Source organism: Lagenorhynchus albirostris, chromosome 8 (genome assembly GCF_949774975.1).
Source record: "Lagenorhynchus albirostris chromosome 8, mLagAlb1.1, whole genome shotgun sequence".
In the NCBI taxonomy this organism is placed as follows: domain Eukaryota; kingdom Metazoa; phylum Chordata; class Mammalia; order Artiodactyla; family Delphinidae; genus Lagenorhynchus; species Lagenorhynchus albirostris.
Window position 1 is genome coordinate 10,899,743 of NC_083102.1, and position 70,922 is coordinate 10,970,664.

A 70,922-nucleotide genomic window follows, 5' to 3' on the forward strand; every position below is an offset into this window, starting at 1 on the left:
CCGGGCACAGGAACAGCATATGTAAAGACCCTGAGGCAGAAGAACGGAATATGTTTAAGATGCTTGAAGGACAAGAACAGTCACCTGAGATGAAGCAGAAATGGTGGAACCAGATCATGCAGGGCTACGGTAAGATGTTTTCATTTTCCTCTAAGTACAATGGACAGTCATTAAAGCATGTTAATAGCAGGGTGACACACATGACAATTTCCATTTTAAAACTGTGTCCCTAGCCAGCCTGTGGAGAACCGATTATAATGGGACAGGAGTGGAAACAGGGCGAGAAGTTTAGGAAGCGGTCACTAAAGAACAGGCAGGAGAGGAGAGGGGCTTGGGCCAGAGTGGTGATGACCGAGGGAAGTTAAAGGATTGGAGATGCGTTTCGGAGGTTGAACTGGCTGGAATATTTTGGCACCTTATATGTAAGCTGTGAGGGAGAGTGCAGAGTCAAGGGTGATTCCACCTGGGTGGCTGAAACAAAAAGAGGGAGGCCTGGGGGTGTTACAAGTTTTGGGGTGGGAATCAGAAGTTCAGTTTGAGAATGAGGTTAAGTTTAAAAACTCTGAAAGCCATCAGTGCTTGCCCTTGCTCATGAGCCCAAACCATCTGGGCCTTGGGCCAGCATCTCTGAGAGTTCAGATCAGAAATTATATCTCCCAACTAAAGAACATGGATCTAATATTGCCTGGTGCATCTCTAATTCCAAATACGGCTTTCCCCACCTCTGTTGCTTTTTCCTCCCTCTCCTTGGGACTGCTCTGAATGACAGCCTGACTGAATTCAGGTGGCCCAGGCAAGGCCCACACTTCCTTGGGTCAATTTAATAATGCACACAGCACCCCAGTTATAAGATAAAGACAATCAAAAGCCTTTTGCAAGGCTTCCCTGGTGGCGCAGTGGTTGAGAGTCTGCCTGCTGATGCAGGGGAGGCGGGTTCGTGCCCCGGTCCGGGAAGATCCCACATGCCGCGGAGCGGCTGCGCCCGTGAGCCATGGCCGCTGAGCCTGTGCCCCGCAGCGGGAGAGGCCACAGCAGTGAGAGGCCCGCATACCACAAAAAAAAAATACAAAAAAAAAAGTCCTTTGCAAGCTGAAGACTGGGTCTAGCAGCCCATACGGTTGCTCCTTTGTCTTTCCAGCAAGCTGCATGACAGGTTTTACCAGCCTAATTATTTCTCGGTTAATCAATCTAGTCTATCATTTCATCTCTCTGCCCCACTTAAACGCATGGCTTATATTTCACCATCCCCTCCTGCATGCAGAGGAAGTTGCTGCTAGCTTCTTCCCTGTACTACTGATCTTGCCCTTGACTGATATCAGGAGAAAGGAGACATTTCGAGACAAGGGCAGCCCATCTTCAATTCCAAAGAGCTGGAACTGTCACTCTAATGTGGGTGGACTTTAAAGTTTGGTGCCCCAAAGCACAGAGGAGCCTGCCGACCACGACACAGCCCCACCTTTCACACTATTCACTGGACCTGGAGGGGATGGTACCTGGGTCCCAGGGTACCAGACGCACAGGCTCAAAGGCTTCAAAGCCCACGAGGACATGAGTCCATGGCCTAAAAGCACCAATAGAACGGTCAGGACCACACCCTGGCCAGAAAGCAGAGCTCTCTTCCTGCACCATGAGGGCTCCTGGCAGAGCACTTTCTCCTGGGAGCCACGACCCTACACCTGAACACCAGAAAAGTCAGTCAAGCCACTGGCAGAGGTGTAGACCTGAGCCAGCAAAGGAGGAAAAACACCTTGTTCTGGGGATCTTCTCTCACTAGACCTGCCCGGTTGGCCCGTCTAGCCTAGGCCCCTCCTTGATGAAGCACTTTCATTGTACACTTGCCAGCCTGGCTGCCTATTTCTGTACAATGAACAACTTTGTGGCTCCTCATGGGTTTGGGACTATAAAAAACCATAGGTCAGATCAGTCACCAAGAGGTTTTTTTTTAAAAAGTCTGTAAGAGGGAAAAAAAAAGAATTAGAAGCTTTATTTTAAGTTTGCTTTTTAATTTTAAAAAAATGTAGACCTTCAAATTAAAAGTTTTTGCCAACAGGTGGAGAATAGTTAAATTACAGTATGGTCACGCAATAAGTTCCTAAGATGGAAAAAAAATAAAGGACTCTGCTTTTCACAGTACGTTTTGCAGGGAGGAATACTCAAAATTATATATATATATAGTTAATTACAATCATGTAGCACATACATGAAACACGATAATGGCAGAAATACTGTAGGGAAGGGTACCAAACTGTCTACAACTGATACTGTTTGATGGAAAATTGTACTGTTTTCTTTTCTAATCATTTCTACTATTTACCAATATTTTCCTGATAAATTTGCATTCCTATTAAGAGAGACAGAGTTATTTTACTTTTAAAACAAATTAGACATAAATTCTTCTGCTTGCCTGTCAACAGCCCGCTTAAAGAAATAGATATAATTTAAATCTAAATGTTTTAAAATCACCGTCAACAAAAGGTTAAGAGTGCTACGCTACATGAAATCTTATTTCTGTCAATTACACTTAACTGAATCCAGGAAAACTAGTGGTCAAAACACTGGGATTAATATATATATATATATATATATATATATATACACGTCTATGTATATATGTACGTGTATGTATGTACACATGTATTTTTTACTTTTAATTTTGAGATAATTGTAGTTTCACGTGAAGTGTTAAGAAATCATACAGAGAGATCTCGTATCTGCCTCCCCCAGTGGAAACATCTTGTATCACACCAGGAAACTGATATTGGCACAATCCCCAGACCTTATTCAGATTTCACCAGTTTCACACACACTCATTTGTGTGTGTACACGTATATACACTCGACCCTTGAACAACGCAGAGGTCGGGGCGCCAGCCCTCTGCACAGTCGAAAATCCATGTATAACTCACAGTTGGCCTCTGTATCCGTGGCTCTTCCCTACCTGAGATTTCACCTCTGCGGATTCAACCAACTACGGATCATGCGGTTCTATGGTATTTACTATTTTTAAACATCTGCACATATGTGGACCTGTGCGGTTCAAACCCGTGTTGTGCAAGGGTCAACTCTGTTTAGTCCTATGCAATTTTATCTTACGTGTAGACTCATGCGATCACCCCCACGGTCAACGCTCAGAACGGCTCCATCACTGTTGCTCCCTCGTACAGCCATAGCCACCTACTCCCCACGCTGCCCTCTAATTCCCGGCAATGGTGATCAACTTCTGGTCAACGAACAATCATTGATCCCCATGTGCAAACCACCATGCCAAGCCCTGGAGGATCTTTTTTTTTTTTTTTTTTTACTTTTTAAAACTACTTTGTTGAGTTCTGACTGACATTTGAAACATCATACGTATGGGATGTATACAACTCTATGAGTTTGGGGATAAATACATGACCATGAAACCATCATTATCATCAAGGCCGTTAACATTTCCATCACCTCCCAAAGTTCCCTCGCACCCCTTTATCATTATTATTGTGTGTGGGATAAGAACACTTAATATAAGATCTACCCTGTAGCCAATTTTATATATACAATAATACATACTGTTAGCTCCAGGCACCATGCTGTACATTAGATCTCCAGAACTTATCCTGTATAACTGAAACTTTGTACCTTTTTTTCTCACACACACACACACACACACACAATGTATTTTATTTTTACAAGAGATAAATAGACTGACACCAAGCACTGTAAATGGATGACCACAACAAAAGCAACGATTGCAATTACCACACACGAAACACACTCACACTATGTCATAATATTGACATTCAGTTCCCTGGAGGATCTTGATGCAAATATAAATGACATAAACAGGAAAGCCTAGTGGTTAGGAGTATGGCCGGGAACCAGACCAACCGGGTTCAGATCTTGGGTGTGCCACCTAGCAGCTGTGTGATCTGTGGCAAAGCACTTAAGCTCCCTGTGTCACAGCTCCTTCTTCGATAAAATGGGGCTAACCATAGAACCTTAGAGGGCTGTCGTGAGCATTCAACGACTTGATATCTGTAGAGCAAGTAGAAAGCGCCTGGCATGAACAGATGTATGTTAACACACGTAAGAGCTCACCATCCGGTGGAGAACATACAGAGCTCTCATCAGGTCAGCCTGTGTTAGGTGATGTAATATCAAGGTAAGCACGGCACAGTGGGAGGATACAGGAAGGAGCAGTTCCTCCTGGCGGTGGAAAGCTAAGATAGGCTTCACAGGAAAGAGATTATTTGGGTTGGGCTTTCAAGTATGGGTAAGACTTTAACAGAAATAAAAGGGAAGGGACGATGTTCCAGGCCTATAAAACGATGTGCTCTGTGGTCCCGAGGCATGAGAAGGCGGGGGCCATTCTGAGAGAGGCCCACAGATTGGAACGAGAGGGCACCACGAGGAGACTAGACGAGGGTCTGTGAGTGGGGTGAGAGGAGAAGGGAAGGACAGCAGCCACAGATGCAGAATGAGGGAAGGCCGGGGCTGGGTTTGGAGCGGGTCTTGAATGCCAGGCTACAGTTAGCATTACAGCTTTGCAATCCTGGAGAAGGCCAGAACAGAGCAGAAAGAAGACAGTCTGTCTCCAGAACATGGGTACATCAGGAGGGGATTAGAATGCAAGGGAAAGTACTTTGTAAATTACAAAACACACAAGCAATAGTGATTTATTAGGAGGACGGCCTGATTAAAAACTAGCAGCAGCCAAGCTGCTTAGACACAGTCACTATTCTTGTTAGATGCATAAAAACTTGGGAGTCTGGGGCACAGGGATTACAAGTGCTCAGGCTCACTCATGCCAGAACCTGTTTTCTCCCCGCCAGGGCAGTGTCTGCTCCAGCCAGGTGTTCTCAATGCCCGTCACCTCCAACCAGCCTTTCCCGGGGTTTCCAAAGGAAGCAGCTCTGCAGAGACTTCGGCAACTCCCAGTGTCTCCCCCGTCACTGGCACCCTCAGCTCTGTCATGGTGAGCCCACGGCGTTTATCTGATCATCCGGCCAAGGACCTCCTTCGGGCTCAGGACGTCCTGGTCCCCGAACCTGTGATGAGCTCCGGTTTCCCTTTGCCGTCCCCTGCCTTGGATGGAGCTTCGCCTCCTGGTTGTTTCCTGGGGCCTTTACCTCCCGTGTTTGCTGGGACTGTGATCTCCCGACCCAGGGCCCGTTCAGATTTCTGCCTTTTCACAACCGTATTCTTGCCTCTGGTCCCAGGATTTCCAATGACCTGTTGCTGCCTACTCCCAGGAGTGACATGTGGGACAAGAATGCATTACCCTGTGTCTCTGCTTTGAAACATTTTCTCAGTCAACCACCTTCTACTGGTTATTTTTCTCATTATAGAGAGGGAGGGAGGAAGGACAAAGAATCTATTTCACTTGCTTAAACTAATTGTACGGTTGGTTAACTCTACACAGAATGGGAAAAACAAAAGATTAATTATACCCTTTAGTAGCATCAGACCTGTTCCTCTTTGTCATTCTATCCATGAGAAGAAAAAGATGTTGGAATAACTGGCGCTTGCTAAGAGGGTGGAAGTGGTGGTTTATAGTTTGGCTCTGAAAACTAAGGACAACCTCCTCCCCTCCATGCACTGCCCCCCCCAAAATAATCCTTCCCTCTAAACAAGGTTGGTCTATGAACATGCCTTAAGATCACGAAGATGCCATGGACCAAGTCGTAGAAATAAATATTTCCAAGTACCCCTAAAACAGTATCTTTTTGTCCTCCCAATAAAGAGCAGTGCCCCTTCCCTATCTGAAAGATAGCACTCTGCACAGCATACATCATAAGTACAATCCCTTTTCAACCGAACACGTCAAGACACTATCCCAAGCCTTCTTAGACCAAATTCACTTGCAGCCGCTAAATCAAATTTTCATGTAAATAAAGAAAACGATATCATTTGTAAAAAAAAAACACACACACGAAACGACAAGGCAAGAATATCAAGACTGAGGAAGGGAGGAAAGAAAGAGAGAAACAAAGAGAAGGAAAGCTTCGATTTCTCTCATGTCAGAGCCCAGGCCCAACAAATTCAATTATTTATGTGTTTAGAAAATGCCAACATCTTCAATTCCTTAAGTCTCAGAGCAAACCCTTTTATACAGTCAGACTCTGTATCTTTCAAAGTTTTATGTAAGGGTGGTGTCCAGTCTATGGGTGATTTGAGTCTTTGCTTTTCTGACCTTCACCCAGGCAGAGGGCAAAGAGACGGCGAGAGGAAATACAACGTAAGTGATGGCAGGGAAGGATGATTTATTCTTAATTTAATGAGATAGGATAACCTATTAAGAAATTAATTGTGACCCGCTTTCACTGCAGCAGACACCTCAGTAAAGGACAACAGGTCATCTCCTTCCCCGACAAAGTCCCCCACCGTCCACTTGCCCTATTTCCATCCCCGGGGATGGTTTTAGTTGACTTTGTTTCTGCACGAACCCGTGTCCCCTGCATCGGCAGGCGGACTCCCAACCACTGCGCCACCAGGGAAGCCCAGCAAGCCACATTTTAAACAAATTCCCTAGGAATCTCTGATCCAGGGTGTCAACACTCCTTGAAAAACACGAGGTCAAAAGAGACATTAAAACTGGAATACTTGGGTGTCGGAAGCAGGCGAGCTGAGGCTTCAGAGGAAAGAACCAGACCTCAGAAGCCTCCTCTCCTGGTTAGGGAGGTTGGTTTTTGTCACACAGGCAGGCAAGGGCCACTTCAGGGTTTAAGCAGGGCTGTGACATGGTAAGAATGCCTCTCCCTTAAACTTCAGCTCAAAGCTCATGTGTCACCCTCTCCAAGAAGGCCTTTCCTGCCCCACCCCCAATCCGAGTCCAGCAGAGCTTCCTGCTCCTCTATGCATCCTTCTAACTCACCACCGACCTCCTCGTATGGACACTGTCCATTTACTTGCGTCACTGTTCTAACCCCCTCTCTGCCAGTAAGCTTGTGCAGGCAGGAAGTGACCTGCGCACAGTGCCCAGCACACGGTAGGTGTCCTGTAAATGTTTAAGCAAGCAGACGACTGCATTCCATTTACCGCCACGTCACCACCAAATGATGATGTTCCACAAAGAAAGCGACTTCACTGCCCCCCATTCCTTGCTCACATGGCCTGGAATGCTTCCTTTCTAGCTGAAACTGGGCCCTATTTTTAAACCCCTCATTTATTAGAGGATATTAGTCTTATGGGAGTCAGAATGAAACACCAGATGCCTGGAATTTTGGTCATGTTGTCACGGAGTTAACTCGTTTATAATTTTTATATTTCAGAAAGAACTCGTAATATCTTCAAAGTTCATGTGTGTAGGCCAAGCCCCTGAAAGGCATTTAAGGCACAGGGAAACTTACCAATAGGTGATTACAGCAAGAAAGCACGTGGCGTCCAGAGTCTTTTAAATCCTAAAAGCAAAACACCTGATTTCTATTCTGACCACCCCCACCCCCAAACAGCACCAAGCACCTGTTTCAATCTGGCCAGCGTCTCCCACTCAAGGGCAGATGGAAGGAAGAGGCCATGAGGATTTTAAATCCTGAAATTATGTTATAAAGCGGACAAGAAACATTCCAGGAACTGGGAGTCATAAAGATCACACCTGTGAGATCTCCCTTACGCGACGCTCCTTCATTCTCGGCCAGAAAAACTGATATCAAGTGGGTGGAAACATGAGACAAAACTTTGACCAGCTAGTGCTTTCTCCCGGCTTACCTGCGGCCTCCCGTGCGCGTACAACTGCGTCCCATTCAAGAGGTGTCCCCTTCACCCTGCAGCCTGGGTTCTTCTAGCTCGCTTTCATCCTCGAGGACAGCTCCGTGCTCTACGGACCTTCCAATCAGCATGGGGTCTTGGGGGCTCATTAATCCTGAGGCTTGGGGAAACCTCAATGATGCAGCTGGGAGACAGGGAACCCTTGTTAAGGGTTTGGAGCTCCCTTGATAAGTGGCTCCCCAAGTCGCCTTCCACAGGAAGGACTCTGTCTCCAAGGCCAAAGGCGCCTCCAAGGCCAAAGGCGCCACCAAGTCCGGCCCAGGGAGCCGGCCACCCTCCCCCAGCCGAACGCCCTGGCCCTCTAGGGCGAGCTTTCCGACCGCGACCCAGTAGGCGGGCTCTCGCCCACGCCCCGCGTGCAACCCCCACCCACCGGGGAGGGGCCGCAGCGGAGCCGCACCTGCCCCGGCTTGGGCCTCGGCGGGGGCGGGAAGCGGCGTGGCCCCCGGGCCTCGGCAGCCCGCAGCTGCCCCAGGCACCGCCCTCCCGAGTGGGCCTCGCCGGCGGCGGGGTGAGGGCGCGGGCCCCCCACGCTCGCAGCTCCACACACCTGCCCGAGCGCGAGGCTTCATTAGGCGGCGCGCAAAAGCAGTCCGACGGCCGCGTGCTGGAGTCCACGCAATGGAGCTCAGCTCGGAGCGCGGCCCGGAGCCGCGGGGTGAGTGCGCGGGGGCCTGAGGGGCTGGGGCCCAGCGGCAGGCCGAGGGTAGGGGGTTGGAGGGGAGTTGAGAGGGGCTGGACGGGGCGGGGGGGCCAGGGAGCCCACCACGCCGCGCCCCCCAACCTTGGCGTTCGGATCTCCGAGGATGAAGGGAAGAAAAGCAGGGCCGTGATTCTTCTGCTCTAGGTTCCCACACCCATCACCTTTCTTACCGGGGCCTATCACCCGGATACGTCGCATTTATTGAGCACCTACTGTGTACCGGGTTTGCTAGGCTACGAGCGCCCCTAAAATGCTGTAAAACCGGTGTGTCTCTCCTTCCCCATTTCACCATCCAGCCTCTGCGCTTCATGACGCCATAAAGGCCTGCAAACCCCCTTCACCAGCTTGTACCCTAGGAAACAATCTGACAAAGCAAGCGCCTTAGCCCTTGACCTACAGCTTTCTTACACATCGTTAGAAAGTCATTCCTTAAGACAGCCTATCTCATGCAACTTTCATTAAAAACAAAAACAAAAACAAACTCGCTCTTAGTAGTGAGCATCCTCTTAAAAATGTTCCAATTTAGTTAGAAATGATAAAGCAGCTCCTTGAGCTGAGACGGTTTGGGATCTGGAGGTTATGAGTAAGTTGGGAGGGGAATGGGGGCGGGGTTGGTGACCCCAGGAAGGACTCTGTCTAGTGGTCAAGAGCACGGCACTGTATGAGCTTGGGCAAACCACTCAACTTTGTCATCCACGTTTCTCCATATTAGAATGAGCTATACATATACCTTCCCCACAAGGATTAAATGCATGCTGGACTAATCTTTGAAAGGTGCCTAGCACAATGCCTGGGACACGGTAAACTCCTGATGAATCAGTCATAGCTCAGAGAAGGACAGACAAGCTTGGAGGATGAGTGCCAGCCAGGTCACCCTTCCTTACCTGTAAAAGGAGGGCGCTCACCTGGGCCCGAGGCCCCTGAGTGAGGTTCTGCTTTGCAGGGAGGGGACGGGGGTGTGCATGAGGGCGAGGAGGGTGGCCGAGGACACAGTGAGTTCTGTGGGAGGTCAGGGTGGACATTCCTGTTGGCTCCTTTGATGTCCTTGCCTGGGCTCCCGGAGACCACTCCGTCCCGCCGCGTCCCTGCTCTGAGCACTGATGCCTGTGTCTGCCGCAGGAACGAGATCCAGTCTGAGAAACAGCAGTCTCCATCGATTCTTCTCTCTCTTCCCAGAGTCCACGCCAACATGTGTCCCCTAGAAACCCCTGAATAGATGCCTGTCCCTCAAACTCACATTCCAGGTCTCGGGGAGAAAACAGGGAACTCACAGAGAGTAAGTTCCCCCCAAATTAGGACTGCACGCCTACTGTCTAGGTGCGCGAGCTCAGGCTCCTCGTGGCTGCATCTACTTGCTTTTGCGTTTCCAAGCTGTGGGATCATCTAATTTGACCCTCACAGTAGCAGAGTTAGGAAGGTACGCCTGGAACGATTACCCCATTTGATAAGTGGACAAATTATAGCTTCAGATCAAACAGAACACCCGTCGCAGACCAGGAAGCAGCAGGCCCTCCTGGTCCAGGCTGTTGCTTCTCCCGGGCTAAGGTCAGCGGGTGCTGGCTCTCCACAGGTCAGGAGGGCGGAGACAAGCCCCCGGCTGCCAGGCTAGAGGAGGAGGAACCACTGCAGAGTTCAGCCCCCCACACTCGGGAAGCCCCAAGTGAGGACGTGCCCCTCTCCTGCGCTGCTCCCGGGGAGAAGCAGCCATCAGAGGCCCCTGGAGAAGTAGCTGGGGCCGGTGCTGGGAGAGCCTGCCAGCGCCAGGGCTCAGGGGCTCTCCGCAAAGACAGAGCCCTGGGCCCGCCTAGACCCCAGCCTCAGGGGGAAGGGCATCCTCTCCCGGTGCGAGAGGGGAAGCTGGGGAAGAGGCCCTACTCTCCAGCCGCCGGTAAGCAGAAAAAGCCTAACGCTGTGGGTCTGGACTCCACGGCATCTCCCAGTGTCGCTAACCCAGCCCGGGCCACGTACAACCCAGTGCCTTGTGGGTCAGGCCGGGGCTCCTGCCATCTGGCCAACCTCCTCAGCACGTTGGCCCAGAACAGCCAAAACACAGACCAGAAGAAGTCCCCGGATGTGACCTGCCAAGGCCGGAAAAAGACGCGGACTCTATACCGCTCGGGTAGGTCCCTGAAGGCGAGCGGAAACCTAGGGGGCCTGGCCTCATCTCTGGGAAAGCTGGGCTCAACAGAGCATGCAGCAGCCCCAGGAGAGAGGAGTGTGGTTGGTTTGTACATCACCTTGGCCGGGTCCTCCCTTGACCTGTGCAGGCCATGACCTCTGACCTCAGAGGGAACGGTTGGGTTTTCTCATCAGAATATGGAATTGGGCCCAGGGTAGAAGGGGCAGGAAAGTAAACACCACACAGTTCCCTGCCACAAAGCCTGAGAGACAGGAGGCCCCAGCCCAATGGGGAGCTTAGTCGCAGGGCTCTGGGGGGCCCTCTGGAGGGTATCTGTTTTTCTCCTCTGCTTCTGCATCACTGGTGTTCATCCTCAAGCCAGTGTTTTCTTCTTCCAGACCAGCTGGAGGAGCTAGAAAAGCTCTTCCAAGAAGACCACTATCCGGACAGCGATAAGCGCCGGGAGATTGCCCAGACGGTGGGAGTCACCCCCCAGCGCATCATGGTAAGGGCACTTGCCCTCAGTCTCGGGGTGGAGGAGGACCCACGCGCCGGCACTCTGGGGGAGCCCAACAAGTACTCAGCAGCTCCCGGACAGGGGCTGGGGTGAGGCCTCACATGGGGCTGTGTTCTTGCCTGTTTCCACGCTGCCACAGCCTTAGAATACGGGAAGAGCACAGTGGCTCAGAGGCCATCTCGATGAACCTCTCCCTGCCAGCCTGAGCGCTGCAGTGACCGCCTGCAGTCACGGAGACATCATGGGACAGCGGGACCGAGCCTCAGGCTCTACCCTGTTTCTCAGGCTCCTCGGGTGTCTCTCCCCTACAGGTGTGGTTCCAGAACCGCCGGGCAAAGTGGCGAAAAGTGGAGAAAATGACCGGGAAGGAGAGCACGGACGCCGCTGCCGGCCCCGCCCTCAGCCCCGCCAGCACCCAGTGCGGGCACGCCTTTCTCCTCCTCCGGGCCCATCCCCGTGGGCAGGAACTGGGGGCTAAGCTGGGATCCTGGGCTCTAGGGGGAGAAGGGACTGGAAGGCTGGGCGTAGGGAGTTGTTGGCTAATAGAGGGATTTTGACTGCGTGAGGTTGGGAAGTTGCCCAGTGCCTTGTAGGAGGCGCAGTTTGGAAATCTGGGTCCCTTTCCCTACGCTGAAGCCCCAGTCTGAATCCAGGGACTGCCCTAGCTACAGTCTTCGCTCGTCTCCCTCTAGTTCTGCAGCCGGACCGCCACCTGCTGTGCCCGCGGACCGGGAGCCTGGGACCTTCGCTCAGGAGTCCCCACTGGATCCCCTTCCAGGTGAGCTGACCGCCTTCCGAGGGTTGTCTGGGGAATACAGCGGCGCGGAAGACAGCAGAGTCAAAGGGCTGTTTCTTGAGAGACCTGGGAGTGGCCGGAGCTCCCCACGGTTTCGTTCAGGGGGACCCGGGCTTTGTGCACTTGGACCACGCCCAGCGCTGCCAAGGCTGCCCTCCACTTTCGTACTCTTACAACCCCCCTTTGACCTCTGTTCCTAGAGCCCCCCATGCTGCTGACATCTGACCAGACTCTGGCCCCGACCCAACAGAGTGAGGGTGCCCAGAGGGTGGAAGTGACTCCACCACTCTTCAGCCCCCCACCTGTCCGAAGAGCCAACCTTCCTTTCCCCCTCGGCCCCGTGCACACCTCCCAGCTGATGTCTTTGCTGCTGGATACCCCAGGCAACGAGAGCAGCCGCAAGGATGGCCCTTGTGGGTCGTGGGGGACAAGGTACGCAACCTAATGGCGGCGGTACTTGACTTATCCTGGGGGAGGTACGGGAGGAGGAAAGATAGATGGAGCTTGGGAGGGGGGAGGGTGACTGAGAGAAGCAAGGAGTAGTAAATGTGGTGAGGATTAAAAGGGTAAGTGGATTGGGGTGCGAAGGATCTAGGACATCACAGCAGTAGCACAGGAACGAGGATGAGAAGCTAGAGCAGGAGAGAGAACAGGAGGTGGCAGGTCTGGGGTCGTGGGGATGGGGGAGGGGAGCCTCGCTGCGCGGTAGGAATGGGGCCGCCCCCCGAGCCGCACAAAATACTCCTCTGGGGGCTTCCCTGGTGGCGCAGTGGTTGGGAGTCCGCCTGCCGATGCAGGGGACGCGGGTTCGTGCCCCGGTCCGGGAAGATCCCACATGCCGCGGAGCGGCTGGGCCCGTGAGCCACGGCCGCTGAGCCTGCGCGTCCGGAGCCTGTGCTCCGCAACGGGAGAGGCCGCGGCGGTGAGAGGCCCGCGTACCGCAAAAAAAAAAAAAAAAAAACACTCCTCTGTCTCTCTCAGCGTCACGCCACCCCCCGCCTGCTCGTACTTGGAGGAGCTGGAACTCCAGGAATATCAACCCAGCAGCCAGCCAGGACCGTTCCAGTTCTCCCAGGCTCCACAGAGCCAGCTTTTCCAACACCCCCAGCCCCCGTTTCCATACCTGCACCCCTTCCCCTTCCACATGCCCAGCTCCCTGACCCCTCCACTGCTGGAAGACTCTCTGTCTGCACTGTCCTATGGCCCCAGCGGGGGCGCGCCCCAGGGCTACTTCCCGGGCCCCCCATCAGGGCAGATCCTGCGGCAGCCACCCGCTGGGAACATGGGTGAGTCGGGGCTGACACAGAAAGGGGCCTCTGGTGGCTGAGGACGGTGAGAAGGGAGACAGCCTCGTGAGCTGGAGGGAAGGCGTGGGGTGAGTGAATCACTGTTCCTTACAGAGAGCCCGCTTGTCCTTATGGAGCTCTCCTTCCTCCAGTGTCTCGGAGGTTTCAGAGCAGAGTAAGACGCAGCAAGAGAGCTTTGGAGTGAGGAAACGCAAAGTTTAAAGTCCAGCTCAGCTCTGGGCTCTCCTGAGGTTCCTGGATTCTGAAACGGGGATAATATTCCCGTATCTTAGAGGGCTTGCTGAAGATTAGGAACCACAGGTGTGGAATACTTGGCACGGGATAGGGATAGGTGGGAGCTGATGTGAGTATCCGATGGGCCACCTGGACCCTGAAATCCTGGAAGTGACCATCTTAGGAGGACTCAGTTCCAGCAGAAGGGGAAGAAAGATGCTGGTTCCCAGTCTCCTGCCTGCGCGAGAGGGCACTCACTCGGCCTGACCCACGGTCCACTTTGTGTCACCGTTACCCAGACGTAGGACCTGGAGACAGGAGCCTGCCTGGTCCTGAGGGGAGACTCGCTCCAGGGTCCTAACCCGTGTTTCTGTGGAGCAGGGAGGGGACTCTGTCACAGAACACGTTGAACGTGGTTGGTACCCATCATCCTACTTACTCTTTGTTTTGCTCTTTGATCCCACAGGTACAGTCCCCTGGAATGACCCCTGCTTGCCAGACCTGCCCTTCCCCAGTTCCTTCTGTCCACCAGCTCTGGGGGGCCCCCCGGGAGGGGACGGCTACTTCCTGGATCTGTTTGCAGCCCCTTGTGCTCAGGCTTCGAGCAGGCAGTCTTCTCCAGGCCTCACCCGGCTTCCTGAAGGGACCAGGCCCGGCGCGGAGCCCCTACTCAGCAAGGCCCAAGAGGAGCTGCCCACCGCCGCTGTGGAGCTGCCCTCAGCCCCCGAGGAGGGCCGAGAGGAAGACCAGACCGGCCATGGCCCCTAGTGCTGGGGCCGAGGAGTGAAGAGGCCCCCCTGCTGGGGAGGGTTGGGACGCCCCAGAGTAGACGGCGGGTGAAGTGTTAGGAAAGACTGGAGTCTATGGATGAGGGTGGAAGTAGGGCATTTCCCCCTTTGTGGACTCATCTTTCTGGACACTGATTTGGGAAGGAAGAGGCCTGGCCCTGCCCTTTTCCCCACACCTCTGGATGGTGGCCCTGAAGAAAGAGGGTGGCCTGTGTCACCTCCGAAGTTTGTATCCGTTTGTTTTCTTGCCTCGCTACGCAGATGAGCCACAGTGTCCACTGTAGGCAGTAAACTAGTCTACCCTTGGGTTTCTCTCTGTAATGATGCGTCTCCCCGCTCACGCCGGTGAAGAGCGCCGTGCCCGTCACTGCTTTCCACTCGGCTGACCAGCTGTGTCCCGGGCGGCCCGCGTGAGGTCCCCCCCATGGGGCAGGATCCCGTGGAGGCTGGCATCCTCCCGTCTCCTGCTGGGGGAGGAATTGGGCCTCTTGGACTGCGTCTTTGCTCCTGCCATGAAACCACGTTCTAGCCCCAAACCCAGAACTGAGCCTGAGCACACCTGCGCCCCGGCCCTTCTCTGGAATTAGGGCCCTGCAGGGATAGGATTACCGAGAGAAGCCCCGGGCTATTTAGGTTAAGCCTCTAGAATTGTGAACCATGACTGATATTTCCAGTGGTCTTTCTTTCTGGAGTGGGGGGGCGGGGGAGGGAATGAGGGGCCATGGCTGGTCTGGTCTTCCTCTCGGACCACCTCACCGTGCATTTGACGAGTGTACATCGGGTACCATCCTGGACCTCCAATGCTACGATCATTGGCAAATACACACTTTTTTTTAAAAAACATGTATTACAAGCAATTATTAACTTAAATCCATCGTACTAGTTCTAGCGTCATGGCTCACGAGAACCGAAAAGGAAAAGTATTTAGAAATGGAGAGGAAGTGTCTTAGCTACACAAACGCAATGTCCGGGTATCTGTGTAGGGTTTTAAAGACCAACAGTATTTAGTAGCTTTGCACTACTATTCTACAGCCACACAAGGATCCTAGTAGCCTTAATTTAGGGATTGCAACATACACGCTGAAATAGTGTCTTATATTGTGATGTAGCTAGGTCTTTTAAGATATACGTCTCTCTTTTGTTTTCACATTTTGTCTCATGACGCCCATGAAATGAGCAGCCTAAAAACAGACGTAAGGGGAAAAGATTCTTCTACGTAAGGGGTAAAAACAACAAGTGTTCAGTTCCGTGCTGTTCCTCCTCTCTTGCCATCAGTCACCACGGCATACTGCTGCTTTCAAGGCCCTACAAGGAGGCTGGATATTTTCTCCTCCAGATCTTAACTGATTTAGGTTCCTGCCACTCCGATAAGTAACGCCTGGTATGGATAGCAAAACAGTAGATATCTAAAGCCAAGAATTTAAGGGTGAAGGGCTTTAAGATCTGTGCTTATATGCAACAATTAGATTTAAAGTGTTAGGCAATCTAATAGTATACTGAAAACAAAATAAGTTCATTGAGAATGAATGATAGACCAAGCAAACAGAAAGTGGTGAAAACTTCTTAGAAGCGTAGACTCCTAGGCTGAGAAGTCCAACCACCTGGCAAATGCAGGAATGATCTCTATACCACCACTGATGGAGGATCACTCAGTCTTGATTTTCTAGGGGGGCTGCAAAGGAGGGGGCGGCTAGCTCCTTTACACAAGAGCCCACAGAATGTTTGAAAGCTTTAATTATTACGAAGTTCTCTCTTCTACTAGGAGGAAGTCAATATTGTTTAACTGATATGAGTTTTGCTTTCCACGTGCTACAAAGAATAAACCTAATATCACGAAATCTGAGCGCTGTGTGTCGTTCCTCAGAGCCCTGGCCTCAAGTGGCCCCGTCTCACTCTTTACCACCTTAAATTGCTCTCTTCAAATGAATATGAGTTTGTGGATGTTCCTTTTAAGAGTGGTGCCAATGGGACAGGATCAAAAACTCAGAGATAAACTCATGCACCTATAGTCAATTAACCTACGACAAAGGAGGCAAGAATATACAATGGAGAAAAGACAGCCTCTTCAATAAGTGGTTCTGGGAAAACTGGACAGCTACGTGTAAAAGAATGAAATTTGAACACTCCCTAACACCATACACAAAAATAAACTCAAAACGGGGACTTCCCTGGTGGTCCAGTGGTTAAGAATCTAACTTCCAATGCAGGGGACGTGGGTTTGATTCCTGGTCAGGGAACTAAGATCCCACATGCCATGGGGCAACTAAGCCCACGTGCTCTAGAGCCTGTGCACCACAACTAGAGGGCCCGAGTGCCACAACTACTGAGCCCCTGTGCTCTGGAGCCCACGTGCCACAACTAGAGAGAAGCTCGTGCTGTGCAAAAAAGATCCTGCATGCCGCAGCAAAGACCCAATGCAGCCAAATAAATAAATTTTAAAAAATAAACTCAAAATGGATTTAAGACCTAAATGTAAGACTGAATACTGTAAAACTCTTAGAGGAAAACAGGCAGAACACTGACATAAAAAGCAATATCTTTCTGAATCCACCTCCTAGAGTGATGAAAATAAAAACAAAAATAAAACAGAACCTAATTAAACTCAAAAGCTTTTGCACAGCAAAGGAAGCCATAAACAAAACGAAAAGGCAACACACAGAATGGGAGAAAATATTTGCAAACAAAGCAACTGACAAGGGGCTAATCTCTAAAACATACAAACAGCTCATGCAGCTCTATATCAAAAAAACAAACAACTCAATCAGAAAATGGGCAGTGGGAATGTAAATTGATACAGCCACTATGGAGAACAGTACGGAGATTCCTTAAAAAACTAAAAATAGAGCTACCATATGACCCAGCAATTCCACTACTGGGCATATGTCCTGAGAAAACCATAATTCAAAAAGAGTCAGGTACCACAATGTTCACTGCAGCTCTATTTACAATAGCCAGGACATGGAAGCAACCTAAGTGTCCATCGACAGATGAATGGATAAAGAAGATGTGGCACATATATACAACGGAATATTACTCAGCCATAAAAAGAAACGAAACTGAGTTATTTGTAGTGAGGTGGATGGACCTAGAGTCTGTCATACAGAGTGAAGTCAGAAAGAGAAAAACAAATACCGTATGCTAACAGATATATATGAAATCTAAAAAAAAAAAAAAAATGTCATGAAGAACTTAGGGGCAGGATGGGAATAACGATGCAGACCTACTAGAGAATGGACTTGAGGACACGGGGAGGGGGAAGGATAAGCTGGGACAAAGTGAGAGAGTGGCATGGACATATATACACTACCAAATATAAAACCGATAGCTAGTGGGAAGAAGATGCATAGCATAGGGAGATCAGCTCAGTGCTTTGTGACCAGCTAGAGGGGTGGGAGGGCGGGAGATGCAAGAGGGAAGAGATATGGGGATATATGTATATGTATAGCCGATTCACTTTGTTATAAAGCAGAAACTAACACACTATTGTAAAGCAATTATATTCCAATAAAGATGTTAGAAAAAAAAGGGCAGAGGATCTAAATAGATATTTCTCCAAAGAAGACTTACAGGTGGCCAAAAAGTACGTGAAAAGATGCTCAACATCACTAATTATTAGAGAAATGCAAATCAAAACTACAATGAGGTATCACCTTACACCAGTCAGAATGGCCATCATTAAAAAGTCTACAAACAACAAATGCTGGAGAGGGTGTGGAGAAAAGGGAACCCTCTTGCACTGTTGGTGGGAATGTGATTGATACAGCCACTATGGAGAACAGCATGGAGGTTCTAGCAATCCCACTCCTGGGCATATATCTGGAGAAAACCATAACGCGAAAAGATACATGCACCCCAGCGTTCACTGCAGCACTATTTACAATAGCCAAGACATGGAAGCAACCCTAATGTCCATCAACAGAGGAATGGATAAAGATGTGGTACCTATATACAATGGAGTATTACTCAGCCATAAAAAAGAATGAAACAATGCCATTTGCAGCAACATGGATGGACCGAGAGATTGTCACACGAAGAGAAGTAAGTCAGACAGAGAAAGACAAATATATGATATCACTTACAGGTGGAATCTAAAAAAAAATGATACAGATGAACTTATTTACAAAACAGACTCACAGACTTTAAAAACAAACATGGTTACGAAAGGGGAAAGATGGGGGGAGTGATAAATTAGGAGTTTGGGATTAACGTATGCACATTACTATATATAAAATAGGTAATTAACAAGGACCTACTGTATAGCACAGGGAACTCTACTCAGTATTCTGTAATAACCTATATGGGAAATGAATATGGAAAAGAATGGATATATGTATAACTGAGTCACGTAGCTGTACACCTAAAACTAACACAACATTGTAAATCAACATACTCCAACATGATTAAAAAACAAAAGAATGGAGCCAGAACTGAACCTTACTTGGAGTTCTCGTCAATTGCACTGTGCAGTATGACTGTTTACCTCCATCACATAGGACTTTCTCTTCAATTAATGTTCTCTGGAGAGAAATTGGCCTTTATTTTTTTAGCCAGTTCATATTCTTGATCCAAGACAAACTTTTTGTCAACTATGACCCCCTAGGTCATTTTAATAGAAGCTGTTTTAAAGCCGTTCTCTCTCATTTTGTATTTGTAGAATTGACATTTTGAATCTAAATGTACAAACATTTATACTGCTTGTTTAGTTTCATTTGGTTAATTTTAACCCATTATTGACACTGTTAAGATGGTTTGGAGTCCTTATATAGATTAGCCATATTTTTGCAATTTTTTTCTCCCTCTAAGTTTGTTCAGTATGTTTTAGGAATTTTATGACCAAGTCATTCAAAATTAGTAAACAGGATACAAGCAAGTACAGAACATTTTGACGTAACTCCTTGAAAATATTAATGAGCACTTTTTTGAGTAGAGAGTTAAACTAGCTAAAATCCTCCTTCACTATATTGTCATCCAGGGCCATCCTTTGCCGTTTACAGGATTTTGGAAAAGGATTTTGAGAAAAAAAAAAAAAAAACAACTTTGCTGTATGACTCACTAAAATCAAAACATACTCTCTTTATAGCACTCTAATAATTTAATGTTCTTGGAAACCTAACAGCATAATAAATAAGACTAGTTTGGCATGGCTCATTCATAAGGAACACCTATTGTCTTTTATGATTATTTTAATCTAAATGTTCAGAAACCATCTTTCAATACTCTCTTCCAGTAATTTATGAGAATTTTACATTAAATTTATTCTCCTTTAGTTTCTACAAATCATCTCTTTGAAAATTAGGACAATTGCCTCTTTTAAATCTTAGAGAAAATCTTTTAAATCTTAGAGATCCTCTCCTGTTCTGCTCTGGAAGAAATATAGAATTAAATATAATCTATAATTAAATATAAATCAGCTATAAGACTCTTGTTTGGGTTTTGAGACCATCCTGTGTTTTTTTGCCCAACGCTTTTAATTTCTAGAATGTTGTCCTTTCTGGAGAAGACAGACTAAAATAAGAGTCATATGTTCTCGGTATTATATGTTGACATTATAATGTGCTCCTTGAGAAGTACATTTATCTTTTCCGTGCTCTTCCTGTTCCAAGTTTGGTTTTATTATTATCATTGCTAGTCTTACTGTTAGTATTGGTCTTTAGCATGTTTTGCAGCACTGAGTTTCTGGGCTCCACACCTTGAGATATTACCCTTGAAATTCCAGGATGTGCCTCCTTTTAACTTGTACGTCTTTTCAGCCCTTTTAAAATCTGAGCTTGTAGCCACAGTGTTACCTTTTGGATGACTTCTTCCATTGCTCATAATAATCACCTGGGATTAGACCCGCAGAATGTCATAGTTCCACATGCCTCTGAGCCAACCCCATCTGGAAGGATCTTGAGCTAGAGTTAGCTATAGCTTTTGTTTTGGATTTGGTGGGAGTGAGGGAGCAGACACTGCATGCTGGAGGGCCATGGTCAGGCGACTTCTCTCCTTAAATCACAGGGCACGCACATTTCAGCACTCCTCCTCCATCACCCTCCCCCCGTGCCCCCTCCCCACAGTCCCCATCCTCTTGATGTGATCACCCTCCCACAGTGCAAGAGTGTGCAGTTGGCGGATGTAGAATCCTTCCTTGCAGACTCCAGAAAAAACCCCTTCTACGCCTCCAACTTAAGCGTGCACTCTCACAATTTTTCCACTAGATGGCGGTCCACCACCACTTTAAATGTGGCCTTAAAGTATTCTGGTTGTTTACGATAAAGAAAGCCCATAATAATTCTTTCTCTCAAACGCCCTAGAGCCACTGAGATCAGGTTCAAAGATATTAAAGTCCCTTGGGTTGCTGCTTAGTTTGCCAGATAAAACATAGAGTGTTCAGTTAAATTTGAACTGCAGATAAACAACAGATAATGTCTTTAGTATAAGTATGCTTCCTGCAGTATGGGGGTGCCCTGTATTTTAATTTGCTAACTTTGGTAGCCCTAGTTGCAGCACTTTGCTGGGGACAGCTACATCCACCATAGCTTCGCACTTCAAATAGATTGTCCAGGAGCCAGGAATTGGGCTCTGCATCTCTACTCAACTTTCTTGCGTTTCAGGCTCTGAACAGTCCTGTTCACTTAGTATTTTCCTCCCTCCTGCCATTATTCAGGCTCCACACTTGTCTAAAAAAACGCTCTAAAATCTGTTGGAATCCTATTATATTTTCTGTTCCTGTTAGCCACATTATTAATTAGTTACTTATATATTTCTGAGATAGTCCATTAGAATGTATTTTGAAATGCATATTTTAACGTCATTTGCGCTGACAGAACACAGAAAAACAGGCTGCAAAAGACAATTTGGCTTTTGTTGATTCCACTCCAAGTCTTAAATGGTCTTGATTAAGAATAAGTCTGATTTCCGGGAAGTGAAGAATCTCCTTCATTCACCCAGAAGCGGTGTCATTTTAGGGCCCAGGGAAAGTCTGGGTTATTTAGTGTTCTTATATTTGTAGTTTAGTTTATAATGTTCTTTCAAAAATACCCTCTCATTCGAGTTTTGTAACAAAGTCCTGAGAAATGAAAGCAGACACTCCTTCCATCATTCAGTGGCAGCAATAGCACTGGGTGAACACAAAGATAAATAAAATGTCCTTCCAGGCTTCAGGGAACTCACAGTCTTGCTGGGGAGTCAGACAACACAAATGACCAGTTACACTGCAGGAGGGTAATGGTGTGCAGGACCAGCCATGAGAACAAGGTGTGACATACGTCTAAAAGTTGCGGCAGCCATGTCTGCTGGCGCTAAGAAAGCTTCAGAGTCCAGGGCATTACTCATAAAGGAGAGTAGAATTTGGATAAGCAGAGAAGGGAGGAAAGGGTATTTCAGGCAAAAGGCATAGTGAGTGGAAAGCCATCGAGACTGGAAAGATGATTAGGGAGAAGGTCGGAGTGGCTGGATTTGTACGTAGAGAGGCCAATGGAGGGACTGTCGTCACTGAGGCCAGTAAGGGACAGAGGGAAAGGCCCCATATCCCATACTAAGATGCTCGAGCTGTATTCTTTGGGTGATTAGAGAGGCACTGGCATTTTTCACTCAAGCATATGACTTGTCAAAATTCAGGTTTCAGAAAGACAAATGGAGCACAAGATTGGAGGGCTTAGAGAGGAGATGCAGGGAGACCAGACAGGGCTATTGAGTTAGTCTAAGTGAGAGGTGATGAGAGGCTAGAGAAAAGTAAAGAATGAAGAGGGACAGATCTGAGAACTATTTAAGAATCAGAATCACTATGAGAAAAAACTAGCTGAAAGGAATCAAAGAGTAAGGGAAGTAGACAAAGATGTCGGTAATTAAAAAATGCTGTTAATTGAGAAAGGAAATAATGGGGACGCAGCAAATATGGGGAAAGGGAGGCCGTTTAGTTTGTGTGTGTTGAGGCTTTAGTTCCTGTGTTCATCTGGGTGGACATGTCTAGGGAGACAAATATGGAGCTAGGTCTGTGAGAGAGGTTAGGACTAGAGGTTACTACTGGGCTTCTTCAGCATAGAAAATACGAGTTGAGGTCAAGAGACCATACAAAATGGCTCAGACAGAGAGCATGTAGTACAAAGGAAGTGATCTTAGGATGGACTCAGGGAAACACCAACAAAGGAAAGAAGTGTGAGGCAAAAGAAAAGGCGGCATTGAGATTGGTAAGGGATGGCTGAGCAGAGGTGGAAAGAGCTGGAAGAGGTGCTGGATGGGGAAAGATCAAAAGTCCAGTTGGGTCAGTAGGCCTGGAGAGGAGCTTGGACAAATAATTGTGCACATGAGTTCTCATCATCTGAATTTATGAGGTTTCAATGATTTCCTAAGGATGCCTTAACCGAGAGGTCTTTTGAGTTTATTTTCCACTTCACCAAATGCAGATAGAGGAGTCTTGCTTCCTGGATGTCCATATATCACGTAAAAAGCTGAAAGATCCTTAATAGGTAAGAGGCTATCAATGATAGCCAGTTTTGTGTATGTTTTATGAGACCACAGGAGGCACTGAAATAGCTTACTTACTTTACTCAGAAATTAGTCCTTAGACAAAATATCAATGATGGTGATAACCATTTACTTAGCATTTATTGTGTGTCTAGCTCTTTAATAGGGAATTTCATTTCACAACAACCCTATAAGGTATTATTCATTTGACAGGTGGAAATCTGAGACGCAAGAGAGGTTTACGAATTTGCCCGAAGTCGCAAAATAAATAAATTTTGGACAGGATGTCAAGTATGTCAGGAGGTGCCAATTTCAAGAAGCAAAGTGTTTTGCTTTAGAGGAGATAAGAAAGAAGGTCAGAAGGAGGGGGTCAGTGTGTGATCTGGATTAGATCTAGAATAAAATCCCTCCAGAGACCCTCAGTCTGTGCTTAAATAACTTCAACACTCAGTACTGTTTGATTTAAAAAGGAAGGAGGGACATCGTTGTGAGACGTAAGAGGGAGAAGAGAACACTGGTAAGAGGGAAGCGGAAGCTGCAACTTCCAAAGATGGAAAGGGAATCAGAATGCATGAAAGGAACAGGCCTGGAGGGGAGGGAAGTGTCTACAAGGGGCCACGTGAGAAGACGGAGGTGAGGCTGGATGGCTAGGGTGGGTCCAGGCTTATTACCTGGTAGCTAATGAGAGGGGTAAAGAGAATACAGTCAGATCTGAGATCGTTATAATGCACTCTTTCAAAAAGATGCAGGTGAAAAGACTGGGAGTACAGAGACCCGTGGGGACATCATGCCAGTGTCCCCGAATGAGGTGTTGAGACTAAAATGGTGGTAGGGGAACAAGAGTGATGCTAGGAGGAAAACAACAGAATGTGACTGTCTGGGTAGGAAGGAGAGAATGGCAAACTGACCTCAGGTTATAGAGCCCAGGCATCTAGGAGAATGATTTATAAAATACGGAGCTGGCTTCTGCCTCAGCCTTACAGCTTCTGCATCTTCATGTGTAGCTTTCACGTGTTGTCTCTTAGTCTCATTACTCTGGTCAAGTTGCCTCAGGTACATTCATCCATGCACAGTTTTGTTGTCTGAGAATGGAATTTCCAGCCACACAGATTCCACGGTCCTTTCTGGCGTACTTTCGCCCCACGGCTGCTGTGTCATCCTTTCCGTCTAAGTCTATCCAGGGCACCCTTCTCTCCAGCTTGGCACCCTTGTCCCAATCCATATTCCTGTAGCCACCAGGGGTGCAATCTGTTATGCAGAGCCCCCCTCCCAGCCACAACAAGCATTGCATCTTCCCAAGTGTCCCAATTTCCCACTTCTTTACCTTCCTGCCCATTATTCATCTTGGTTTGACTTTTCTGCCACTTACTATAACTCTTTGTTATTTGGATCAGTGAAATCAGGTACATTTTCATACCCAGTGAACTAAAATGTCTCCCCAGAATCAATTCAAAGGACTTAACTGTCAAATGTTTGAAAAATATTTTATACATCATTTTCTTTGATTCCCAACTGGAAACTCCTTCATCTTTTTTCCCCCTTTTATTTGTTAATGCCAGTATCATTTGATTTCAAGGAGGAAGCCCAGTCTCTCTGCATAGATTCCAACTTCTATTAAAGATCCTCTTGTCCTTTCCTCCCCTAAAGCTGAACACACAGATAGATACACGCACGCACGCACGCACGCACGCACGCACGCACTCCTGAGACTCTCCAGTTCTTAGGGCCCTGCTGCGTAAGGATGACGAATGGCCGCAAAAACCACTCCTTATCGTTCTTTCCAGTCTGTTGCCTGGCCAGGCTCAATCCAATCACTAAAACCTGCCTCTTAATCATTCCACAAGTCTGACCACCAGCTCCTCTCACTTTCTCAGAAATCGTCTGCCTGCACATGTTCTGTTTACTCAATCTCCGCATTTTATGGCAAGTCACCCTCAGCCCTTTGTGAGCAGCACACACTCAGCAGATCACGTGCTTACATCCTAGAGGTAAAGGGCAGGCAGTTCTGATTTGCAGTTTACAACTCACGGGCCGCGTGGCCTTCTGCAAATCATGTCCCCTCACCAGGCTCCACTGTGACAGTGAAGGGGGTTAGACACAAAGATTTTTAGCGCTCTTTCCACTCCAACAGTGGACGACTGTCTCAGCCCCACGGGGTTGACCTCAATAAGGAAACGCTCTAGAACTGGCTGGAAGAGCCTCACCCACGGATCCCTCTTTTCCTTCTGCGTTTGCCTTTTCTCCTGGAAACGGCTTCTGTGATGGCTGAAGTCTCTTGCTGGATTCGTGACTCTCGTGGACTCTCCCATGGTCTCCCACGGTCAGTCGCCCTCAGCCACTTTTCCCAGCAGAGTCCGAACTTTCTCCCTGGAGCCCTGTGGCCTGTGAACAGATTCAGAACTTCCATCTCACTCGGTGCAAACTGACTGACGCAGCTCCTGCTCTACTCCTGGCTTTCCATTTGCATTGTTCACAGACAACTGCCTCTCTGAATCGCTCAGGTAAACTGCCAGGAGAATATCTGTCTGCCCATTGGCGCTCCTGGGGAACTCTGCGGGCCGGGCCGGGCCGGGCTCAGGCCCCTCCCTGCAGCAGGCTCTAGCCCTCAGGGCCAGTGACTCATGCACCAGGCAGCCGGGATCTGTAGTCACTCCCTCGGAGCTCCCTCACCAGATTGGAAAAAGCCAACAGCTCACACCGACACAGCTCCTTTCCTTCACAAGCTCCCACGCACCTGTACTCCCTGAGTCCTCTTTGTGCCGTAGCCTCACTTAGGGGACCTTCCCTGAGAATTCTGCAGACTGAAGGCATGCTTTGCTTCTTCCTCTTCCAAGGAAGAGGAGAGTGAAATTTCCACTCCGTAATTGTCATTGAAAATGGGTGGGTTGGAAGAAATCCGTCAACAGCCATTAAGTATAGAGAATGTTCTCAGTCTATTTGAATCAAGACTAAGTCTGGCGCCTGTTTCCCTTTAGCTCATTTGCTTGTAACCTTTGGCCCCCTGGCACACCTGACTGCAGAGTTAGAAGATTACAATGAACAACAGGCTTTGAGCTGCCGCAATCATGCAGCTCCTGAGTCATGTTAACAGCAAATGCGGCTCTAAGGTAACTGAACTGTGAGTGATAGGGCAGTCACCACCACCAAAAGGTATTTACGCAGAGGTTTGGAAAACCATGTACAAACACGCACAAGTCTCAGTGATGTGTCTCGGGGTAGGTGGGTGAGGAACGATCGTGTCTATAAAGGGCTCCCGTACCAAAATATTGCATTTCTAATTTGACCTCATCAACGAGAAGAGGTTATGATAAGGGCACTAAATACCTTAAAGCACGCAGACAATTATGGGTAGAGCAACATGGCGTCCAAAAGGATACTGGGTTTATTTCAGGGGGATAAATATGTGTGTAAAAGAAGGAGAGCCAGTGAATGTAATTTCTTTACATTTTCAAAGACTTTTAAACAACTTCTATCCCAAAGGCTAATAAAAAAAAAAAAAATCAGTCATCCTAGGACCAAAATCCTCGTGTCGTGGATATAGAAGTTGTTTAAGAGAAAACAAAATTAGGGAGAATAAACACATCTCAAACTGTGAGCCTTCCGGATACTAACGTGCAAGCTGATCTCATTAAAGTCATTATAAATGACTGACAGAGCAACTACTGCACAATAAAAATCTTTAGATCACAGTTAACTCTACGTGAAAAGTTGATGGTGAAAATAAACTTTACAAAGTAGTACTCTAAGTTGTGAGTAGGTAGAAGTGACAGCAGGAAATTCAATGTGGTCAAGGGCCCAAAGGAAGTGATTCAGCATAGATCTATAGGATGTTAAGCTCCAAGCTTGTTACAATTCAGCAAAGGAGCAATGAAAAGGACTGTGGTTTATGTCTCCTGAAGACATTATTCCTACCTGGTTTAGCTCAAAAAATCCCAACAAAATACTGTATATTCATATATGCCTCAAATACAGTCTGTCCAAAAAGTGTTAGTTGATGGTTGTTTTCAGGATTTCTCATAAGAAATTGCTAAGTTTCTAACGCTCTGATGCCAAGCAGGATTAAAGAAAAAATTGAGTTAAATTCTGGAAATCTGAAGAAGGAAGGGACAATAAGTAGAACTGTGCCCAACTTTCTGAAACCTAAAAAAATTAGTAATTCAATTCAGGAAAGATTACTCATACCTAAGCTGTCGTTTGTTTTTAAAACCAAGGATCTAAAGACAAGTTGAAGCCAATTGTCTCTTAATTTCCCAGATTAGGTGAGAATAACCTGATTAAACAAATATATATTAAATTCCTAAAGACAGTTTCGGTCTTAGAGAAGTCAGCTCTGAAGGTGCTCAGAAAGCCTTAGCAACTTCAGGCAAGGAAGCAGTCATTCAACTAAAAACATTTTTTTACATGTGTATCATTCAGACGTTGATATGTTACCTCTCTGGGAAAATAAGGGAGAGTTTGCCTGGAAAATATAAGGTTGGATATGGCTCTGTTTGAGCTATGTGGCCAGCGTTCAAATACTGGTGTGAACAAAAAATTTGGATTATAATTACTGTTATTGCTATTAAGAAGAATCCGTTGTTAGTTTACTTATAATACATACATATTAATATATCACATATTAATAATAAAAAGCTAGCTTTATGAAAAGAGTGAAAAATCTCCATCGACCTTCTCCGAAGTCATCCCTATTTTCGATGTTTTTAGCAGTGTCAGCCTGTTTAGGATAAATTAATATTAACCCAAACTCAATTACTATAGTGATAACTTTTCTAAGGATTAAGCAAGCTAACTTACATGTGAGGATGGATTAAAAACAAAATGTCTTATCAGAAGTGGTACTACTGTGTCATACCATCATTAATTGGGTATAGGACAAAGTTTACCATATTATTCTTACCTTTGTACAAAGCTGCAATGCCATGCTATTTTCGAGGCCCCCTAAAGATAAACCAGAGTCGTGGAATGTCCAGGGAAGAACCACAGTGAGCCCACTTAAAAGATGATGCTACCACTGCTGTATGAGGGCTCAATATGAGAAAAAAAGGCAAAGGGTGATGTTCTTCAACTGAGAAAGGCAACCTGAGGGGAGACACAGAATCATACGTCATAGAGTTGGATGGGAGTCTGGAGGCTAATGGGTTCGATCTTGAATTTTACATTGAAGGCAACTGAGACGTGGACAAGCTGCATCGTGGCCGGGCGGTGACTGGAGTTTAGGTCTCGTGACTTGGATTCTCAGACTCTTTCCTAGAATCTAGGATTCTAGGATTCTACCCCATGCTGCTTCTCACAAAGAGGATGAAACAGAGGTAATGATACCTTCACAATAACTCAAGTCAAAATATAAACTCATGAATGGTCAGAGTAGGATTTCCAAATCCACCTAAACTAGCTTAGACCTTAACTTGTGGGTTCAGTAAAAAAGAAGGTTTGAATGGGGTATTCATCACCCATCAACTCATTTTAATTCCTTATACAACCTCTGAGGCCATAACAAGCAGAAAAAGTGCCCAAACTCTGAGGAGTCAAAGAGAGTCGACTACTACCATAACCCAGGTACCACCGTGGTCCTTCATGACACCTAAATCAAATAGCCTGGAATCCTCATAGGATTCCACGTTCTGAACCTTGTTCTGGGGTCTGGGGACAAAACACTCGGAGAAGTGCCAAGTTTATTAGAGTGAGAGAGGATCGCCCTCACACAGCCACCGATGGATCCCAGAGACACAGGCACTGACCTCGCCCTGACAATTATGGGATGTCTCTAGGGTTGGAAGATATCTTAAAAGGTCACCAGGTTAACCCTCCCAACTGATGTGTTCATCCCCCTTAAACAGCTCCCTCCAGTGGGCTGAGGTCAGATTCTCTTTAACACACGGCCGTGATGGAAACTCTGGTCACTGGAATTGGTACTCTGGAAGCAGAGAACGTTTAAGGACTGCAGGGTAGTAGAAGTAAAGTTCCTTGGCTTAGGCCCCATTGGTCCCTTTTCCTATGAGAAAAGGTTCCCAGAGTCCAGTGCAAAGTCCCTGAAAATCCCCCCACCAAGCACAAAGCACAAAAAAATGGAGGCCTGGGACTAGCGACTGGCAGCTCGGTGTCGTCCTTGGGTTTCCGAAGGTCTAGTTCCTGGTGCACAGAAGGCCTCTGTGGCCAGATTCTGGGGCCAGCCCTGTGCAGGAACATCTTGTCCTTAAGCTCAGGGGATTCCTCCCAGAAAACAGCTAGGTCTGCTGTTCCACCAGCTGTAGTTTGGCAGTCTTGACTCGGTGGGCTTCCTTCAGGTTCCGTGCACGGACCTCTGGGTTGGAAATGAACTCCACTTGCTGTACAGGGAACCAGCCTTGCTCCCCATCGGAGAGTCTCACGCCCTCCAGCCAGCCTGTGGGCACAGGGTGGGTGGGAAGAAGAATTACCTGGAAAAGACCCACAGTAATTTCCCCCAGACCTCCTTCCCAGAAATTCTTCTGAGCTGTAAGCCTGATAGGACTGGAGAGGCCGCAGCCTGGGAAACCCAGCCGCCCCGTGCACTCACCCTGGCTGCTGTAGGCCTGGCACAGTCCACAGCTGCCTGTTCCTGAGCCTTCTCCACTCTTACCCGTTGCACTGTATTCTCCCCAAATACATGCTGAAGTTCTAAGCCCAAGTAACTCAGAATGTGGTCTTATTTGGGAATAAGGTTGTTGCAGATGTAACTGGTAAAGTTAAGATGAGGTCATACTTGAGTAAAGTGTGCCATTAATCCAATATAATTGGTATCTTTATGAAAAGAAGGAAATTTGGACACATACACACACACACACACAGAAGGAAGAGAGAGAGCTCGGAGTGATGCTGCCACAAGCCAGGGAAGCTGGGGCCACCAGAAGCTGGAAGAAGCAAGGAAGGACCTTCCCCTAGGGTCTTCAGAGGGAGCATGGCCCTGCCAACACTTTGATTTTGGACATCTAGTCTCCAGAACTATGAGAGAATACATTTCTATTGTTTTAAGCCACCCAACTTGTGCTACTTTGTTAGAGCAGCCTTAGGAAATGAAGACATCCACCCATAGTGTCCCACCTTCAATGCCCAGCCTGCTCCTCATGGATTCTCCCTCTTACCATCACTGCTTTGCTGAGTCACCATCACCACGTCTGCCTTCTCTAGTGCCAACTCATCATTCTCTCGGGGTTTGTAGGCTCGAAGGCACTGTACTTGTGGGGACTCTTTGGAAGAGAAGAGTGTGACAGAGGTTAGGAAAGGTAGGCAACTAGAACATGAGAAAGGACTTGCAGGGGAAGCTTGGGAGGACTTGGGAGAGAGAAAGTTTGGGCTGTTGAAAGTTACACACAAGAAAGACAATTGGAAAAGTCTTCATCTTCTACCAGGGAACAAAATGGTTGATAAGGAAATAGAAATGCCGGACTTGAAATGAATCAAAAATTCTATTTCTCCAGCAAAGATGGAGAAATAGGTTGTGACCACCTTTTAGTGACTCATTATTACAAATAACTGATATTCTGCTAAAGACCCATCTTCCCACTGAAACCTTCCCTGATTGTCCTCAATGGATTCTAAACTCCTTTAAAACTGACTGTCGGGCTTCCCTGGTGGCGCAGTGGTTGAGAGTCCGCCTGCCGATGCAGGGGACGCGGGTTCGTGACCCGGTCCGGGAGGATCCCATGTGCCGCGGAGCGGCTGGGCCTGTGAGCCGTGGCTGCTGAGCCTGCGCGTCCGGAGCCTGTGCTCCTCAACGGGAGAGGCCACAGACATGAGAGGCCCGCATACTGCAAAAACAAAAACCAAAACCAAAAAAAAAAACTGTCTATGGCAATCCATTTATCTTTCACCTAATTGTTTCATGTTTGTGTTCTGTCTCTCCAACTAATTTGCAAATTCTGAGTCTGTGACTCATTCTTCATTCTCTTCATGGTACAAGATGTGGGACTAGAAGAGACTTATCCAGTGGGGTTCGAGGTATGATCTAAGCAAGGCACTGAACACCCTTCCTCATCTATAAATGGCTGAGTTGATCAAGGAAATTCTGGATTTTTTGTATGTCTACACCTTCGTGAGCGAGGAGAAATTTCCACAGTTTTGAAGCTCCAAATAAAATGCCGCAGAGTACGCCTGACCCACAGCCTTCTATCGTACATGGGTTTATGGCTTTCTGCTCTACCACACGGCACTGGCTCTCTTAGAAAATAAACAGAACATTGCACTGTTATCTGTACTTGTATTTCCAGAGCTTATCCATATATGCCATTCACAAGATCACAGTAAAGGAGGAAGAATTATCTTGCCTTCCTTACCTACTGGGGAACTGAAGCCCAGCAGACGGATTGAACACTGAGCAGAACTCCGTTTACAGCCTGGTTCTCCTACTTCCTTTTACAAAGTTCCTTGTATTTGTTTGTTCTTTTGAGTCACTAAAGGCTCAGTGTTCCTTTGAATTCAGTTCCTCTTGGATATGAATTAGAGAATCCTTGCTGGACGACAACTGTGGGGCTTACATGAGACTGAGAAGTCCATTCTTAGCATGAATGCAGACACTTCCTAATGTGTGTGCCTGTGGTTGCCCATGAGTACCTGGAAGCCTGGGGTGAGGGCGGTGTCTCAGGTCATCCTGTACAGGAGGGGTTGTGGTCGGGACAAATCTACTGCGTTGCTATCCTCCCCAACCCCTACTCCAGATGGACTCTCTCCCCCTATTTCCCCAAGAACTTCAAGTCAGTAAAATCTAAATATCTATCTAATCTACAGATATTTTAAAGGAGCAAACTATTGCCCAAGGCAAGGAATGTATGGTGCTGGGGAGGAGGCACTGCCATGGTGGTGAGAACTTTAAGCAGATGCATCCCAGGTGTTTAAGTTCCAGTGACCAGCCCTCCACTCTGAAATTCTGGACAAAAGTAATAAACAGAAGCCTCCCTGAGTTACTACCCAGCGTCCTAAACTCCTGCATCTAAAGGAGACTTCTGACCCCACCATTTTTCTTTCCCTCTTAGACCTTCACTCACCATAACACTCCAGAAGGTCCAACTCCTCTCTTGGCATGGCCAAGGCTGAGATCCAGCGAAGCTTTTCACTTCTAGAAAACAAAGCAGGGTCATTGCTTCAACTGCAGCTCTGGTGGGGGGGGGGTGCGGGTATAGGACAGGGGCCAATGATAGGGAAGGGAAGGGACCGTGGGAAAGACTTGTCTAGTTCAAAAAGTTGTCTAGTTCAGTGATATCCAGGACAAAAGTCAATGGGACTCCCCTTGGATGGAAATTTGACAGGATCATGAACTATATGTTCATGTGTCTTATCATCCTTTATCTTTCCCCCTCTCTTTCCAAGCTTATCTTCTTAATGGCATCTCGTATCTTTCAAGTAGGGGCATAAAGTCAACTGTCAATTATGCACATGTAGATTTTCCATTTTGGGAAGTGTACTAAGCAAAATGTTCATCTCAGTTGAGATTCCCGCTATCACTTTGCATACTTTTTGACACTCTTCTGCCTACCTTCCTTCAATCAAATATCTCAGAGATGAAAATTATTCTGTAATCATGATTAGATCAGGGAGATATATCTACTATTGTTTTGGTCATGTAATATAATCCAAGCCTAATTTTGTAATTATCTGAAGGTTTTTGTATTACCTTCACCTCTGCTTCCAAACATCCTGGAGTAATTGAGAGCTGACACTATTACCGTTCCAGGAAGATGCTGCCCAAAGTGCTACACAAAGAACATGAGTCTGTATCTGATTACTTGACTTAGGTGACGTTTTGCACCTGTACCAGCCCCTCTGTTCCATAAGTGAGGGCAGATGTTTTTTTAGTTTTTTGTTTTTTGTGCATGTGGTATGCGGGCCTCTCACTGCTGTGGCCTCTCCCGTTGCGAAGCACAGGCTCCGGACGCGCAGGCTCAGCGGCCATGGCTCTCGGGCCCAGCCGCTCCGCGGCATGTGGGATCTTCCCAGACCGGGGCACGAACCCGCGTCCCCTGCATCGGCAGGCGGACTCTCAACCACTGCGCCACCAGGGAAGCCCGAGGGCAGGTATTATTGATCCTACCCTGACGTGTCTTCTAAGGGACAAAAATGCAAAGTGTCTACAACATAAGGATGTTCAGACCACTAAGTATCTTGTCAAACTTTTTAAAGAAGAGATTTCTTACATCTTTTATAACAGCAATAATAGCTACAATTGTTCATTAAGGTAGATACTGTGTACCAGATTTTATAGGTATTATTTTTAATACTCTTCACAGTGTTTATATGTGTGAATGTATTTTATTAATATTAAAAAGATGAGCAAATCAAAATTCTCAACGCTATGGATTTCTGCTCAGCAGAGGACTGGGTTGGAAGGTGGGAGCAAAGAAAGCTGAAGGCCCCCGAGTGCTTACCTTTTTCATGCCTTATTCACATCTATGCCCCACCAGCCTTGGGCACTGAGGAATGTCTGGCTTATACACATTCAACTGTGGACGTCAGTAATCCAATTACACAGACTTTGCCCTTCTTAGCATAATAGACGCTAAGCCTTGGTAGTGACAGCGACTTTACACCCTCTCCCACCCAGTCTCCTACAAGTCATTTATTAGCTCTAGAAGTTTGGGTTCAGGACGCTCTATAGATGCTCCCCAGTCCAGAATGGACTAAGCGGTACTGTGGCTGTTTTCTGGACACATTTTCTGCCTTGGTCCCACTTCCTTGCCAGGCTGTCCTCCCTCCCTTCCCCCCGGCTCCCCTGCCCAGCCCCATCTCACTGAGTCTCGGTGCGGAAGAGGAACTCAGCCTGGGAGCCCTGTGCGTTGTCCCGCAGGAAGAGTCGGAAGAGGTTTTTGTGAGGTCCATGCAGCTTCATTTCACACTTTTCCCCTCGGACGGAGGAGAAGGGAGCGTGGTCAAATACCAGGAAGCGGCTACCCCTGCAAAGTACAAGGCTTTTCAGCCCGACTCTAGGGTTATCATGCTTCCTCCACCCTCATATCTTTTGCCAATTCAAAATCCCTGGCCTTAGCATCCGCAGCCTGCAAATTCTCATAGAAACCATAAGATGGTGTCAACTTGCTCCCAGGAGAGATCTGTCAATGGCTTGGCAAAGCACATATCCAGTGCAATGGATGCTTTACCGCTTCAAAGAGATGAAGAAACAGAGCCAATATAAAGTTTCTAAGGCCCTCAGGACAAGAGAAGTGGCTAAGTATCGATGCTAGGCTAGTAGGCTGAGGCCAGCCCAAAGAAAGCACAAACAGACTGATCTGAAAATGGGATAAGCTAATTTGCTGCCTTTTGCTCTGTGTCTATAACATGGTCCAGGTCCTGCCAGGCGATCTCGGGATATAATTCGGTGGGATCCCCTTTTTCGCTTTGGACCATTTTCCTCCTCTCTGGGTCATGACCTGGCCTCCACGGGATGAGCCACTGAGAAGCGTTCCTCTATAGGCACATGACCCTTCCCTGTCCCTTTAGTGCTTCCCTCCCGCCTCCTCCCATTTCCCCCTTGTGCTCTGGCCTCCCATTCCAGTCACTGACTCTCGGGGCCGAGACAGCAGCAGACAGTCATTGAAGAGGTGCAGGTGGACTGGGCGTGCGCTCAGCTTCCTCCGCAGCCCTGGGGAGACACTGAACTCCAGGGCCGTCAGCTCCCCGCTCTTCACCAGCCAGCGTGACTGTGAAATGAGCGGGAATATCTACGGAGCAGGGAAGAGAAAGAAGACGGTGTCACAGACGGGACAAGCACGAGGCTTTCTCCCGGGCCTGCCCCCCTCACCATGCCTCTTCCTCGTAAGTCCCGCCCCTGACAATCGTCTCTTTCACATCTTCCTCCTTGCTCATGACCCATCCACTTAAACTCTGTTTCTCTCAGAACCGTCTAACTACCACTGTCTACTGCGGCGTGGCTCCCACGTCCCCAGCTCAGGCAAACGGAAGGTGCCTATGGTCCATCCCAGGAGAGTGACTACACGAGAAAGCTCAGCCCTGGAAGCTGGAACTGAAGAAGAGATGGGAGAGCCCGACTGGGGCATGTGAACAAACAAAGCAGAGAACAGTATGATACGTCTCTTCCACGTTAAAAGTTGAGGGTGGTTCTGACATCCGTTCTTTCTACGATGATAACCAGAGACAGGAGAGAAGCAGTCGGAATCAGATGTGGGGATGAGAATAAAGAGAACGGGTGGGGTCTGCCTAGAGCTGGAGTTTGGGTAGTGATAAGGGTAGTGAACAATGATTAATATGTAGATAAGGGATTTTCCCTCTCTTCTTGGGAGATCTGTTCTGAGGTGAAATATGAATGTGGAATGTCTATTTTAAATTTGTATTAGGATGAGAGATTTTGGCTCTATATTTGGATTCAATTTTATACTGTTTTGGTTAGACTAGATGGAGACGTAATAAAATACTGAATAATTCAAGTACCAAAAATGAATCTTTATAAAGGCTTACATTGATATGTTCTCTCTCATCTGCCCAGTTCCCAAAGGCACCCTCTCCCCCTCAGGTAACCACTGTCCTTTATTTCTTAGGTACCTTTCCAGAGTTTCTTTCTGTATACACAAGCAAATGCATATACAGATTTTTACCCTACTTTTCCACCAAAGGTAAGATACTATATAACACACATAGGGCTGCATTTCCCCTTTCGCACTTAACAATATAGCGTGGAGACTGAAGTAGGCATTTGGGTATCCCAGAAACAGGGCAGAACAGAAGGTGTGCAGAGATCGGGTTAGAGGCTGGGATGCCGTGAGCAAGATGGTTCTGTGATAGAAGGTGACCTGTGGGATCTGCTTCCCGGCAGGGTGGGGACCCAAGGGACGAACTTACTCTGCACTCAAACTCGATCTTCTGGCTCAGGTAGATCAGCTCCTCCGTCCGTCGCATCTGCTGGACGTTATTATTGCAGTCTCGGATCAGCTGCGTGTTCAGCAGGGTGAAGAGAGAGGAAGAGATCCCCGTTAGAGGCCTTGGCTTTGTGTCCCCTGCAAGAAATCTGGAAACTGGCTGTGATTAGCTTTAGTCTTTGCACCAGCCTGGAAGAGAGCCAATACAGCAAGACGCTGAAGCTCTAGGACTATGGTATACTTTGTAGAGACCTGACAGGACATTCCTGGGCCGCGTGAAAGTAAGATTTAATCTGGGGATTGTGGCAGGAGAGCATAGTCCCTTGGCATGGAGTGTCCTTGAGGCTGTGGGGTGTGAATGCTTGGAGGTTTGGCAGGTGCAGTGAGGTAGCTGAGGGGCCTGTACTTTCTGGAGTCATGGGTCGGGGCAGGGGAAGAGTTCTCTGTGAAGGACAATCCCGGGGTCCGAGTAGGGGTTGGTAGCTGCCTACCTCCTCCAGGGCGTGGTGTGCCTTCGTGGCCTCTGCTTCCTCCGAGGAGCCAGGCTGTGTTCTCTTCAGAATGTTCTACAGAACAAACCGTAGGCGGGAGCCAGATGGAAAGAAGGGGTGGGCAAACAGGAAGAGGCGATTGAGGGTGGGTGAATGGAGAAGTTCAGGAACAAAAGTTTAGCAGCAAATATTTCTGAGAAAGGAGAGTGGGGGTGGTGATACGGGAGACCACTCACACTGTCCACAGCGGGTGGGAGAGTGGCAGGAGAAAGGACCGTCCTTTGGATTAAGGGGGGCCGCTCGCACTGTCCACAGCGGGTGGGAGAGTGGCAGGAGAAAGGACCGTCCTTTGGATTAAGGGGGTGGGCTGAGGTGGGATCTGCTCTACCTGGAGCAGTAGCTTGAGACGGGTGATGCGCTGGAAGGGCAGAATGAGAAAGGACTTGAGGGAAAGGCGTTGGCAGATGGGGTCACTCTCCAGCTTCTCCAGGACCTCTCGGAAACTGCTGTTGCTACTCCTGTGTGGGCAGGGAGCCTTGGGTGAGGAGGGGTTGGCGAGTATTGGGGGACACAGTGAAGGCGTGGGGAGTGGGGGCTCGGTGGAACGTCTGTAGGTTGGGAAAGAATGGTGGGGTCCAATGTACAGGAGCCCCAGATGTGATGGCTGAGGGCGTCTGATCTGGAAGCGGGGTGGGCTTGAGATCACAGAGCAGGCACAAGAACGTGTGCTCTCGGGGTAGCCCTCTGGGCTGGGTATTGGGGGTCTGGTGCAAGGTCACTGCAGGGCCCACGTGGGGACGGGATGGGGATCAGGTCTCACAGCAGGCTTTGGAAGGTGCGTTCCTGGTAGGTCTGGTTGGTGACATAAGGCAGGTAGACCCGGCGGAAGTTGGGGGCATGGCTCAGAACCACATCACACACTTGGAAGGTGAAGATGTTGCCCTCAAAGTTCTCTTCCAGGTCTGAAAGGAACCTGTACAGAATTAAAACAAGTCTCATCAGACTTGTGGGTCTCAAGTGAGGAGTCGGCTGACCGCTGCTATAGCTTGAGCTCGTTACTTCTTCCCTCCATTAGTCAATAACTTCTATTGACTGTCCTTAGCTCTGTGTTGCTTGCCATGCACTAGAGTTCTCTCCAAGGCTGCCGCTCATTTGCCCCTGATCTAACTCTCTGGTCTTAATATCCCATTTCTTGTTCTTCTTTTCAGCCTGTTCTGGTTTTCTGATCTTCAGATGTTTCCCACGTCATCTCCAATGCTCTGCATGCCCACAGCACATGCAAAACCTCAACCCAGGAAGCATTTCTCATTCGTTTACCCATTACTATTCCCAACCACCCACTCACATTCTCCTCTCTTTGCTCTCTCTATCCCTGTAGCCCCTGGGAATCATGGAGGGAGCAATGAGAGGGTTCTGAAAAAGGAAAAAGCCAATGAGAGGTTTACAGACTGAAGAGAGTGAGGCTGAGTGAGTGGTATTTGGGAGAAGGGGAAGCTCACATGGTGCTGACGTCACGCACATCCTGTAAACGAGAGAAGAGCCATTGATGATACTGGTTGGAAAGGGTGGCCCGGAGCTGCTCTGAATGTTGGAAATGATCCACGGCTATATGTAGACTGCGCAGGTAGGAGGCCTCGGACACAATCAGCTCAAATTTGGCCTAGGAGGTTAGGGAGGAGGAAGACTAATTAAAAACATTTATTGAATCCCTGGCGTATGTTAGCCACCGTGTAATATTTCAGGGGTAGAGCGGTTAACAAGACAGATCCTTTTAGAGCTCACAGTCAACACCAGAGTCCAACCTGATATCAGGGAGGAGAGAGAAAGAACCTTTGAAGCTGAAGGAAAAACATGTGCAAACCCTCAAAGGTGGAAGAGAAAAAGATGCTTTCAAGAAACTCAAATAAACTGAGTATCCTTGGAACCAAGGCTACCAAAGTAGTGGCCGGAGATGAAGCTGGAGAGGCAGAGAGGAGGTCTGGAGGATTATGTAAAGAAGGTAAAATAGTTTAGACTTAAGACAGTGGGGTAATGAAAAGAGGCTTTATGTATGGGACTAACTTGATCTAATTTGTTTCCTATTGTATAAAGATATTTCTGAGCACAGTATGAAGAAAAGATTAGAGGGGGGCAAGAGAGCCATGTTAGGGAAGCGTCATAGTAATTCCAGAGGAGAGATGAAAGTCTAAATAGCCATGGGGATGGGGAGAGGTAAGCCAATTTCATAATTATATAGGAGAGAGATTTGGAAGGGCTTGTTTATTTGCTAGAAATAGGGGCTGAAAGAACAGGAAGAGTCAAAGCTAATGCCTCAGTTTTTGAGTTTAACTGGGTGAATGACAGAGTTCCTCACTGAACTAGAGAACTCTGGAAGAAGAACAGATTTAGGGGATGAAGGTAATTTGAGGTTTGAGGAGCAATGGAAGGAAGCAGGATGTTTGAGAAGGAGATGGCGCAATTGTGGTTTAATGGAAACAGCCCAGTTATTGGGAAGTTCCAGCAGGAGACACGATGACTCACAGCCCTATTCTCTATTCTTCATTCAAGTATGCAGCTTCAAGACAGATGCATGGACAGGAAAGAGAAAGGACACACACACACACACACCGTGGTGGTGACTTGGATAACTAATGACATGGCTGGAGGCCGCTCACACACGACAACACTGAACCAGGACCCTGAAGGTTCATTTGCGTCCTGGCTCTGACATTCGCTGCGTATATCACTTTGGGTGGCTCAGGTACCCTCTCTGAACCTCAGTTTTCTTATCTGTATAGATATAGTGACCCTCTCCTCACAAAGATGTTGTGACAGTCAAAAGAAATGGAGTCAGTGAAAGCACTTTTTCCCAGAAGTGCTCATTCAGGAAAGGAACATATGTGTCTAAGTATAGAGGCTTTTCTTCTCAGAAATGTGAGACCAGGGCTGGCCTAGGAGCCCTGGTGGACTTCCTTGAATTCTGGAGTTGGTGAAAGAGAGCTAGGGTTCAAATCATCTGCCCACTGTTTGGTCCATAAATATGGGCAGACCAGTGATTTTCTAAATATCTTCCATATGCTTTAAACGTTGAGGTCAGCACAAGGCCCCCAGTGTGAGCTTCAAAAAACCTAAAAGTGTATACCTGTTTGGCTTGGTAAAAGCACTGTTTATCCATAAGTCCTTACAGCCAAAATTTTACTCCTTCCCACTTCTGAAAGAGGGAGGATATGGCACTAATGTGTGTATCAAACTATATACCAGATACCATGCTAAAAGCTAAATAGGTGTTGTTTCATTTAAACCACACAGCAACCCTGAAAAGTAGTCATTATTATCCTTGATTTTTAGATGAGTAAACTGAGATTCAGTGAAGTTATAGACCTTGCTTAATGTTACACAGCTAGTAAATGGTGATCCAGGATTTAAACCCAGGTCAGCCTGATTTGAAATTAAAGTAGTAAATGTTTTGTATACAGTGTTAGGAAATGTTCTAATCTCATTATTTTACAAGTAGCTGTCCAGTTTTCCCACACTTATGAAGAGACTATCTTTTCTCCATTGTATATGCTTTCCTCCTGTGTCATAGATTAATGGACCATAAGTTTGTGCGTTTATTTCTGGGCTCTCTACTCTGTTGCATTGATCTATGTGTCTGTTTTTGTGCCAATACCATACCATTTTGATTAGTGTAACTTTGTAGTATAGTCTGAAATCAGGGAGCATGATACCTCCAGCTTTGTTTCTTTTTCTCAAGATTCCTTTGCAATTTGGGGTCTTTTGTGGTTCTGTATAAATGTTAGGGTTATTTGTTCTAGTTCTATGAAAAATATAATGGGTATTCTGATAGGGATTGCATTAAATATCAACTCAAAATGACTTAAAGGCCTAAATGTAAGACCAGAAACCATAAAACTCCTAGAAAACATAGGCAGAACACTCTTTGACATAAATTGTAGCAGTATTTTTTTTGATCTGTCTCCTAAGGCAAAATAAATAAAGGCAAAACTTTTAAAAATGGGACTTAATTAAACTTAAAAGCTTTTGCATAGCAAAAGAAACCACTGACAAAAAGACAACCTATTGCAAATGATATGACTGATAACGGTTTAATACCTAACGTATATAAACAGCTCATAAAACTCAATATCAAAAAAGCAAACAACCTGATTAAAAAATGGACAGAAGAACTGAATAGACATTTTTCCAAAGAAGATATACAGATAGCAAACAGGCACATGAAAAAATGCTCAACATTGCTAATCATCAGAGATATGGAAATCAAATCTATAATAAGATATCACCTCACACCTGGCAAAATGGCTATCATCAAAGGTCTACAAATAACAAATACTGGCAAGGATGTGGAGAAAGAAAAGGGAACCCTAGTACACCATTGGTGGGATTATAAATTAGTGTAGCCACCATGGAAAACAGTATGGCAGTTCCTCAAAAAAATAAAAATAGAACTACCATATGATTCAGGAATTCCACCCCTGGGTATACATCAAAGAAAATGAAAACACTAATTCAAAAAGACTCATGCACCCCAACGTTCATACCAGCATTATTTACGAGAACCAAGATATTGAAGCATTATTTACAAGAGCCAAGATATTGAAGCAACCTAAGCGTCCATCAACAGAGGAGTGGATAAAGAAGATGTGGTATATATATATACACACACTGGAATACTACTTGGCCACAAAAATAATGAAATTATGCCATTTTCAACAACATGGATGGACCTAGAGAGTATTATGCTTAGTGAAATAAGTCAGAAAGAGAAAGACAAATATTCTATGTTATCACTTGTATGTGGAATCTAAAAATAAAACAAACAAATGTATATAACAAAACAGAAACAGACTCGCAGAGATAAGAACAAACTAGGGTCACCACTGGGGACAGAGAAGAGGGGAGGGGCAAGATAGAGGTATGGGATTAAGAGGTACAAACTACTATGTATAAAATAGGTAAGTAACCAGGATATACTGTACAGTACAAGGAAATATAGCCATTATTTTATAATAACTTTAAATAAAAAAATCCAAAAATATTGAACCACTATGTTGCACATCTGAAACTAATATAATATTGTAAATCAACTATACTTCAGTAAAAAAAAAATAAAGTGGTAGACATTTTTTGATTGATTACTATGTACTAGGAACTTACCTTTTTTAAAATTTTTTTTAATTGAAGTGTAGCTGATTTACAGCATTTCAAGTGTACAGCAGTGATTCAGTTGTACATATATATATATACATGCACATACAGGTATATACACATATATACGCATACACACACATATATATATATATACTTTTACAGATTCTTTTCCATTATAGGTTATTACAAGATATTGAATACAGTTCCCTGTACTATACAGTAGGTCCTTGTTGTTTATCTATTTTATATATAGTAGTGTGCATCTGTTAATCACGAGCTCCTAATTTATCCTCTCTCCCACCCCAGGTAACCATAAATTTGTTTTCTATGTCGGTGAGTCTATTTGTATGCATATACCACATCTTCTTTAGCCATTCATCTGTTGATGGACAGTTAGGTTGCTTCCATGTCTTGGCTATTATAAATAGTACTGCTGTGAACAGGAACTTACCTTTTTTTTGATTCTCCCAGTAGCTCTTTGCAACCCAGTTTTACAAATGAGGAAACAGAAACTTAGAAAGATCAAGTAATTTGGCCAAAGTTAAATAGCTAGCAAATATTAAAGTGGGCTTCACATCCAGGTTATTGAAGCCAGAACCTAAAATAAATACTTAAACATTGTTCCATAATGCCTTTCCATCGTGCCATACTGTCTTCCCAGGAAGAAAGGTTTTAACCCATATTTTAGATTGATTATTAAGATAAGCTCTCCACGTAAAACATATTAATGGTAGTAACTTAACATCAGACCAACAGCCTTTCCTATGGTCTTGCTATTGGAAGTAAGGACCAAGCAGAGACTGATGGTCATTCAAAAGCCTCTAGAAGACCAAAATCACAGGACAGCTGCAAGGGCCACTCTTCAAGGGACCCAACAAAAAGCCCCTGCATGCTCCTTGGTTGAAGAGGAAAACTTTAGTGTAGACTGAAACCCTGGTTGAAGAAGGAAATTTTAGTCTAGCCTGAAGCTAGACTAACTAGATTAACTAGATTAACTCCACACTCCTCCCAACAAATTCAGGGGCATGGTCACTTTGTACGAGCTCAAACCAATAACAGGGAGGAGTTAATGAACAATGGCATGAGGAGGTAGAGAGGAGGGAGAGCGGTGACATTCAGAAAGCAATTCAATGGGGATGACTCACTGTCACGGGGTGCACGTGTGTGTGGTGAATACGTGTGTGTGGTGAGTATGTGGTAGGGACAGCCCGCTCATGGTGGCGGAGGGGAGTAGGAGATAAGGACGAGAGCACTTTGCTTCCCCTCCTGTAGCCTCTTCCCCTGCCCCACCTTGCCCTGCTAGGTACCTCCTGGAGTTTCTGGTCTTCGTGGGTCATGGAGAGCAGCACAGTGCTATTGCGCACCACGGGGATTTCCTGCCAGAGGGAGCCACTGGAGGCCATGGAGAGGCGTTTCAGGTAGGACTCCGAGGACACCAAGGCCTTTCGGGGCTGCCGGGGGGAGGCGGGCCCCGGTGCCTCTGTCAGGCTGTCCAGCCGCTGCTGGCTCTGGATCTCCTTGTTCAGAAACACATCGCTGTACTCCTGGTAAAGCAGCTGAGCTACAGGGGTGAAGAAGCAGGGGAGAGGGAGAGCATTAGGGAGCTGCGGAGTTGAGGCGCACAAACAGACGCCACCCAGCTGCTTCTGGCTCTCCTGGCATCCCTCTCTCCCTACAGATATCCCCGCCCCACAGCTGATGGCCAGGAACCCCTCTCCGGTCTTGGGCAGAACACTCGTGTGAGTCCGCAGCTCTGTTTCAATTACTCACAGGAATTGATGAGCTTGGAGCAACGTCTTGAAAAGCCTCCCATCACCTCCTTTGGCTTCTTCTCCCTGTGGAGTCAAGAAGGGCTCCGTGGTGCTTGCTGGCCTTCAGACACGGAGAAGCCCCAGGTGACTACAGATAAGACAGTCTCTAACCACTGAATGTCAGGGCCAAACCCCCTGGAGAGGCAAGTTGGAGCCTGACCCACTTTTGGGTAGTTTGAAGCTTCTTTGGATGTCAAGCTTTTTTTAGGGGTGTGGGGTTCAGTTCATGGGGCCAAGTGGCCTATATAGGGATGGCAGATTTGGACTCAGCTGATGGAAGCAGACAGATAAAAAGTCTCCCTACACCCTGGAAACCTGGGGTCTGTCTCTTCCCCTCCTTAACCCTGGAAAAGACAGGGTCCCAGAACCTTTGTCAACTAATGAAAATCTCAGTAGCCTAAGAAAAAAGAGTAAAACTGTATCCATTAGGACAGAGGGTGACTCACCGCAAAACAATGGCATCTGAAAGGCTAGGGGATTTTTCCACGGCTGGACCTCCTGTGTCGGAAAATGGAAATGGGTAAAGTAACTGGGACTTCAGAAGGGGCATTCAGAGAGAGCCAAAGAACATAAGATCTAGAGTGGGAGATGCAGGCATCGGTGTGGGGCGTGGGGGGTGGTAGGTGGGTAAAAGGGCTCAACTGGGAACCTGTGAGAGAGAACAGTGCCGAAGTCGAAAGCATTTGAGGACAATAGTACCAGGTCTGTCCCCGTCCCTCGTGTCAGAACATGAACTGGACAAGTAGAAGATGCCTTCCCTTCTACTGGAAGGACATCAAGCAGGCCTTTGTAACTGGAAAGTAGAGGCGGAGTGGGGCGGGGGGAGGTTCAGAACAATCTTGGGGAAAAGAGATACACAATAAAAGCACCCCATGGTTGGGTGATGGATGGAGACAGAGGGGAAGGAGAAGAAAGGGCAGCACCGTGAGCTCAGAGAGGGTCTCAAGGACTTTCCTCTGCATTGGGGCTGTGTAGGTGGGTGAGCGAAGCCAGCAGGAGGCTGGGGGACAGGAGGCGGATGAGGGAGGAAGGGCTGGAGAGAGCTCGGCCTGACACGAGTGTCACCGCGGTCCTTGCCCCTCGCTCACCTTTAGGGCCCTCGGGTAGGATGGAGGGTCTGCGCAGGCCCTGCCGGTGCCAGTCCTTGTGCTTACTCGACCCCTCACTAGGGACCCCCACCTGTCCACTGCTGCCCTCCGCTGGTCTCCCTGAGTCCCGTCTGTGAGGCCAGCTGGACGCCTTCTCCAGATGGGGATGGCTGGGCTTCTCTGGCTGCCTTGTTCGCCCTAGATCCGACCTCCTCAGGCCATTGGCTCCTTCCTGGGGGAAGATCCTTCTGAAAGATCTTCTGGCAGGGACCTCAGGCTCTTCCGAGGTGGGTCCCTGGACCTCCAGAGTCCAGGGGGCGGTCAGGAAAGGGGGACTTACAAGAGCTGTCATGTTACTGAAAGCCATGCCAGGGGTCACTTCACTCTTACTCCTACTGGCGGGAGACGAAGAGTCTGTCGATCTGCCCGTGGCCGGAGGCCAGGAGACACGTCCCACAGAATGGGGAGTGGAGATGGTCCGCTCTTGACAAACTGGCCTGGTCCTGGCCTGACCCCCTGAATCTCCGAGTCCCCCCTGGGTGAGCCTGCTCCTCTCCCTGGACTTTGGGGGTAACGGTGGTGGTTCAGTAGGAGGGTTCGCAACAGGGAGAGGAGGGAGAGGCCTGTAGATCCTGGAGCTCCTCAAAGAAGAAACAGGAGCAGGGTGTGGCTGAGACAAATCGGGAGTTAGGGGTAATGGCTTGTTGTATCTTTGCCTGGGAGAGAAAGAGGTCTGAGTATGGTCGGGGGTGTCCAGGGTAGAGGGCAGGGGTCGGTGCTGCCTTGCCACAAGGGGGTCAGGAACTAGGGGCAGTGGGCCTTTGGGGTGGCCGTGCAGCCCTAAACCTAGGGCCAGCGGAGGATGGCTATACCGTCTCTGCGTGGGGACCACGGCAGAGCGAGGGCCATCTCCCTCCACCGTAGAGCGGACGCGCCTCTTCTCTGGGGCAGGAGGGGGTGGAGGCTCACGGGTCCCCTCATCTACGGAGACAGTGGGTGGGGAAGGGCCATGGGCAGGAGATCCTGGGGCAAACGCCGAGGGGTGTGTGGAGGCCCACGGCTGGCTGCTTTGGGGGCTGCCAGGCCTTGCTGAGTTTGAGGTCAATCCTTGAGAGTCCTGCCCTGGAGCGGGTAGCGAACTCGAGGATCCCGGAATGATGGTACAGTCCCTTCCGCCTTTCCTGGCCCTTCTTGGGATCACAGAGCCATAGATGGCAGCTTTGGGGGGTCTCTGGGGCAACTCTGAGTGGGAGAAGGAGAGTGATACTCCCGCCAGGTCCGGAGTCGGTTCTGTCCCATGAGAGCCCGGGAAGGAGTGGCCCCTCCGGTGCTGGGCCGCCCCGGTGCGGTTGCCTGGGGGACCCTGAGGGCTGGCCTGGCCTGCTGAGGCGAGGCCGTGGAGGGCAGCTGCAGGGCTCTCAGAAGCCCCACAGGGAGATGGGCTGTCGGTGGGTCGAGAAGCTCCGGAGGTTTCTGGAGAACATGCAGCAACCCAGGGCTCCCTCCTGGGGAAGGAGGATGAGGCAGTCATGCCGGGGGAGACTTCAGGAGGGCTGGGAGGGGCTGACGCTGCTGTCCTTGGAGGGGTCACAGAGACCCCCTCCTCCCCCCGGCTGGATGCTGTCCCCTCCCCCAGCTCAGAGCCCACTCGCGGGTTGCACTGAGCTGTTTCTTGGTCAGGCGACTCCACGGCAGGAAAGGAATGAGGTAAAGAAATGAGCTGCTGGGACCGTCCTACTAGCTCCAGGGTAGGAGTCAGAGGTGCAGGGGACGGTTCCTCAGTCCTAGGCTCTGTCTGGGTCCCGGGGATCCTGGCTGTGGGACAACAGGCATCTGGAAACAAGTCATGGGGAGAAGAGACCTCAGGGGCTACCAGAGCCAGTGTGGCAGGAGCATCACGCTCTCCTCCTTCCTCTGTATGCCTCTCTTCTCCCCCTGCCCCCAGGGCGTCCCCACGCCCACTGCCCACGTCCTCGCTTGACCCTGCCTTCTCCTCCTGCCCCTCTACTGGCATCGCTTTCCCCTGTAGACCCTGATCTTCTTGCTTTCCAGCGACTTTCACTGATTTCCCCACTAAGCTTTCATTCTCCTCATACTGGGCATCCACGTTACTCTCCTCTGGCCCCGTCAACTCCCCGCTCTCCTGTTCCCCTTGTTCTAGATCCCTGTGGCCGTGAGCCCTCCAGTCCCGCCCACCAGAGCTCAGACCTCCCAGTTCCCCACTATAGCCCTTGCCTTCTCCTTGCTCTGCGAGCATCACATCGTCTTGAATCTGCTGCCGTTTTTGTCTCTGTTCTTCCTCTGTTCCGCTAACCTGCTCTCCCATCTGCTCCCCCGAAAGCCCATCAGAGCAAACATCCTCCCGCAGAGTCCCCTCCCCCTGAAGTCCCCGTCCCTCCAGCTCCTCGGCCTTCTGGTGACACACGGCCCCTTCTCTCTCTGGACTTTCCCGCCTGGTAGGTCCACTTTCCGAGTCCTGCGGCTGGTTGGTCTCCGCAGGGTGCTCTTCACAGCAAGGCCCACATCTGGTCTGGGCAGAGGTGTCTGGGGAAGTTCCCTCCTCTCCTTCGGCTTGTCCGGTTTCCAATATCAAAGGAGGGAGCTCTGGTTTGAATTCCACCTCCACGCTGCTACCCAGTTCACCGGCTATTGAGGCCGTGTCTAGATATTCACCCTGGCTGGGGCAGGCCCAGAGCTCCGGGGGAGCTGGCGGCCTTGCCTGTCTATCTGCTGGGCACTGGGGCCCTGCCTCCTGATGCTCTGGGGTGTCACAGGCCCCAGCCATCAGGCTTTCCTGGTCGGTCTCCACATCTGCAGAGGCTTCGACGGGAAAAGAGGTCATGCTCTCAGTCGCACAGTCATTCACATCCCTTGCATGTCTCTGCTGGGTCTCCAAGAGTCCGTGTCTCTCCGCCCACTGATAGGGTGGGTCCGCGCCCTCTTCAGCTTCAGGCCCCAAGGCAGGGGTCTGCCTGCTTCTCATGGGAGCTGCCAGGATAGTACTGAACTCCACTCTGGCAGGAATGGGGGTCGCCGCTCCGTGTTGGGGCCCCTCAGCTTCCATCAGGGCTGAATCCTAGAGAGGAATAAGAGACAAACTTTCTATCCCCTCTTCTGCTTTTATTTATCAGAGGGACAGACCAGAGAGAACAAGTGTGTGATGATTTCTTTGGTGCCATTTACTGTCATTCTTTGAGACAAAAAGTACTTCACAAAATAAGCAATAGCCTCTATAAAACTTGTCACTGATTTATTCCTTTAATAAATATTTACCAAGTGACCCTCTCAGTAGTGAACAAGGCAAAGACTGTATCCTCAGGGAGCCTGCAGTCTTGCGGGAGAGACAGATGATAAACAATTACATTAGGGCACAAGACCGTTGTCAAAGGGTACCAAGCATTCCCAGTGGTCATTACCCTCTAGATTGTATTATGTCGTAGTGTCTCCCTGTCTACTCTCTGGGCACCAAGAGTGACTCAGTTCCATGTAACTCCCAGACACTGTGAGTGACACACCCTAGATCTAAGAGTCCAGAGAGGCAGTGTCTGGAGGGTATCCTCCACCTAAGCTGCAGAGGGGATTAAAACAGGTCTGGCCATTACGGCCAGCATCTGAGGTACTACGGCATCGTGTAATCTCCTTTACAGAGGGTCTGGATTTCACTCATCTTATTTTTCACAGTGTCTGGCAGAACCTGTAACTAATTAACAAAAAAATTGTTTTTCAATTATAGAGGCAGCTGTTGGAAAGTGGAACGATAACTAGACTTACTAGATGAGAACCAGAGCAGATACAATGGGTACCCACTTCAATGAGGGCCATCAAACTGTGTACCCCTCACTATCTTACTCTCCCCTTCTCTCCACCAACCGTGTGAACTCTTCTCATTACTGCCCACGTTACTGACCTTCCACCTCTCTTTCTCACCTTGCAAAGAATTTACAAACCAGCGGAGAGGAACTGCTTCAGTTTCTTGCAATTCAGAGAGACCCACACTTCACTGTGTCCACCCTCCCCCTCTGACAATGCAAGAGCATCCCTCCTCTCTAAGTGCCACCTTCTTTAGCCTGCCTTTTCAGGACCTGATGCCGTGGATTATCTCATTCTTTCATACTTTCACCTTCTTTGTTGGAAGCATCCCACCAGAATTTAAGCATGTTCATGTCTTTCTCGTCTTTCCACTGTGTAAGTGGAATTCTTCACATCTGCGGTCTTCATATCCTCACATCTCACCTACCTCTAGCTGGGCTTCAGTAGCCCCACTCTGCCCATCTCTCCTACAACCTTAACTTGTTAACTCCAAACAAGACTCTAGGGATGCTTATTTTGGTGGTTCTTGCCAGCATGACACTACATTGGACACAAAATTGACATTAGAAGTACTCTTTCTTGTTATTCGTGAGACGTTTTCCTGATGTAACCCCTTAAGTGTTCCCCAATCCTCTACCTGGGTTACTGTGCTCCTCTTTGTAGCACGTATCAACCAGAGTTCACTTTACTTCTCCTCTGTAGCATTTATACAATTATAATTATATAGTTACGTGCGTATTTTGATTTACCATCTACCTCAGACAAGAGGCGGTAAGCTTCACGAGATCAAGAACAATATCTGTCTTGCTCAACTGTCTACACCTAATACACAATACCTGGCCCATACTAAGCACTCAATAAATATTTTTCCATCACAGAATAAAATCCTTATTTCCCTCCTGGCCCGCATTCCCCATATCTAATCAGCCACCAAGTCCTATAGACCCCGCCTCCTGAGTATCCCTCGAGTCTGTCCACTTCTCTCCATCTCCGCTGCTACAGCCTGGTCCACCCTGCTGCCCTTTCGTACCCGGGCCACTGCACATGGGGCACAGCTGGCTGCTGGCCTCCACACGGCTTCTCTTCCCCTATTTCCCAGGCATTCTCGCCCCAGCTCCTGAGTGATCCTTAAAAGCTCCACTTCTAGTTTAAATTCTTCAGTAGCTTCCTGCTGCCATTGGGATGAAACCCAAATATCCATTGTGGGTTACATGCCCTCCACAACCTGGCTTCCGCCTTCCTCTCCAGCAGACTCATCACCTGTCAACACCTGTCGGTTTTCAGTCCCCTCGGCGCACCTCCCTCTCTCACCTGTAGGCCTTCACATGTGCTGCTTCTCTACTTGGAATCCTACTCTCCTGCTCAGAGAACCCTTTACTTCTTCTCACACTCACTGCACTTGTAGTTACAAATTTAGTGTCTATTTTCTAGGTTAAACCATGAACTTCACGAGAACACAGACACTGCCATATTTAACTGCTCAATCCCCTCTGCCTGGGGCTTACCTGTCCCTCAACAAAGATTCACTGCATGGATAAATGAAGAAAGGAAGAACACAGAGTTAAAAGAGTGTTGTCCAACTTTTAGTTCTACTTTTTCTTGCATCCTGATAATTTTCACACAGTTGTAGAAATCATGTAATTTACTTGAACATTCATTTTCTTACCTTTAGAAAGGGGATAATGCACTCACTTTCCAAGGACTTCTAATAAAGATTAAACACGACAACGTAAAAAATTAAAAAGTGCATTGATAACACTGATGGTAATAGAAATGTCAGGGATTGTAAGTATTGTTGGAGAGAGAGAAAGAGAGAACGTGTAGGAGAGAAATACAGGATTTCTGAGCTGGAAGGACTTTTAGAGACACATAGAAAACTTCGCCTAATTTACAGATGAGGAAACTGAACTCAGATAACCTACACACTTGCTCAAGTTTCCTAAGCAAATGTACAGGTGAACTCAAACCAGGGCCTTCTCACTTCAGTCTACCATAAGCAACCAGAAGTCCAGCTGTTAGAAAGCTGGCCGGTCACTAGTGCAGAGAAGACCCTGGGGGCTTATAGAACTCACAGCTGTACCTGGACTCACACCTTTCCTGTCTGGTCTAGGCTTAAAGCGGAAACCCACTGCCCCAAAGGCCTGCTGTCCTGTGATAGTGCACGCGCATACACACTTGCATAAACATACATACATACACACGCACACTAAACCACCCTTGCAGGGACTTCCCTGGTGGTGCAGTAGTTGAGAGTCCACCTGCCAGTACAGGGGACATGGGTTTTAGCCCTGGTCCAGGAGGATCCCACATGCTGCGGAGCAACGAAGCCCGTGTGCTGCAACTGCTGAGCCCGGGCTCTACAGCCCAGGAGCCACAACTACTGAGCTCACATGCCACAACTACTGAAGCCCACATGCCGCAACTACTGAAGCCTACACACCTAGAGCCCGTGCTCCACAACAAGAGTAGCCCCTGCAATGAGAAGCCTGTGCACCGCAGCGAAGAATGGCCCCTGCTCACCGCAACTGGAGAAAGCCTGTGCGCAGCAGCGAAGACCCAACGCAGCCAAAATCAATAAAAATAAATAAATAAAATAAAAATAAACCACTCTTGCAGGTTCTACGCAGGAGAGCATGACATCACCACATGGGTACTTCCCTAGCCACCCTGCAGCTGTAGTACGTGACAAGCTCCTGGTCACCTCATAGACACAGATACCCATCTCTATGGGGTAAAGGGCCGTGTCTAACACAAGCGTAATGTGTAGAAGGGCTTTTACGTCCTTTTCCAGTTAATTGACACAGTGTGTGATGTGGCCCCTACATCCAGCCCTAAGTACAAAACACTATAATCACTACAGATGATACTGTTGTGACGTGACCCTGTTTTCCCAACCACCTGTTAAATAATATACTTGCTCACCGTAAACACTTTCTGAAACTTGGCTCCCACCTGCCTAAGGAGACCTTGTGATTAAACCCGTAGCCTCCCCTCCCTGGCACGTGTACCGTCCCGGCCCTGTACTCATAGACGCTCTCATGTCCTCAAAACGAGCAGCCTCTAAACACACCAGCGTATTTCTGCTATATTCAGGTTACATCCACAGACAGCATGTGCTACTCGAACGTCTTCAGTTCCACTCTAGTGACACCATGTGTGTCTGTCTCCTGCAACCCCACTGACACTATTTCTAACATTACCTTTACCCTTTTGGAAATACTGGTGGTCACCGGCTCGGCCCCCATGTCCCTACACGTGGTCGGGTCCTATAATCCTATGACAGTCAAGCATTACGAGTCTAGAACATGACAAAGCTAAAGGAAATCTGTAAAACATGGTTTTGCTCACGTAAGGGCATCAGGAGAGAGATTTCTTCTGCACTTCCCACTTTGTAAGAGTCACTTCCTCATCGCCTTCTGCACTGGGGGTGAATAATCATTTTTCCCTGAGCACAGGCAAAGACAGAGCATGGTACCACGGTGATCCGGCCTCCCTCCAGACCAGGGTCGTTTTTGCATCTGCTGCCCCTGTTCACATGCGACCTCTTTCAAGGCAAAGCTCCAAGTCACCCCATTGACACAGCGTGTGACAGAATTCAATAGTCCCCTTAGAGCCCCCAGTACCTTAGCTCTTGTCCATTTCCAGTCACCAGACATCAGTTTGTATTTCCAAGATATCCCTCCTCCTTGTCTCCCACCCCCATTACACTGCTTCTTCTTCAATCCAGCGTCAAGTGTCATGGTCCACATTTGAGGACCATGCTTCCTGGATTGTCTAGCAGTGTCAGTTTCAAATATTCTCACTTACACCACAAGTCACTGAGATACTCCTGAGGTTACAATACTCCTGCATTTACACTGTATCGCCTATATGCTATTTTAGGAAAATACCCACCAAATCAAAAGAAATGTTCTCATTTTGATTTCAAACATAAGATCACCACATAGATGGATGCCACCATTCACTGTTTCACATTATTGCCCTCAGTGCTACAAAGACATCAAAATAAGAGTAGCTTTCTGGACCGCTAACTGCTAGGACCTGTGTTCTACCCATTTCCGGAAAGCCCTATCATCCGAGTGAAAACTGTAATAAACACCTCTATCTACCCCTAATGTCTGAAAATATCACATCATCCACTGCCTTGTAGCCCTGATGGGCTCACACAGACCATCATTAGTGGCAATGCTGAAATATACCCCACAAGCCCACCCGTGGCCCTGGTGCCACCCACACAGATGTGAGTGTGAGTGACCGGTTTGTGTCCTTAACATAGGCCCTGACGGTCACCTTGTCCTGGTCCACCTTGTAGACACTACACGTGACCAGCTCCTGTTTACTCCACAGACATGGTGAGTGACTCACCCCTGTCTACACCAGATTCTGTAAATCATCTGTTTGGGTTGACACCACTTGAGTGACACTTGAGTAACACTGATCCTGTTCTTGTCATACCACATAGTGACTGACCACACCAGACACCATGAATGACATGTTCCTGTCTATCCCACACACACCGCGCTTAATGCAGCGACTGGCAACCCCGGAGAGACCACGTTGTGGACAGCCATACGCTCTAGGGACCCCTAATCTATAAAGACTCTTGACTATCTTTAGAACCACTGTATCCTTTTGATAAGAGGGATTCCTTCCCCCACCTCCTGACTTCTCTCTCTTTCCCACCAAGCCAATGACAGACCTTCCTACTGCTGGACAGTCTCACTCAGAATTGACACCCCACATCCTTTCCCCTCCCCAGCCCCCCAAGAATCCCCTCGACGGACATGGCTCCAGTTTCAGGCCCACAGATTGGTTAACGAATGACCCCCATTTTGCCGGGGCCCAGGTGTAGATAAACCAGGAAGTCTGAACAAAGGGCCACATTAGGAGCTGTTTAGCCAGGAGCTGAGATTTCTGGGGTAGCCAAGGATGCAAGACCCAGGACTGCAGTGCGGGAGCAAATGGGGGAAGAAGCTACAAAAGAAAGTCACTCTCCCTCCCTTGTCTGTCAGGAGTCCCAGCCAGAGTTCACTCCTCACTCCTTGCGAGACAGGAGGGCAAATCTGTCTTGGGAATCCCAGATCCAGGAAGGAGAGGAGGGGCCGAGATCTGAGAATCCAGGGGCACCCACCGGGATGGGCTCTCCTAGGACAGTCTTGCTGGAGGGAGGTTATGAATAATGCTCAATACTAGACCTCAGCAGGGTGTTCCAGCACCCCAACTCTGAATAGCTCTCTTCCCACTTCCCCGAGTTCTGAATGCAATGTTGTGATCAACGTGAAGCTTTGGAAGCACTCCCCATATGTGGGGAAACCGGGTGGAGGACAGGGCAGGAGCGGTTGTTTACAGGTTAAAGCACCTCGGCTAACAGGGAAGAGCTATGTACTCAGACATACACAGTATGCGAACTCATAGGAAAATAAGGGAAGGAAGGCCCAGGCCTGGTTAAGAAAACAGGAGGCAACAAAACATCTCCAGGCAGGGAGTACGTCCACAAAGGGAATCTCAGTCATTCCTTATTATAGGGGTTAGCTTTCCCCAGGGCCTAGACTTAGAAGAGCGAGCCCTCATTACCGGCCCGCGGAACACCTAGGGGCAGGGTGCCCGTTTGCAAGGCGGAGACCAGGCCGGAAGCAAATTTTTCCAGGCAAGAACCTTTCGTCCAGCTTCCCTCCTCTTCCAGACCAAGGTACTCGGTCCTACACCCCGAGCTCTGCCTATCTGCCCAGCCCCCCCTTTCCGGAGCCTGCGTCGTCCCCGGACCCAGCCGGGGCTGGCCCCAAGGTGAAGGCCTAGATTCCGGCGCTTCCCGCCACTCCCTGACCTCCGCCGGGGCTCGACAGCCGCCCGCCCGGAGACGGGAGCTGCGGGGGAGGAGGGCACCCACCTGGGAAGTGTCACATGCTGTCCTGGCCCAAGAGTCCCCTCGGGTCCCCGGCGCCGGCCGGCAGTCCCCAGCGCAGGCCCCGGCTGCCCAGCCGCCCCGCCCGGCCGGGAGGGAGGGATCTGGTTCTCTTCGGAAGTTTCAGGTGAGGAAACCAGGGACACACCTTCCTGGAGGAGGGCCGGGGCCCCTCCGCGCCGCAGCCTCATTGGTGTTAAGGGAGCGCCCGCGTCAGAGCTGGGAAGTGCTGGCCGGGCCGGGAGGGGAGCCCGGGGCTGGCGGGACAGCGGCCGGCGGGGGCCACCCGAGGGCGTGGGACTAGGAGAGCGGAGAGCGGGGCCTCTCCTGGGCCCGGCTAGGTCTCTCACACCTGCCTGGGTGTTTCTTCTCCCCAGTATTTCTTCAGGTCTTTACCTGAGCCGGACCCATGCCGATCTTTCCCCTGTTGATGTTCATCTCTTGGCCAGTCTGTGTCTCTGAACTCCTGAGTTTCTGTGTCCGTCTGTATTTGCATGTGTATCATCAGGCCTCCATGTTAATTTCTCTGCCTTGACGGCTACCTGTCTCTCCCTTTATGAGGAAGGGTGTATCCTGCTCCCTCTCTGCCTTTCTCCCTGCGCCGGCCCCTCCCTCTTCTCCTTCCTCCCTCTGACTCCCTAAGAGGGCGTCTCTTAGGGCCTGGGAACGCGCATCTCTAAAACAGCATGTCCAGGTCTTTCCTCCATGCATTATCTGAGTTCATGTCTCCCAAGGTGTGTGTTCCTCCTGCATTCTCCCCAGGACTTGTGTGTGTTTGTACATAAGTATCTAAGCCTATGTCTCAGGCCTGTGTGTTTTCTCACGCCTATATATTTTTTTTTTTCTGATATTTTCAGGGAAACCTTGTGTTCTCTTGGTCTCTGAGTCCAAGGCTGAGTGGGTCAATCTTTTTTTTTTTTTTTCCCTGAGTGGGTCAATCTTTATGCCTCTCTGTAGACTTCAAAGAATACCAAAAATATTCTACGTTGCAGACACACACACACACACAGAGTAAGAATCCCTCATGTAGGGGACAGAGATTTTTGGTATGTTCATTTCACTTAGATCAGCCCCCAACCTCACTCGTTACTCCAGTCAAGTAGATTCTTAACGGGCTTTCTGGCTGTTTTGCTCTTAGGACTGCCATGATCTCTAAGCCCAAACAGCTATTCGGTGAGACCATTTCCAGATTACTGTGCCCATTGGCTGCTGCGCTGATCCCAGCTGCGTAGGCCTAAGAGTACTTGGAAGGGGGCTTTAGCGTAGAATGTCATTAAGGCAGAATGGTTTCCTTTCCAATAGGGTCCCAAAGCAACTCTATATTCAAAGAATGCGCTGCTTTGGCTATAGCACTCCAAGGAGTTAAGCCCTCAATAGTCCAGCAGCCTTTAGCCTACTCTGAGCTGCTACGTAAGGTGTGGGAAGCCATGGGGAAAATCAGGAGTAGGAGTTCAGGTACGTAAGGACAGGCCTCACACATGCCATTAGCTCAGCAAGAGGATAAGGGTGGGGAGTGCAGAAAGTCAAAACTTTAAGCTAGAACTGTCTATTTCTCAGTTGCCAGAGAGAATTCAGTCCAGGGTGTGAGAGAGCCCTTGACTTCTAATGGCTGAGCAAAGTAAGCAAACTCCTGATCTTTGGGCAGAAGTGACCGATCTCTGCTGTTTCATACTGCCTCCTGGGAGTGGGTACTGTGGTCACAGGTGCCGGAACTGCCTTCTAAACCACCCTGGCTGTCCTTTCTGCTCCACTGTGGCTTCCCTTGGTTCTCCCTCCAGCCCTTTGTTTTCTCTGAACGTGAAGTCTCATAGACTTGAGCTCCTCTCGTTCTGCCAGCTCTGACCTATCAGCGTTTTTGTTTTCTTAAGTCACCGCCCCTGATTTAATGATCTTGGGGTCATTGAGAGTTAGGCATACAAGGCTCGACCTGACTTTTCAACTAGCGGTGACATGTAGGAGAGTTAAAACTTACCACTTAGGGAGTTGATCCTTCCCACGGAGCGCCCCTGTCTGCAGGGTGTTTGCATGTGCGAACCGTCTAGCGCCCCAGCCTTCTCTTGCCTTCGCTTTGCACGCTGGCGTTCTCTTCTTTCTTCTTTTCCATTTCTTGATGTTTGCTCTTGACAAGTGGGCTTCTGAATCAGGCCTGTCATCCTATACCAAGATCTTGATATCTTATTTGGGCCATTTCCTCTATAAAGACCAGAGAGGAGAGAGAATGATACAGTAGAAAGAGGATGGGATTTAGATTCAGGTGGGGTGCTTTGGGCCAATTTGAATCCCACCCTCACCACTTACTTAATGTAAAAAATTGGCATATTAACTTCCTGTCCTTCATCTTCATCTTTCCAGGCCTCATTATCCTACTGTCTTAAGTGGGGATAATATCTAATAATCCCTGCCTCACTGGGTTGTTGTGGTGAGTCAGCAAGGTAACGTATAGAATCACCTTAGTACAAGTGTAGAAGGTGACTGGTATGGTTTCCTTTCGTAACAGTGCCTGATAGTTCTGTATGTTGAATGAATAAATGTACAATATCAAGGTGATAAGAGACGGGAAAAGTAAACCAATTCAAAGTAAAGTTATTTGAAAATGAGAGCTGTATTCAGTGGGGGAAAAAAGTAAAAGGTTCTCGTTTGGGGGGACATGTTAATTGCAGACAGTGCCTTTGAGATCCAGCCATGGTGCAGGAAGGACAGAGAACTGTCCTCTATAGTTCTAGGTATTGGGAGCAAAGGGATTACAGTGACCTTCTTTGAAGCAGGGACTCATCAGAGTTCTCCCTGGGGCTGTCACTGCCCTGACCCGATGCCACCATCCCATGTTACTGGCTGTGTGGCCTCCCACTTGGTTAACTGACCCTCCACGGATCCAGCACTAGTTCTTTGAATAGTACTCTGGCCTTTCTGATTCTGCTTTTTACCTGATCCCGTGACCCACCTTTGAACTTTTCTGAAGTGATTTTGAACTCAGTTCTTTTCTTAACTTGGCCAACCATGGTCTATCTTTCTCCTTTAAATCCACCCTGACTTGGCCAGTGTGGTTCTTAACTATCCTGTTCTACTCTGATGAACATGTTTTTCTTTCTCATCCTTGGTTTCCCTTTATGTCTTTCCTCGGTTTCCCTTTATTTCATTTCTCAACCTTTGTACATTGGTGCCAGCCTAAATGTAATGTCACTGCCTCATTCTTTTTTCATTCGTTGACTTAATAGTCATTTCTAGAAGTCAATGTACAAAAACCAACTCTCTGCCCCCAAAGAGCTCTCAATCCAATGGAGGAGAGAAACAAGTAGCAAATAATGATAGCAGAGTGTGATGAGTATTATGCTGATATCTACACAAAGTGTGACGCATAAAAGAGAGAGCACTGCTTGGGGAGCAAGAGAAGCCTTCAAGGATAAGGTGATGTTTGAGTTGACTTGCCTTTAAAAAGTACACTATTACATGGTGGAGAGGAGGCTAGAGTTAAGGCATACCAACAGTGGGAATGGAATATGCAAAAAGAGAAGCACAAGCACATTCTGTTCAAGGAAGAACAGATAGTGGGGCTTAACATGAAGTATGGTAAAGAAATGGCAGAGACAAAAAAAGAAAAAAGAAGGGGTAACTATGTAAGGTGATGGATGTTAATTAGCTTGATTGTGGTGATCATTTCATAGTGTACATGTATATTGAAACATCAAGTTGTACACCTTAAATATATACAATTTTTATTTGTCAGTTATCCTCAATAAAACTGAACAAAATCCTTTAGAGGAGACGCATCTCTGGAAGCATAAGGTCCAAACTCTCAGTAGCTTGTATGGCCTTCACGACGTTTCATGGCCTGACTTCTCACTCTCCCCAGGTCTCTGGAGGCTCATAGCTCTTGAAATTTCTCCTATAGGTATATTTTTAACTTGGGCACATATATCATAGGAAAAATATATATGCCTCTGCATCTTATTCAATTAAACCTCTTCAAAACGTCTGGGAAACAGTGTCTGAGAGTGACCACATCTTTCCACAGAATGGTTACAGCCTTGGAGAGTGCCAACAGTTATCAGGTGACAGCAGGATCCTATCCCGTGTTGCAGTAAGCAGTCCCTGGAAGTGCTATTATTCGTATTGTCTTACTTTTTTTGAGTGTTTCATTTGGGGTTGTTTCAGAAGTTCTCCCATCCCCAAATCTTGGAAGATAAGGATGGAGATAAAGATGGTGATGATCTCTGTTGGCAAAGAGACTAAAACCAATGAAGCCCATTTAGTGGAGTTCTGGCTCTATCGCAGTGGTTCCCAAACCTGGCAAGTCAGCAAAATATTTAGGGAAGATTTTTTTTCTTTGTTATTATTCGTTGGTTTGTTTTTAAGTGTCCCATGTGATTATGATGAGAAGCCAGATTTGGGACTCTTGATATAAAAGCAATGGTTCTTCACCAGAGGCTTTCATCATAATCACCTGATAAGTTTTATGAATTGACTGTTGCCCCAAATCTATGGAGTTTCAATGGCACAGGTTCAAGCGGAACTATTGGAAAACGGCTCCTTGCTGGTTTGGACGCATGACGATAATGGGGACTCTCTGATCTACAGCAATGGTTTTAAAACAGTTTTTATTTGACTTTCTATCAATCAAAATATTTCAACAAGTATCCCCAATATGTGTTTTATTCATTTGTAAACAATATACATGTACTTCTTTATATTAATGTGAAACAGACATTTACAATAATGAGATGAAAACAAATATAATGAAAAGTTCTAATATTTTCATCCTATTCTCCCAATAGATCCACTGAGCATCCTGTTGTGTGGACCCCTGATAGAAAGAACGGGATCAGTGCTTCCTTAACTGGACCTCAACTCTTATTTAGATTTTATGATCTCCTGTAGCTGTCTAGAAGCAGAATCACCCCTGCCCAACCCAAGTAAGGCACTCTCACTCAATTATTTCATTCATTCAGTCATCCAGCATATATTTCTTGTGTTCCCATTATGTGAAAGGCATTGAATGAGAGGCTGGGGATATCGTGGTCCACATAATGTCAGCTTATATTACGACAACACGTAAACACTAGACAAGTGATTACTTAATAATTACGTTATTATAATCTTAATGGGTACAAAAGGTATATATGTTTAACCTAAGAGAATAACTTTATCTGGAGAGTTGGAGAACTATTGTTTGGAAGTAATATTTCAGCCGAACTCTGAAGGATGAATACAAATGAACTAGGAAAAGAGGATGGGAAATAGGGTTTCAGGATGAGGTAAAGGATTTGAAAACCCTGAGGCGGGAAGGTCATGGGCTCATTTCAGGAACTGAACGGAAGTTAGAGTGTTTCAGATCTAGGGGTCAGGGTGGAGGGAGGGACATAGGCACAAAATGAAACTGATGCTGTGAGTGGAGACCAGAAATTACGGGGGCCTCGGGGACCACATTAAAGATTTCAGTCTTTATCCTGAGGGCAAGGGAAGCCATTGAAGGATCTAAAGCAGGGAGGTGACAGGGCTAAATGTGCATCTCAAAATGATCACTTAAGAATATAATAAATTATCTGTAATCTTTCCCTTCTTATCTTTTGACTGTGTTTAGGAACCTCTGCTTTTCCATTGCCCTTAGCTTACACTTTCCCTGTTCCTACTTTCTGCAAACTTTTACACAGCCTTCAACATCCAACAGTGAGGTTACTTCCTTGGTGAAGCCGTCCCGCTTCTCTAGTCCAGACTTCCTCACCATTTGGAGCTGATCTCCATGATAGCACTTCCTAGGTTTTATTATAATTTACCTGCTTAATTGTTACTTGGGGAGGGCAGGTGCAGGAAGTTGGATTGATTACAATCTTCACGGCGCACTGTGGTCTCTGGTTCCTTTGGTTTGTTCAAGTTTCCTCCTTTGTTTTGCTCATTTACTCCTTTTGTACTATTAAAAAAAACCCTCTGTATTGTTTGCGTGGGCATATTTTTAACTTAATTTACATAAATGCTGCTGTGCTATCAATCTTATGATTTTCACTTTTTCCGATCAGAATAAATTTGGAAGGTCTAGTCATTTTTTTGTGTGAACCCTTATCCCTTCTATTTTTATTTTCCTTTTGCCCTATTTTCTTCTTCTATCCTCCTTTAATTTTATCTTATATGTGCATATGCATGTGCAAATATATATTTATGAGCCATGTTATATTCTTTTTGGTATGAGAAGTACACACACAGAGATACATACTGATACATACATAAATGTTTATACCAGCTCTTACATTAGCAGGAAGAGGGAGTTAGGGTCCCAAGAATTCCTCTGATGGGGGCTTAAAGTCAAATATTTCTTCTATCATTTATATAAATATGTATTTTATTTTTTTCTCTTATTTAGGAGAAGCTGGAAAAGTGCATTATGTCTTTTGTGTGCGTGCATTTTGTCTTTTTTAGACTAAAATCTCATCATATTATTGAAAGAAAAAGTTGGGTCTTTGTGTATTGCCTCTCCTGATGGCCGTGATAAAAGGCAAAAACTGATAACCACGTGCTGGTTATTTTGAACACGGAGATGATCTTATTAGTTAAACACTGTCTTTCCCTTGTGCTAGTAGAAAGTCATTGGCCTTATTCCTAATCTCAAGCCCTTGATGTCTAATTGTGGAAGGATCTTGTTCCCCCTCTCAAAGTCCCCAGGGATTGTCCTTAGGTACAAGTGTACCTCTTCCACCCTGATCCATATTGTCCCATTCTTCTCCCAAATGCAGCCACAACCCCCACAGCTGCACAGCAGGTTTTCCATCCTACTCCTAAGAGCAGGCTCATAGTACCCTGGTGTCACTGTGCCCCGAGAGGTCGTGGCAGCAAAGGGAGAGGGGGTGACCAGTCATGTATTGCCGTGTCACAGTTTTGATTGCCAAGGCACAGAAGAGGAGACAGAAAAACGGAGACAAGAATAAAGATGAACAGAGAGAGAGAGAGAGATGCCATTCACTTCAGCAGAAACACCGTTCTAGTTCCTTATGATACAAATATTCCTGCTTCCGTGGCTCCCTCAAGACAGGGCTACTGGAGCCATTAAAGACATAGAAGCAAAATATTTAAAAGAGTTAGGAGGACAGTTCAATCCTATCCTTTTTTGATGTTCAAAGAGTTCCAGAGAGGTTGTGATCTAAAAGATCAGACCCCTAGCTCCTAGGTAGTGGCCACGTGGGCTTAGCATCCTCTCGATAGCTCAGGCTACCAAGGTTACTGAGCACTTACTTTAGATCGTCTGTGTTCGTGATATCATGACTGCATAAATTCAAGGGAGGGTGCTCATTGTTGTGGGACATAAAATGGCAATGATGACATGGACTCTGTCCCTGAAGAATTTGGAAAATGTAGATGCCAATGATAACATTCTAAAGCAGGCTCTGATAAGGCTAAAGAGAGGTAAACATGGATGCCAGGGAAAGTTAAAGGAAAGTGTGATTAAAGTGGTAAGGAAAGGCTCCCCTGAAGAGGTGAGCTGCCCCCGGGTAGAAAGTGTGGGCGGGTGTGGGAGATACGTTCCCATGATGGCTGATACTCTGCGCCGCTCCTGAATACCCAGCTTCCATTCCTGACACGTGCCTGACAGTGGTCAAAGCAACATTTTGGAGAAGGAGTGGGCAGCAGGGTGAGCGTGAAGCCTTGAGACATCAACTCGGGTATGTGTGGAGGTGGTGGAACCATTATCACCTGAAATAACCTTCACCCTCGTGGCCCACATCAACCTCCCCCAGCACGGTTTTGCACAAAGTGCTTCTTTCAAAGAATCTTCCACAAATTTGGTCCCCAGTCAAAACGTGTTTCGGATTTCTCGTTTCTGAAGGAAATGTGAGTTTTCTGCTTGGCAGAAGCTATAGCGCCATCTTGTGGAAATAAACGCTTTAGGTCACAAGCCTTTTTGTTCTGAAAAGAGTAGTCGTCTTTGCAAAAATCAATCATGAAATGTGTTCTTGGCTCTAAATCATGCTTGGAACACACAATTTACAAGTAGCAAAAGGTTTCTCATAGATTCTAAATCTTGATGGCTGAGTCAGCAGCTCTCAATCAGTGGCAACTTTCTTATTTTCAGAATAATGCCGTACACTTAGGATCCAATATTCTCTCACTTTAGGATCATTTCTTTTAGGCTCTGTGTCCTCAGGTTTGGGTTTTAACCATGTCCCAAGGGATCCCGTCTTCTTTGAAGTAGCAAAGCAACTCTAAATCCCCAATGAAAATAAAGGAAGAGACACTGGCTGTCATGGCTCTTTTCAGAGGAGTTGAGAAAACGAGGTCCTTTATATTTAAGGAGCTAAAACACTGTAATGGGGAGCTCGGGGAGAAATTCATACCTTCCAGGAACTTACAGAATCATTTTCTAGAAATGTTATTGGGTCCACTAAAACAAAATCCCTGGGAATATAGATTGTTTTATTAGATTTTGTTAAATTAGATTTTTAGTAGTTAAAAATGGCTCAAACGTCTAACATTCAAAAGTTTTCATTCACATTCTCTTTCCCCTGCTTGTCCCAAGAGGTAGATTTACCACAATGTTGGTGAAGCTTAAGCTTCAGAGCCCCTACCAAGGGCCCCTTCCAAGGCCAGAACTAATTTTATAGTCATGAATTCACATTCTTTTTCTTAAAGAAGCTGCCCAAAGTTTTATAAGCTTCAGCCTAGTTATGCTGTTGCTTGTCATCACCATCCCAGTTTCCAGCTTCTCTCTTTGGTTTCTTATGTATCCCTCCAGAATTATTTTATGTACATATGAGCACATACAGATATAGATTATCCACACCTCCTTCCATTATACTTGCTTTTCTCAGTGTAACTCAGAAACTTTCTATGTAAGATATAGAAGAACATCCATATTGGGTTTTTTTTTTTTTTTTTTTTGCGGTACTCGAGCCTCTTACTGCTGTGGCCTCTCCCGTTGCGGAGCACAGGCTCTGGACGCGCGGGCTCAGCGGCCATGGCTCACGGGCCCAGCCGCTCCGCGGCATGCGGGATCTTCCCGGACCGGGGCACGAACCCGCGTCCCCTGCATCGGCAGGCGGACTCTCAACCACTGCGCCACCAGGGAAGCCCCATATTGTTTTTTGTTTGTTTGTTGCTAACTTCATGACATTCTATTGCACAGAGGTACTGCTCTTTACTCAATCAGCCCCCACTGGTGGAACTTAGTGTGTATTTTTCTTACTTGGTATTGTTTTTGCCATTTTCTTGTCTCCTGGAGGGTTTCAGAGACTTAGATGGTAGCTAAAAATCTTCGGTGGCCACTGGTTTCAGAAGAGGTAAGGATTAAAACAGGTGAAATTGTCATGGGGAGTGCCAGCCTTGTTAGGTATCTAGGACTGTAACTCTTATCAAAACAGGTCCCCTAGTACCTACTATTCACAACCTAGCATGAATATGTGCATCTGCATGCTTATTTATGATTGTGAAACAAAGGGTGGTTTTGCTAAAGAAATTCTGAGTATCTGAAGACAAGAGGAAGAGATCATTGTAAGCCTAGGGTGTCTCTGAAATCACACTGGGTGGGCGTTGACTTCACAAAAGGACAAATAGCCCATGAGGTCAGTAATACTCTATCAGTAACATTGCTGCAGCCCACAGAAAGATTCCCATTGCACACACAATAACAATTTGTTCTGCTAGATCTGATGGAGAAGGGTCGAACAACCCAGGCATGGAGCGCTGGATGTCTGCTGCACACCGGAAGATTCAATCACTTACTATCTTGACTCTTGACCGACATCAGCCACTACTTCCTTTCTGGTCTTCCAGTTCAATACAAACAACATGGGAATATCATTTTGGATAACTGGAAATCCAGCCTTTTTACCCTCTGGTGGAGGTAAAAGTTAAAGTATCAGCTGTCCAATCTCCCATTACATCCTACTTTCTGGGAAGAAACGATCACATCCCTGTCTAACAGGTTACCCCAAATCTAACCCTTTGCCCAGTTATAACTTTTGTTCAGACAATCTTCTTTGGCTCTTCCCTAATATCTGTCTTCCTTAGAACTGAATTGTAGTGGGTTTTAGTTAAAGAGAGCACGTTTCAAATCCTCTATCTGTTTTATAAGGAGTCAGGTAAAATATACATAGAGAAAGTAGGGGAGGAGTAAAGAAAGAAGGTGAGAGAAGAGAAATGATGAACCTCTATGCTGTAGTACTAAAAATACTGTTCAGTACTTTTCAGCTTAAAAATTGTTGACATGTATATTACCACTTTGAAACTCCCAGCACCCCTTTGGAACAGATAGGGTGGGTGGCATCTTATCATCATTTTATAGATGGGGAAGCAAAACAAAGCAAAAAGACTGACTAGGACATACCTGAACTCAGGTCCCTGGGATCCCCTCCTATCTAGAGATTTGATGATCAGGGCTGACACTGGCTGGGTCCCTCAGGAAGTGATCTGGGGAGTGTTAGCCATTCAGAATAGCTCTGCTGTCGTGGGGCCTAGAGGATATGTCTTGAAGCTTTATTTGGATTGTAGTTCACATAAAATTGAACACAAATCCATCGTACGCGTCAGTGGGAGTGCTGCTGCTGCGGGTCTGGGAGGGGCTCAAGTCTCTCAATTCCACCCCTTAGTACCACCAGTTCTCTCGAGTTTCACTGTTGTCCTGAGGAGCCAGAGAGCTAGGGAACTCAGAGCCTCTGATTACCTGTGGCAGAGACTGCTAGATGTTTAACAAAACTGTTTCCTATTATTCCTGGGAAATGACATATATAGGCCACATATCCCAGATTTCCTTGTGGTTTTGTATGACCATGTGACCAAGTTTTAGCCAATGAGATGTGAGCAGAAGAGCCAATCCCTTTTAGGCCGGGCCCACTAAAGCCTCCATGCTTTTCCTCCTTCCAACACACATGACAACCTTGGGAACCACATGGACATGGTGACAGATCCACAAGGTGTGAGGACTCTGTGTCTCTGAATCACCAGTTGATGGCTAATTGCTTACTGGTTGGGAACTCCTTCCCTGAACAAGAAAAAAAAAATTGTATTATGTTGAAAAAAATACCTTGGTACAATTTAAAACAGTCTAACAAAATCCTCAATGATATTAATCTTTGCTTATTTTGTCCTGGGTTCAACTGTAGTGTGTGAGCAAATGTGTGCTGATATGTATTTAAGAGCCAGAAAGTCAAGAGGAGATCAGAATAAGGTAAAGCCTAAATGAACTTTTTCTCTTCCTTTTTTAAATGGCAATACTGACCCTTTACTTTAAAATTTTCTAAAAATGCAGTATTATTTTTTGTAGTACTCTTTCCATTTTGAGAGTCATCTTTTTAAGCCTTTAATGTTTATCATTTTGAAGATTTTCCTGTACCTTAATATATGTCTGCACACACATACAAACACATGCACACACACACATAGGCTTTTCTCTATAGCAATGAGAAAGTACTATATCAATATGACTTTTTTCCCTCACTTACTAGAATCTTCCAAACATTACATAGATAAAACTTGTTTATTATAATAGTTGCATAATATTCCAGAATACAGATTTATAATGTTTTATTTAACAACCCCACTATTGAAGGATGTTAGGTTATTTGTGACATTTTGCTATTGCAAATGTTTCAATTTAAAATAAATTTACACATACATATTTTTTACATATATATGTGAATATTTCTATAGGATGTGTTCCCAGAATTGGAATTGCTGCATCAAAGGTATGCACATTTTAATTTTGGAAGAGATATTCCCAAATAACCATGAAATCAATTTATATTTCCATCAAGACTGTGAGGAAATTCCTATTTGCCCACATGCTCAGCCATGCTAGAAAGTATCAATCTTTTTATTTTTGTCCACTTAAGGGGCAAAAAATGGTATCTCATGCTTTAAAATTAATTTCTCTAATTATTAGAGAGTCTATACATCTCTCATCATGTTCATTTGTGGCTTTTACTTGTTCTACTGTGCGGGGTTCATTTGTCTCTACTGTATCTAGGAATTTTTGCTCCGTTAAAAAACTGGTTTTTGTATTACTATTTTTTTTCATTACACATCAATTGAAACTCTGTTAGCTCTCTTTTTATCTTTTTCTTAAAATGGATTTTCAGAATATTCAGGCTGATTTTTTTTAGTCTTCCTTAACTATAGGCAGAAAAAGATTCCAAAAGTCCTGGCTACAGAGAGGAAGTATGCTTAGTGATTATGGGTGTGGTCTTTGGTGTCAGGCTGACCTGGATTAGAACCTAGGTTGTGTCATACACTTTCCGGTAACCACAGGAAACTTCTTATCATCTCTATGCCTCCATTTCTTCTTTTTAAAAATGACTTCAGTAAAGGTACTAGACTCATAGAATTGTTACGAAGCTTAGACAAGACAATAATGCATGTATCTCACCACAATGCCTGAAACTTACGTGCTCAATAAATATTAGATAGTAAATTATTATTTACAATGTGGGCAACAGAGATACAGAATTGGACGTTTAAGTTTTATTCCAGGTCCTAGAACCTATCCCAGTGAAGTTACTCTTAACAAGCTCCAAGAAGGCTAATAAAACTTAACTTTTCTTAGAGTGGGCATTTCACCTTATGTTTCAGCCAGCCTTATGGAATTCCTATTTCCTGGAGCACTAAAATATTCAATTCATTTATTAATTCAGCCGTTACTCTTGTGTTCCTACCATGTTTAAAGACCAAGATATTCAATTATTTTAAGAATCCATTTCATTTTCTCTGCCTGGAACTTATTCTATATTCCTTTGGAAAAAGTGAAAATCCAAATTCCAGTGAAATGTGAGGAAACCAGCAGACAGAAAATTAAGGAAGAACCTTAAAGATTGTCTAGTTCGACTTCTCATTTTATAGATGAGGAAACTGCAGACCAGAGGAATAAAACAACTTTTCTAAGGTCATATAGTGATTTAGTGGGGGAATTGGGACGGGAACCCAGATATCCCGAATCTAAGCCAGCGCTCTGTTGACTGAATCGCTGTGCTCAAGGATGCACCTCTCCTTTTGGCCCAACATGATTTCAAAAATTAGAAATGAACAAAGAGAAGCACAGGTTAAAAAAAGATCAAAATGAGTCAAAGCTCTTCAAAGTTTGTCAAGAAAGCAGGAAGTATAAGACACTTCCCCGCTGGTTGGGAAAACATAGCTACATTTTCACCCAGTGGGACAGCATTCCAATTCTCCTTTCATTTGTTTTTGCCCCCTCGCAACAACCCATATTTAACAACAATACTCTACATTCACAGTAAATGGTAAACAACAGTCCTTCAGGTCTGTGGTTGGCAATCGCTTGTCCACATGCCAAAGATGCTACAAGTGCCAATATCAGGCAGCAAGTGAACCTGCTGCCACACATGGATTCCCGTTCCTATCACTTCTGGGAGCTTCTACGCATAACTGTCTCCACCCTCTTGCCAGGTTTTTAGTTTTTTGTTTTTTATAAATTTATTTATTTATTTTTGGCTGTGTCTGGTCTTCGTTGCTGCACACGGGCTTTCTCTAGTTGTGGCGAGCAGAGGCTACTCTTCATTGCAGTGCGCAGGCTTCTCTTGTTGTGGAGCACGGGCTCTAGGCACGCGGGCTTCAGTAGTTGTAGCACATGGGCTCAGTAGTTGTGGTGCATGAGCTTAGTTTCTTGCATTGTTTTCAGTTTCACTCTCCTGCTAGTTGAGAGGCTCTTCCTCCATCCTTGACCCTTGGAGTCACAGTCCTTTCTTGCTACCTCACTCTCATTTTCACACCAGTATAAAGTGAAACTGCTTTCTTCAGCAAATTTAAGTACTATTTCTATATGGAGTTCAAGGGCTATCTTTGGCTGGACACTGAAAGTTTTTTCTTCTCTCCTCTTCCTTCTCCTGAAACATCACAATCTTTTTGATTTTTATATATTGGTTGTGTCTTGGTAATTAGATTGCCTTCGTTTGATCCCGGACTAGGTACTTATTACCTGTGAGACTTTGGTTAAGTTACTTAATCTCTTTGTGCTTCTGTTTTCTCATAAGGCTGTTACAAAGATTTGAAACGCTAATACTTATAAGATGCTTAGAAGAGTGCCCCACCATAGTGAGTACTCAGTAAATATGTGTGCACACGTGCACATGCATGTGTATGAACACGTGAGTGATATATGTGAAAACAGAGATGTCCTAGTTCTGGGTCTTAACACCATGCTCAGGTCTAAACCAAACCTCTAATTTCAATGAGAACAGCCTCCGTTCCCACCCTCTCTGTGCTGCTCCAAAACTCTGAACATCTTTAGCAACCATGCCCACCGGACTCACTGACCAGGACCAGAAGCCTTCAATCAGTAATATCTGACTCTCCCAGCCTCATTGTGGCACATATTAGACTGAGAAGGAACCCACACTCTCCTAACATATCTTATCTTGGGATAGGTTAGCCTTATTCTTAATTTAATAACATTGATAGTGATGTACTACATTGTCCTGTTAAGTAGGAAAGGCTTGGGAGTCAGATTGTTGGGGTATGAGTCTCACATTTGCCATCTGCTTAATATTTGCATCTATAAAATGGGATGATAATGAGAAATGGATTTGTTATGATGATGAAATGTGGTGATCTCTGTAAACTAGCTGTCAATGTGCAATGGGTGGCACAGAGTAATTAATAGTACTATTAACTATTATTATTATTAACACTCCTTTTTCCATTCAGTTGCCTCTGCTTAGGGCTTTCCATTCATACCCAGCGACTGAAAGTCGGGCTGTAGCACTTGCTAGCTCCTCCTAAGTGAAGAGTGTAGAGAATCATAGATATTTTTCTTGAGAAGGTGAAAAGAGTTTGGAAACAAGTGGCCATCAAAAGCCCAGGGCAGACTGGACAGTGGATTTTGTTGGGTAATTCCCTGGGATGCCATCTGAACGTGTGTGGACTGACTCTCTGATCTCAGAAATTGTAAGACAGATGATAGGATTTAATCAACAAAATCAATTTCCCCTAAGCCTAAGTAGGCATTTAGGTACATTTACTATTTGTAAGAGGATTTACAATTGAGAGGAAACATCCGAATGTGGGGGGTAAAATGGACAAAGTTATTAATGGATTCTGGGTCTCTACCTGTAGCTACAGTACCGTAAAGAATTGTTATTGATGTGGCTCCATCAGTAATGCCTGCCATTCCACTATCACTGCACACACCTGACGAAGTCAGAGGTAGAGTGTCTGTTCTAACCTTCTTGGCCCCTTAGTAGTGGATGGAATAAATTTTTACCTCTAGATAGTCTTAATGCACCAAGCAGTTAAATGAAAAAATAAATATGTTTGATAGAATTAAATATAACAAATGCAGCAAAACTTAAATACTTTAAGGGGAGGAAAAGAGAATGCTTTACAGAGTGTCTTGGATCACTTAGTCTCAGACATAAAGAAAGTGATGAGCTTAGGTGGTATTCAGTACCCAAGGCTCCAAGTAGACTACTGAGGGCAGTGATTCAAATGTCACTCCAGGCAGGAATGTACAGTGGAGAAAGGACGGCCTCTTCAATAAGTGGTGCTGGGAAAACTGGACAGGTACATGTAAAAGCATGAGATTAGAACACTCCCTAACACCATACACAAAAATAACCTCAAAATGGATTAAAGACCTAAAGTAAGGCCAGACACTATAAAACTCTTAGAGGAAAACATAGGCAGAACACTCTATGACATAAATCGCAGCAAGATCCTTTTTGACCCACCTCCTAGAGAAATGGAAATAAAAACAAAAACAAACAAATGGGACCTATTGAAACTTCAAAGCTTTTGCACAGCAAAGGAAACCATAAACAAGACCAAAAGACAACCCTCAGAATGGGAGAAAATATTTGCAAATGAAGCAACTGACAAAGGATTAATCTCCAAAATATACAAGCAGCACATGCAGCTCAATATCAGAAAAACAAACAACCCAATCCAAAAATGGGCAGAAGACCTAAATAGACATTTCTCCAAAGAAGATATACAGATTGGCAACAAACACATGAAAGGACGCTCAACTTCATTAATCATTAGAGAAATGCAAATCAAAACTACAATGAGATATCATCTCACACCAGTCAGAATGGCCATCATCAAAAAATCTAGAAACAATAAATACTGGAGAGGGTGTGGAGAAAAGGGGACCCTCTTGCACTGTTGGTGAGAATGTAAATTGATACAGCCACTGTGGAGAACAGGATGGAGGTTCCTTAAAAGACTACAAATAAAACTACCATATGACCCAACAATCCCACTACTGGACATATACCCTGAGAAAACCGTAATTCAAAAAGAGTCATGTACCAAAATGTTCATTGCAGCTCTATTTACAATAACCCGGAGATGGAAACAACCTAAGTGCCCATCATCGGATGAATGGATAAAGAAGATGTGGTACATATATACAATGGAATATTACTCAGCCATAAAAAGAAACGAAATTGAGCTATTTGTAATGACGTGGGTAGACCTAGAGTCTGTCATACAGAGTGAAGTAAGTCAGAAAGAGAAAGACAAATGCAGTATGCTAACACATATATATGGAATTTAAGAAAGAAAATGTCATGAAGAACCTAGGGGTAAGACAGGAATAAAGACACAGACCTACTGGAGAACGGACTTGAGGATATGGGGAGGGGGAAGGGTGAGCTGTGACAAAGCGAGAGACTGGCATGGACATATATACACTACCAAACGTAAGGTCGATAGCTAGTGGGAAGCAGCCGCATAGCACAGGGAGATCAGCTCGGTGCTTTGTGACCACCTAGAGGGGTGGGCTAGGGAGAGTGGGAGGGAGGGAGATGCAAGAGGCAAGAGATATGGGAACATATGTATAACTGATTCACTTTGTTATAAAGCAGAAACTAACACAGCATTGTAAAGCAATTATACGCCAATAAAGATGTAAAAAAAAAAATGTCACTCCAACTGGAAATGACTTTCCTTGAACAGTGCTCTCTGCAGGGCACCCTTGACCTCTGTGTTCCTCAGGCTATAGATCAGTGGATTCAGCATAGGCTGAAAAAACTGTAAAACAGGAAAAGGATCTTCTGCTGGGTGGCTGGATTTGGGGGCCGTGTGCATGACAATGGCACTGCCAAAGAAGAGCCCGACCACGCAGAGGTGGGAGCAGCAGGTGGAGAAGGCCTTTCTGCGGCCCTCACCCGACTGCATCCTCAGGATGGCAACCAGGATGCGTGTGGAGGAGACCAGCACCAAGCAGAGGGGCCCAACTAAGACAAACACAGAAGCAACAAAGATGACAACTTGGTTGAGCCAGGTATCA

The 70,922-nt window shown here is 46.7% G+C and overlaps 3 protein-coding genes across 9 annotated transcripts in view; 1 reads left to right on the plus strand and 2 right to left on the minus strand.

The window, feature by feature from the left end:
- Window positions 1–7,685: 7,685 nt before the first annotated feature.
- ARHGEF5 (Rho guanine nucleotide exchange factor 5) lies at window positions 7,686–53,802 on the minus strand. Of its 7 annotated transcripts, XR_009541891.1 has the most exons (16): window positions 53,687–53,802; window positions 43,990–47,065; window positions 43,348–43,399; window positions 42,861–42,925; window positions 42,398–42,651; window positions 37,442–37,602; window positions 36,763–36,915; window positions 36,331–36,460; window positions 35,943–36,017; window positions 35,435–35,524; window positions 34,142–34,299; window positions 33,373–33,534; window positions 31,633–31,703; window positions 29,734–29,838; window positions 27,531–27,712; window positions 26,862–27,347 (listed from the first exon to the last, which is right to left on the minus strand). XR_009541891.1 is itself a non-coding variant. In XM_060156457.1 (15 exons), exons 2-15 carry the CDS (start codon window positions 47,051–47,053, stop codon window positions 7,721–7,723), a joined length of 4,689 nt encoding a protein of 1,562 aa, XP_060012440.1. In that variant the 5' UTR covers window positions 47,054–47,065; window positions 53,687–53,802; the 3' UTR covers window positions 7,686–7,720. The 7 variants fall into 7 exon arrangements, 5 of the variants coding, with proteins under 5 accessions (XP_060012440.1, XP_060012441.1, XP_060012437.1 ...); XM_060156457.1 differs by lacking the exons at window positions 26,862–27,347; window positions 27,531–27,712 and adding an exon at window positions 7,686–7,869; XM_060156458.1 differs by having other exon boundaries at window positions 26,861–27,712.
- On the plus strand, window positions 9,665–14,168 carry NOBOX (NOBOX oogenesis homeobox). Its single transcript, XM_060157535.1, has 8 exons — window positions 9,665–9,724; window positions 9,994–10,567; window positions 10,966–11,099; window positions 11,321–11,508; window positions 11,777–11,862; window positions 12,081–12,312; window positions 12,862–13,166; window positions 13,867–14,168. The coding sequence occupies exons 1-8, from the start codon at window positions 9,665–9,667 to the stop codon at window positions 14,166–14,168; spliced, it is 1,881 nt and encodes a 626-aa protein (XP_060013518.1).
- A 16,753-nt stretch (window positions 53,803–70,555) lies between the features above and the next one.
- LOC132524953 (olfactory receptor 2A1/2A42-like) overlaps window positions 70,556–70,922 on the minus strand; it is a 907-nt gene continuing 540 nt past the window's right edge. Inside the window, 1 exon segment of the mRNA XM_060157551.1 lies at window positions 70,556–70,922. This exon segment is cut by the window's right edge and continues 397 nt beyond it. Within this exon segment, the coding sequence (XP_060013534.1) occupies window positions 70,556–70,922 (367 nt within the window).

Bases quoted from the DNA above. Each gene is read 5' to 3' on its own strand.
- ARHGEF5 (XM_060156454.1), bottom strand. From the start codon at position 47,053: ATGGAAGCTGAGGGGCCCCAACACGGAGCGGCGACCCCCATTCCTGCC. The intron at 34,300-35,434 runs GTAAGTTCGTCC...CCTGCTCCGTAG, and splicing joins AGATCGAGTTTGAGTGCAGA to ATATTCCCGCTCATTTCACA. The intron at 29,839-31,632 runs GTGAGTGAAGGT...TCTCTTCCAAAG, and splicing joins GGACCTTCTGGAGTGTTATG to AGTCCCCACAAGTACAGTGC.
- NOBOX (XM_060157535.1), top strand. From the start codon at position 9,665: ATGCCTGTCCCTCAAACTCACATTCCAGGTCTCGGGGAGAAAACAGGG. The intron at 11,100-11,320 runs GTGGAGGAGGAC...GCAGTCACGGAG, and splicing joins CACTTGCCCTCAGTCTCGGG to ACATCATGGGACAGCGGGAC. The intron at 12,313-12,861 runs GTACGCAACCTA...TGTCTCTCTCAG, and splicing joins TGTGGGTCGTGGGGGACAAG to CGTCACGCCACCCCCCGCCT.